Source organism: Psammomys obesus, unplaced genomic scaffold, assembly GCF_907164565.1.
Source record: "Psammomys obesus unplaced genomic scaffold, mPsaObe1.curated_primary_1811, whole genome shotgun sequence".
Lineage (NCBI taxonomy): Eukaryota > Metazoa > Chordata > Mammalia > Rodentia > Muridae > Psammomys > Psammomys obesus.
In genome coordinates this window covers 4,766,627-4,838,715 of record NW_026594184.1, presented here as the reverse complement: position 1 = coordinate 4,838,715, position 72,089 = coordinate 4,766,627, and the positions used below count along the sequence as shown (strand labels likewise).

General features: G+C 41.1%; 2 protein-coding genes and 1 pseudogene across 2 annotated transcripts; 2 read left to right on the top strand and 1 right to left on the bottom strand.

The window, feature by feature from the left end:
• Positions 1 to 7,544: 7,544 nt before the first annotated feature.
• Positions 7,545 to 9,245, top strand: LOC129684804 (zinc finger CCCH domain-containing protein 15-like). The gene is given in 2 exon segments (XM_055618053.1): positions 7,545 to 8,152; positions 8,154 to 9,245. Coding segments are annotated over 2 exon segments (1,242 nt in total). The 5' UTR covers positions 7,545 to 7,652; the 3' UTR covers positions 8,896 to 9,245.
• A 2,518-nt stretch (positions 9,246 to 11,763) lies between these two features.
• Positions 11,764 to 13,528, top strand: LOC129684839 (F-box/WD repeat-containing protein 5-like; annotated as a pseudogene).
• Positions 13,529 to 54,152: 40,624 nt separating this feature from the next.
• Ccdc160 (coiled-coil domain containing 160) lies at positions 54,153 to 62,713 on the bottom strand. The gene is made up of 2 exons (XM_055618056.1): positions 62,548 to 62,713; positions 54,153 to 55,534 (listed from the first exon to the last, which is right to left on the bottom strand). The coding sequence occupies exon 2, from the start codon at positions 55,508 to 55,510 to the stop codon at positions 54,566 to 54,568; it is 945 nt and encodes a 314-aa protein (XP_055474031.1). The 5' UTR covers positions 55,511 to 55,534; positions 62,548 to 62,713; the 3' UTR covers positions 54,153 to 54,565.
• Between the last annotated feature and the right edge of the window lie 9,376 nt (positions 62,714 to 72,089).

Genomic DNA, 72,089 nt, shown 5'->3' with positions numbered 1-72,089 from the left:
TGCCGAATTGGTTCTCTACAAGAACATTTGAGCAAGTGCTCTAAGCCACTGAGCAATCTCTCCAGGCCCGAGTTGGCCGTATTCTTGGCATTAGAGGAAAAGCTCTGTCTTCTGTCATTGACTAGGATGTTGGCTGGGAAACTTTTCATATATGCGCCTTGTAGTAGTTTGAACGGGAATGATCTATCATTTATATGTCTAAATAGTTGGCCCCCAGTTGGTGGAACTGTTTGGAAAGGATTATTCAATGTGGCCTTCTTGGAGGGGTGTGTCACTTGGAGTGGGATTTGAGGTTTCAAAAGCCTCAGGCCATTCCCATTGCATTCTCTCTGTCTCATTCTTGGGGATCAAGATATCAGCTCTTTGAAGGGTGAATATAAGAGGATGGGGAGATGAGCAGGACTGGGGTGCATGACATGGAACTCACTAAGAATTAGTAAAGAGAGAGAGAGAGAGAGGAGCTCTCAGCTTCTACTCCAACCACTTGCCACCAAGGTTTCACTACACTATCATAGACCACCATAAGCCCAATTAAACTCTTTTATGATTTGACTTGGTCAGGGTGTTTTGTCACAGGAATAAAAAAAGTAACGGAGATGGCCCTTTATGAGGCCCTTTATTCCTGATTTGAAGAAAGAAGTAATCATAAAATGGTCATGGATCTTGTGAAATTCTTTTTCTACATCTAGTGAGGTACTGTACTGACATTTTTTTACTGTTTTGTGTGTCCTTGCGCTTTCTTCTTTTTTTTTAATCCGTTGCTTTATGTCTTTTTACAAAGTGTGTGTGCATATGTGTGTGCATGTGTGTGTAGGTGTTGGGGTACATATGGGAGCTAGAGGACATCCTCTGCTGTCATACTCAGAAAATGCTGTCCACTTCCATCAAGACTAGGTGTCTTCGTTGATTAGGCTATTCTGGCTTCTCAGTAAGCTGCAGTTATCTTCCTGGCTCTTGTCCCCAGCACTTGGATCCAAGCACGTGCCACTCCCTTTCATGCCTGTAAGATGAGAACTTTATTGAAACTGAGCTACCCTTCAGTTTTACTTGATGTCTCTTTATTGTGGAGATCAACCCATTACATTTAAAGACACTACTTATAGGGAAAGATGCACTATTTCACTACTGTTGGATATTTTGTAGGTTTAAAAAAATATATGTGTTTGTATTTTCCCTCTCCCCTCTCTTCTCTCTCTCTCTCTCTCCATCTTTGTCTCTCCTACCTCTCTCTCATGTGCTTATATTTCCAATTAGATGGTTTTTCTGTTTGTTTGTTTTTTTCCTGGAGTTCCCAATATAGTGTATAAAACCGGTGGCCCTTCAGAATACTATGTTAGGTGACCAACACAACACACAAAATAATATATATTTCATAGCCTTGTGCACTGTTGTAGGTGTTCTGGAGTATTAACACTACTTGTGTCCTTATTTCTGCTCACTGAGCTGTGGTGGAGTGGGTGGGGTCTCTAGTTTGACCCAAAGGCTCCCAGACACCAAGAATGTACTAGATATATCTAGGTTCCGTGGAAGGTGAGTCAGAAGCCAGTTTCTCAGGCAGCCTTTGAAAAATTGGGATGTTCACTGCATCCTGAGGGAGGAACTGGGGTTTGAGATCTTTCACTCATCCACACTGAACATAAGGGAGAATGGCATATTGTAACTTCATTGGGCTACTCTAAATTGATGCCTCATTGTCAAAAGTTCCCAGTCTGTATTTCTAACAGGAACTCAATGACTGGCTCTTTGGCCTCCCCACCCCCCAAGGGAGGAGCAGTCCTGTTAGGCCACAGAGGAGAGCTTTGCAGCCAGTCCTGAAGATACCTGATACAACAGGATCGGATGAATGGGGAGGAGGTCCCCCCTATCGGTGGACTTGGCAAGGGGCAGGGAGGAGATGAGGGAGGGAGGGAGGGACTGGGAGGGAATGAGGGATCGGGACACGGCTGGGGTACAGAGTTAATAAAATGTAACTGATAAGAAAAAAATAAAATTAAAAAAAAAAAAGTTCCCAGTCTGTGCTCAGTTCTTGATAGGGTTCTAATGTAGGTACAGCTAAAACTATCCTGTCAGGCAGCTCACAGGGAAGCAAGATTCCTGCAGGCATCATCCAGTCCTTGCCTTGTCTCTGTAGGGAGAAGGTGCAGCTTCTCGATCGTGTGGTGCTATGCCACATTGGGCACCTTTCACTTAGTTCTGTACTTCTTACAGGTGAATTGTGTTGATTTGAGCACTCACAGGCAGGATGTACTGTGGTTCTTCATATTAACTACTTGGTCGTCTTCTTCGTATGGTCATATATTTCATTTCACTGTGGAATGGACTCACTAGGTCACATAAAGAAATAATCTCCATATTGAATTGGTGGGGCTTTCATGGGAAGGGGGGTATAAGGACTTCTTCTGCCATCTCTTTAGGTCAATCATCTAATTTAGTGCTTTTGTGTAATGTTGTATAATCATCATTGTAATGGAATTTGAGGTCACTTTGTTGTCCTCAAAAAAAAAAAAACCCTTTACATATTAGTAGTCCTAATTTATTTACCATAGCCACTAAGCCTAATTCACCATATTCTCGTTTTTTGTTTGTTTGTTTGTTTTTGTTTTTGAGACAGAGGCTTTCAACATAGCATAGGCTGGTCTCAGTCTCCCCTCGCTGAGATTACAGGTCTGTACCACTCTTCCTGGCTTACAAATCTACTTTCTATCCTCTCTAGTGGCTTATTTTTTGACATTATATATAACAAAAGGGTTCTAAAATATGTGTTATTCTCTCTAGAGAAGCTTCTCAATTATGTGGTCATAGCTCACTTCCCAGAATACTTTGCTTTTGTCAGTGATTAAACATCAGATAGCCACATGTTTTTTTCCATCTTTTGGATAGAATGAATTTTGCTGATTTGAGCACTCATGGGCAGGAAATGCCTGTTCATTGCTTTAACCACCTGGCCATCTTCTTTATATGGTCATAGGTCTTATTTCACTGTGGTAGACTCAAAGGAGTGGACTCGTTAGGTCACATAGCAGGTTAATACTTAATTTGTAAGAGATTCCAATTTTCTTCCAAAATGAGGCAGGCAGATCTCTGTGAGTTCAAGGCCAGTCAGCCTGGTCTACAAAGGGAGTCCAGGGCAGCCAAGGCTACACAGAGAAACCTTGTCACAAACAAACAAACAAACAAACAAACAAACAAACAAACAAAAAACGGAAAGAAGGAAAGAAGGAAAGAAAGAAAGAAAGAAAGAAAGAAAGAAAGAAAGAAAGAAAGAAAGAAAGAAAGAATAACAAAAAAGAAAACAAATTTATAGACATTGTGGCTGGAGATATGGCTCAATGGTTGAACATTTACTGGTCTTGAAGAGGACCAGGGTAGGTTTCAGCTCACACCTTTCTGTAACCCCAGTTCCAGAGGAACTAATGCCTTTAAAAAAAATCTTCAGAGATTTTCTTCTTTATTTTTATTCACAGTTTTTAAATTTATTTTTTATAATTTATTCACTTTATGTCCCAATGGTAGCCCCCTCCTGCTCCCAGTCCTACCTTCCCTCCCATTTCCCCCCTATACCCCTCCCCTAGGCCTCAGAAAGGGGGATCCCCCCTACCATCTCATGCCAGTCTATCAAGTCTCATTAGGACTTCTTGTATCCTCTTCTTCTGTGGCCTGGCAAGGTCTTCCCCCGGCTCCTCCAATAGGAAGAAGTGATCATGTCTGAGGCAGCCCCTGCTCCCCTTGGAGACCCACATGGAGACTGAGCTGTCTATGGGCTATATCTGAGCAGGGAGTCTAGGTCCTCTCCATGCATGGTCCTTGGTTGGTGCATCAATCTCTGCTGGCTCCCCTGGGCTCAGATTTGTTGGCTCTGTTGGTCTTCTTATGGAGCTCCTGTCCCCTCTGGGTTCTTCTATTCTCCCACTCTTTCCTAGGAGTCCCTGCACTCTGCCTAAAGTTTGGCCATGAGTCTTAGCATCTTCTTCCATCCTCTCCTGGATGGAATCTTTCAGAGGACATCTATGGTAGGTTCTCGTCCTGTTCCCTCTCTTCAACTGCTTCTAGTGTCTATTCTCTTTGCCCTTCTGAATGAGAACTAACCATCATCCTTAGGGTCCTCCTTGTTATTTAGCTTCTTTAGGTCTGTGGATTGTAGTATGTTTACCTTATACTACATGGCTAATAAGTGAGTGTATACTATGTGTGTCTTTTTGTTCTGGGTTACCTCATTCAGGATGATCTTTTCTAGTTCCATCCATTTGCCTGAAAATTTCATGATTCCTTGTTTTTAATCGCTGAGTAGAATTCCGTTGTGTAACTGTACTAAAATATCCGTATCCATTCTTCCTTTGATGGACATCTAGGTTGTTTCCAGATTCTGGCTCTTACAAATAAAGCAGCTATGAACATAGTTGAGCAAATGTCCTTTTTGGGTATATGCCCAGGAATGATACAGCTGGGTCTTGAGGTAGCACTATTCCCATTTGTCTGAGAAAGTGCCAGATTGATTTCCAAAGTAGTTGTACAAGTTTGCACTACCACCAGCAATGGAGGAATGTTCCCATTTCTCTATATCGGATTCTAATATATTCTTTTTTAAGACTCATTTTTAATTTTTATATCGTGTGTGTGAGTTTCTGAATGTATATATTGCACCACATGTATGTTTGGTGCCCACAGAAACCAGAAGAGGGTGTTCAACCCCCTGAAACTAGAGTTTTGAGCCTCCTGATGTGGTTGGTGGGAAATGAACCTGGGTTCCCTGCAGGAGCAGCAAATGTTTAACTGTTGATCTACCTATCAGCACCATATTTTTTCTAAGTCTGACACTTCTATTCTATGCTCTGTGCTCTCTTCACTCTCACTCTCTCCTCTTCTGTCTCCTTTCCTCTTATTTCTTTTCTTATTAAAAAGTACACTTATTTGTTTGTGTGCGTGTGTGTTTGTGTGTGTGTGTGTGTGTTTAGAGGACAGGTTTCGGGAATCAGTTCTCTTCTTCCACTATGTGGGTCCCTGGGAATAAACTCAGGTCATCAATTTGGCAACAAGTGCCTTTGCCAGCTAAACCATCTTGCTGGCCAGTAATATATTCTTGATGTTTCAAATACAAGGATCAGTTTGAAATTATTTTCTCTCAGGTTATACACTGTATTTTTTATTTTTTTTAAATATACAGGCTATAGATTAATAGACTAGGTTTAGTTTTTCTTGACAATAGCTACAGTAGACACATTAGTCATAATGAGACATCACCTCGTTTTTAAAAGTTATTATTATCAAAAAGAGAAAAGATAGTAAGTGAGGATATGAGGAAAGGGAACCCTTACACTCTGTGGGTAGAAATGTGAATTAGCATAGCCATTATGTAAAACAGTATGAAGGTTGCTCAAAAATCAAAAATAGAACCAACAATTTCATTCCTGGGAAAACAGCCAAGGAGAATAAATGCAGTCAGTGAAGGAGAAATCATCTGCATTCCTCTGTGTATTGCAGCCTTATTCAATAGTCAAGAAATGGAGCAGGGGCATGCACATGCCTTTAATCCCAGAGCTTAGAAAGCAGAGGCAGCCTGTTCTCTATGACTTCAAGACTAGCCTGGTCTCTAGAGCAAATTTCAAGATCCTCAGTGCTACACAGTGACACCATGTTTCAAAAAGGAATAAAGAAATAGAAACAATCTAAGTGCTATTAGCTGATCAATGTATGTATAAATATGGTGTATAGTAAAAGTATATGTTATTCAGTTATGAAAATGATAGAATCTGGGGCTGGAGAGATGACTCAGTGGTTAAGAACATCATCTGCTCTTCGAGGGATCCTGAGTTCAATTCCCAGCAACCACATGGTGGCTCTTAATCATCTATAGTGAGATCTGGTGCCCTCTTGTGGCATGGAAGCATACATGCAGGCAGAACACTATACATAATACATAAATCTCAAAAAAGAAGAAAAGAAAATGATAGAATCCTGTCATTTGTCGTAGTGGATGAAACAGTTTAATCAAAATGATAACTATTATACAATCTCACTTATATGAAGAATCTAAAAAAGGTTATTTCTAGAAATTGAGGGTAGAATAATAAAAGAGGCTGGGGTAAGCAGAAGGAAAGGAGAGCTAGAGGAAGATTTTTCAACAGGCACTGATTTACCATTTGATAGGAGCAAGAAACCCTGGTGTGCTATTGCACGTCAGGACGATTATATATAATAATGTACTCCATATTTTAAAATCTAAACAAAGGGGGCTGGAGAGATGGCTCAGAGGTTAAGAGCACTGGCTGTTCTTTCCAGATGGTCCTGAGTTCAATTCCCAGCAACCCATGGTGGCTCACAACCATCATATAATGAGATCTGGTGCCCCCTGCTGGCATGCAGGTGTACATGCAGACACAGTGTTGTATACATAATAAATAAATATTAAAAAAAAATCTAAACAAAGGTTTCTAATGCATTTGCCACAAAGACATGCTTGAGGAGACAGATGTGCTAAACCTGAACTTGAGCATTATGCTGTGTATACTCTATATATGTATTGCAAAAATCACACAGTACTCCATTAATACGTGTAACTTTAATATTTTGTATTGGTAAGAAGTAAAAAATAAAATAAAATAAACTTTACCAGGGTCATACTACAGTTGGTAGCATGCCTGCTTGGTACACACAAAGCCCTGGGCTCAAAGCATAGTGAACATAAACTGCCATCTCAGCACTCAGGTGTGAAGGTAGGAAGATCAGAAGTTCAAGGTCATCATTGACTATATAGGTAGTTTAAGGCCACCCTGGAATACATAACAGCCTATCTCAAATACAAAAATAAATAAACACAAACGTATGAATAAAATATTTAGGGGGAGAAAAAGTGTACGAATTGTATCAATATTTTAAGTTGCACATATATTGGGGTACAGAGGGAAAAATCCCCAGGAGTGGTCTGAGTTCAAGGCTTAGGCACCGTTTTATCACACAGCAACTCACTGTGGATAAGTGACTCTAAATAAAAAGCGTCTAAAAGAATTGCAGGACGCTGTTCAGTGTGATCTGCTTCTGTGAAGGAAATGAACGAGAAAATATATTTACATAAACACATGGAGAACAGTAAAAGGGGGAGAAAGAGGCAAGAGAGTGAAATTTGCTAACGTGTCCCTTCTTATATAGTTCTTATTTTTGAATCATATGGATTTGTTCACTGATTTTAAAATTAGGATGAGAAAACGGTTTCCTATGAGAAGAGCAAGTCTGAGGACTCATTCAAGAGACTGATGTTTTACATTATAAGAATATTTGGCACAAATTGAGTTTTTGAATGCATGTTTGCTTTGCAGGAGTAGTGAGTCATGAACAGAAGAATTTAAAAGTAATGAAATGATCCAGGCATGGTGACTCATGATTTTAATCCCAACAGGTTTCTGTGAGTTCCAGGCCACCCTGGTCTTCAAAGTGATTTAGTTCCAGGCTGGCCAGGACTACACAGAGAAACCCTGGATCAAAACAAACAAACAAACAAACAAACCAATAAACAAATAAATAAGCAAATAAAGAATAGGACATGGGCGTCGCCTTGCGTGCGCTGCGGCGGCGGCTGCGTCTTCCCGCTCCCGCCGCGCGGCCGGACGCCCGACGGTAGCCCCCCGCGCCGCAGTCGGCCCGGCGCCGCCGCCTCCGCCATGCCCCCGAAGAAGCAGGCGCAGGCCGGGGGCAGCAAGAAGGCGGAGCAGAAGAAGAAGGAGAAGATCATCGAGGACAAAACTTTCGGTCTGAAGAATAAGAAAGGAGCAAAGCAACAGAAGTTCATTAAGGCTGTCACTCATCAAGTGAAATTTGGTCAGCAGAACCCACGCCAGGTAGCGCAGAGTGAAGCGGAGAAGAAATTGAAGAAAGATGACAAGAAGAAAGAACTGCAAGAACTAAACGAGCTGTTCAAGCCTGTAGTTGCTGCACAAAAAATAAGTAAAGGTGCAGATCCCAAGTCTGTGGTGTGTGCGTTCTTCAAACAAGGGCAGTGTACTAAAGGAGATAAATGTAAGTTCTCTCATGACCTCACTCTGGAGAGAAAATGTGAAAAACGAAGCGTTTACATTGATGCAAGAGATGAAGAACTTGAAAAAGATACTATGGATAATTGGGATGAGAAAAAGCTGGAAGAAATAGTAAACAAGAAGCATGGTGTGCAGACATTTCCTTGAAGCTATTGAGAATAACAAGTATGGCTGGTTTTGGGTGTGTCCTGGAGGTGGGGACAACTGCATGTAACGCCATGCACTTCCTCCTGGATTTTTGCTAAAAAAAGACAAAAAGAAAGAAGAGAAAGAAGATGAGATTTCATTAGAAGATCTAATTGAGAGAGAGCGCTCTGCCTTAGGTCCAAATGTTACCAAAATCACTCTAGAATTTTTTCTCGCATGGAAGAAAAGGAAAAGACAAGAAAAGATTGATAAACTTGAACAAGATATGGAGAGGCGGAAAGCTGACTTCAAAGCAGGGAAAGCACTGGTGATCAGTGGTCGTGAGGTGTTTGAATTTCGTCCTGAGCTGGTCAATGATGATGATGAGGAAGCAGACGATACCCGCTACATTCAGGGAACAGGTGGTGATGAGGTTGATGATTCTGTGGGTGTGAATGACATAGATGTGAGCCTGTACATCCCAAAAGATGTAGAGGAGACAGGTATCACAGTGGCCAGCCTTGAGAGATTCAACACATATGCTTCAGATAAAGATGAGAACAAGTTAAGTGAAGCTTCTGGGGGTCAGGCTGGAAACGGCGAGAGAAGTGATTTGGACGACAGTGGAGGGGGAGGACAAGAAAATGGATCCATCGGTGCTGTTCCTGTTGATGAAAATCTGTTCACGGGGGAAGATCTGGATGAATTGGAGGAAGAACTGAACACACTTGATTTAGAAGAATGACACCACACGAGTCGCGGAGGAAAATTAGGTCAGCTCAGTGTGGTCAACATGAATTGAAATTGACCTCATTAATGGTTTGCCACCTAGAATCAACAGGGTGTTCGTTTCCCTCGTGATGATTCTGGAGGGATAGTGTCCTCCACAAAAGGAGCACTATCCCTGTGTCTTCTCTTCTGACTTTGACTACATCTCATAGTAAGTGCACAGTAGCTGATAATAAGAAATGGCACTACAGAAGGTGATTGTTGCTGTACCTGTCCACTCACGTAGGAAGTGTAACTGCTTTTCCAGCTTTTGATTTCCATTGGGCATGTGTAATTTCCAGGAACAACAAAGTCACACTTAAAATACTTTCCGTCTGCTGCCGTTTTTAATGAGTGGTTTCCTTTCCTTTGTATTTATGTTTGAAAGACTGCCTGAAAGGTGAGCCCTGTACTTGATAAAGGAAGATGCAGATTCAGTGTTGTACATCTTGGACAATTAGATGGACACTGAGAGTGGGACTTGTTCAACCTGACAGGGTCAGCCTTGTCGCCCTGTATTAAAGCTGTTTAAAGTTCTCCCCTTTTTTGCCAATAAAGTTGTAAATAAAAACCAAAAAAAAAAAAAAAAAAAAGAATAGGACATGATAGGAGGACATAAAGTAGGACATGATAGCAAATGCCCAGCACTCAAGAAGCAGACACCAGGGGCTGGAGAGATGGCTCAGTGGTTAAGAGCGCTGTCTGTTCTTCCACTGAACTGGGGTTCAACTCCCAGCACCCACATGGCAGCTCACAACTGTCTGTAAGCAGTCCAGGTGGTCTGACACCCTAACACCAATGCACATAAAATAAAATTAAATAAATAAAAAAGAAGCAGAGACCAAACCAAACAAACAAAACACAGTTACTTAGTTCAAATTCATAGAGACTCGCAGTTAAAAATCTCTGGTTTTGGAATTAATAAACTGAGTTGTAGTATTAGCAAAAAAAATAAAAATAAAAAAGTGAAAAAGTAAAACAGGCATTTTTTTTTTAATCCAGAGATTCAAATCCAGAATTCTAGTGAGAGAGTGGCATTCCCATGTTCACTCCAATAACCTATCGTGGGAGAACCTAAACCTCCCATGATACAGAAATTGATAAATTGTGACAAGAACATACAGCAAGTTATTGTTTAAACTTAGAAAAATATTCAACAATATAAGAACACAGATTTTTTTTAATTTTATTTTTTTCTACATTTTATTAACTGTATCCCAGCTGTATCCCGCTCTCTCATTCCCTCCCAGTCCCACCCTCCCTCCCTCATCTCCTCCCTGCCCCTTTCCAAGTCCACTGATAGGGGGGGACCTCCTCCCCATTCATCTGATCCTATTTTATCAGGTATCTTCAGGACTGGCTGCAAAGCTCTCCTCTGTGGCCTAACAGGACTGCTCCTCCCTTGGGGGGTGGGGAGGTCAAAGAGCCAGCCATTGAGTTCCTGTTAGAAATAGTCCTTGTTCCCCTCACTATGGGAAACCAATTGGTTACTGAGCTACTACGGGCTACATCTGAGCAGAGGTTCTTTTTTTTTTTTTTTTTTTATGAAACCTTTGTTTCATATGAAAGCTTTATTTAATTGGCAATATTCTTATGAAAGCTTTGTTTAATTGGCAATATTCTTAGAGATGAAGAATGTGGTGTCATGAAATGGCATGGAAACTGTGAACAGTTCTTTATGAACAGTGTACCCTGGATTGTACCCTATAATTTTTTTTATTATTATTAATTACACTTTATTCATTTTGTATCCCCCCATAAGCCCCTCCCTCCTCCCCTCCCCATCCCACCCTCCCTCCCCTTTCTGCATGCATGCCATTCCCCAAGTCCACTGATAGGGGAGGTTCTCCTCTCCTTTCTGATCTTAGTCTATCAGTTCTCATCAAAAGTGGCTGCATTGTCCTCTACTGTGGCCTGGTAAGGCTGCTCCCCCCTCAGGGGGGAGTGATCAATGAGCAGGCCAATCAGATTATGTCAGAGGCAGTCCCTCTTCCCATTACTATGTAACCCACTTGGACACTGAACTGCCATGGGCTACACCTGTGCAGGGGTTCCAGGTCTGAGCAGAGGTTCTAGGTTATATCTATACATGGTCCTTGTTTGAATGTCAGTCTCAGAAAAGACCCTGTGCCCAGATATATTTGGTCCTTGTGGAGCTCCTATCCTTTCCCCATCATACTAACTCCCCTTCTTTCATATGATTCCCTGCACTCTGCCGAAGGTTTGGTCATGAGTCTTTGTATCTGCTTTGAAAACACTGCTAGTTAGTCTTTCAGATGCCTTCAGTAGACTCCTGTCATACGTTCAATGCACATCCCATCTGTCTTTCTAAACGAGGATTGATCATCTTACCCCATGTCTGCTCTCTTGATTATCTTTTTTAGGTGTATAGATTTCATTATGTTTATCATATCTTATAGGTCTATATAAGTGAGTATATATCGTGTTTGTCTTTCTCCTGGGATATTTCACTCAGAATGATCTTTTTTAGATCCCACCATTTGCCTGCAAATTTCTGATTTCCTCCTTTTTGATTGCTGAGTAGTATTCCATTGTGTAAATGTACCACAATTTCTGTATCCATTCCTCCGTTGATGGACATCTGGGTTGTTTCCAGGTTCTGGCTATTACAAATAAAACTGCTATAAACATGGTTGAGCAAGTATCCCTTACCACTGCTAGGTATATACCCAAACTTTGCTCAAGAACACAGATTAACTTGCAGTAAACTCTGCTAAATAAGTCAGTCATATATACATTCAATACTGTATAATTGCGTACAGACGCGGAGGCGGAAGCTAGAGTGGCGGAGGAAGCAGTGCGTGGAGCAGCGGGCGGAGGCACCGCAGACCAACCAGGCAGAATGTCACAATGGATGAGGCGGGCATGCCCCTGCTCCCCGACAGCCTTGTCTACCAGATCTTCCTGAGCCTAGGCCCTGCAGATGTGCTTGTTGCTGGGCTGCTATGCCGCCAATGGCAGGCTGTATCCCGGGACGAATTCTTATGGAGGGAGCAGTTCTACCGCTACTACTAGGTGCCTCCAGATGTGTGTGCCCTGCCACCCAGATCTGGAACAACGACCTGACCATCTCGCTGCTGCACAGTGCAGGTATGAGGCCCTACAACTGGAGCTACACCCAATTCTCCCAGTTCAACCAAGATGACTCATTGCTGCTGGCCTCAGGGGGTGTTTCTTGGGCCACATAACTCCTCCTCAGGCGAGATAGCTGTCATCAGCCTAGACTCCTTTGCCCTGCTGTCCCATGTGCGAAACAAGCCCTACCATGTGTTTGGCTGCTGGTTCACAGAAACCAGCCTCATTTTGGGGAACCTGCACCACATTGAAGATAGCACCTCCTGCTCAGTGCTGTGGCTCAACAATGCCTTCCAGGTTCAGACTGGAGCAGGAGGGGCAGGCTGGGCAGATGGGTGGGTTAGGGCTGGGAAATAGAGAAGAAGGTGTGGGCAGGGCTGGCTATGGAAGGGCAAATGCAGGGCCCAGCGTAGGCTGTTTCCCAGGCTTGGTTCTCTGGCCAGCACCTACCTGCTCTAGGCTTTGGCTTGTGTCTCACACGGAATGTGGAGTCAGAGAATGTCAACGTGGTAAAACGGCTCTTTAAGATCCAGAGCCTCAATGCCAGCACCATCCACACAGTGATGGTGGCTGACTGCAGCCGCTTTGATAGCCCAGACCTACGGCTGGATGCCGGCAACCAGGCTGGGCTCCCCTGCCGAGTCTTTGACCTCGGTGGGGACAGTGAAGAAGAGGTCACTGACCCAGGTCTGCACGCCTCTGGTTCTAGCCATGTCAAGGAAGGTTTACGGCGCATGTTGGATAGTGCGTTGGATGGACATGCATAGCTGTCAGATTGTACTCTGGAGACCAAGGTGGCTGAGCTGCTGGCCCAAGGCCACACCAACCCCCCAGAGTATCGTTCCCCCAGGAACAAGTACCTTATCTTTACCACTGGCTGCCTCACCTATTCACCACATCAGATCGGCATCAAGCAGATCCTGCCGCACCAGATGACTACAGCAGGGCCCACGCTGTGCGAGGGCCGGGGTTCTGATGCCTTCTTTGACACACTGGACCATGTCAGAGATGTGCATGGGCACATCCTTGGCATGAGCCTGTCTCTTGATAACAGGTACTTGTACGTGAATAGCCGTGCCTGGCCCCCTGGCTCAGTGGTAGCTGACCCTATGCAGCCACCACCCATTGCAGAGGAGATTGACCTGCTAGTGTTCGATCTCAAGACCATGTGGGAGGTGAAGCGGGCTCTGCGAGCGCACCGTGCCTACGCACCCAATGATGAGTGCTTCTTCATCTTCTAGGATGTCAGCAAGGATTTTGTGGCCAGTGGAGCTGAAGATCAGCACGGCTGTATCTGGGACCGCCACTACATCTGCTTAGCCAAGCTGCGGCAGGAAGATGTGGTCAACTCAGTGGCCTTTAGCCCCCAGGAACAGGAGCTCTTGTTGACAGCCAGCGATGATGGCACTATCAAAGCCTGGCGCTCACCACGAATTGTTCGTGTCCTCCAGGCCCCACGCCCATGCCCACGCCCACGCCCCTTCTTCTCCTGGTTTGCCAGCCATAAGCGCTGAAGGCTTCAGTGATGTGAGCCATTGGGACCCACTGGGGAAAGATACCCTGTGGTTCTTTACTGCCCTGGGATGTACAGTAGTTCTTTACTGCACTGGGATGGAGTAGCTCACAGCAGTGATGCCTTAGGAGGGGTAGTCTGACCCCAACACACACACACACACACAAACACACAAACAAAACCTGCTTACTCAGCTATCAGGCTTAGCACTAGGGTAGCCCTTGTTGGCAGCACCAGAGATCCCATGTCAGACTCTTGGCCAGCTTGGGTTACATGGGACACTGAAGGACCTGTTCTTCACCTACCCTCCTCCCCTGGGTTGACAACTCACAGAGCTCCAAGCTGGCCTCTGCCTGGGTACCTTTTATACTCAGCAGAACCCATAGCCTTGGATGTCTTGAGCGTACCCTGGGTGACAGGCCATAAGCTCTGGTCTCTGGTAATTTGGTTTGTGCTACTGATGGAGTGGCCTGCAGTTGACCATGGGTGCTGCATGCTGCACTCATTAACTGTTGGGACCTGAATAAACAGTTGGCACCAATAAAAAAAAAATACTGTATAATTCTGCTCACATGAAATATGTAAAATATTTAAACCTATAGACATGGCATTTCACAGAGACTAGATGAAAGACAAATATCAGATTCCTAATCAATGGCCATAAAGGGTTATACAACTTTGTCCTTAGGGCCACAATCATGTATGCATATACCTTAAAAGTAGTTAGAAATATGGGTCTTGTGTTTAGTGTTCTTGATGCATTAAGTAAAAGGCACGTTTTTAAAAAAGAAAAATGTAAGTCAATGTTAGTTGTCATCATAACTTTATAATTAATGTAAAATGTGATATTTTCTTCCCTTCAAAATTATATATATTTTATATAACAAAATAATATTACATTTGGGTTTTTGTTTTTCCATCAACCAAAGTGAGACAGGTTCTGATATCTTTAGGATATTACATAAAATCAGATGATCTAACACTGCCTGCCTTACGGTTTCTGTGCAACTCTGCATTGCCTGTTTGACAAGCATCCATTTGCCTATTTCCTCTTCTTTGTGATACTAGAAAAAATAAATTGAAGGTTTCATTTTTTTATATGTTTGTGGAATGCTGGTATGAATTGACTATCAAAATTGCTATTGGCAATATAATCATTTTTACAATACTGACTCTGTTAACCTTTTAACATGGGAGTTATTTCTATATCCTAGCATCTTCTGCCATTTCTCTCTATTGAATAAAAACGATCTTCGTAAGAGTTCTTAACCACATCCATAGAAAGATTTATATTCTAGCATTTTAGAAGCTAACTGGTGGGAACATGTTGCCAAATTCCTTCTATGAAGTGTGTTTTACCTGAATACAGAAAGTATAATGATATTTATTTGTACATTGCAAATTTTTAAAAACTATCATATCTGAGTGTTTTAAACCTTACTGCTTTTTAAATAAAAGAGCTTATTATAGGGGACAAAAGAGTTGGGTAGAGCTCTATACACCTTCAAGACTAGCCTGATATACATAGTGAAGTCCTGCCTCAAAATATATAACTGTAGGGTCTGGAGAGATGGCTCAGAGGTTAAGAGCACTGGCTGTTCTTCCAGAGGACCTGAGTTCAAGTCCCAGCAACTACATACATGGTGGCTCACAACCATCTATAATGAGATCTAGTGCAGGCAGAACACTATATATGTAATAAATAAATAAATAGATAAATAGATATAAATAAAAATCTTTTTATTTTATTTTATTTTTTTCTTATCAGTTGCATTTTATTAACTCTGTATCCCAGCTGTATCCCGCCTCCTCATTCCCTCCCAATCCCACCCTCCCTCCCTCATCTCCACCCTGCCCCTTTCCAAGTCCACTGATAGGGGAGGACCTCCTCCCCATTCATCTGATCCTGTTTTATCAGCTATCTTCAGGACTAGCTGCAAAGTCCTCCTCTGTGGCCTAACAGGACTACTCCTCCCTTGGGGGGTGGGGAGGTCAAAGAGCCAGCCATTGAGTTCCTGTTAGAAATAGTCCTTTTTCCCCTTACTATGGGAAACCAATTGGTTACTGAGCTACCACAGGTTACATCTGAGCAGAGGTTCATGTATCCATACATGGTCCTTGGTTTAATGCCATTCTCAGAAAAGACCCTGTGCCCAGATATATTTGGTCCTTGTGGAGCTCCTATCCTTTCCCCATCATACTAACTCCCCTTCTTTCATATGATTCCCTGTACTCTGTCAAAGGTTTGGTTATGAGTCTTTGTATCTGCTTTGAAAACACTGCTAGTTAGAGTCTTTCAGATGCCTTCAGTAGACTCCTGTCATACGTTCAATGCACATCCCATCTGCCTTTCTAAATGAGGATTGATCATCTTACCCCATATCTGCTCTCTTGATTATCTTTTTTAGGTGTATAGATTTCATTATGTTTATCATATCTTATAGGTCTATATAAGTGAGTATATACCGTGTTTGTCTTTCTCCTTCTGGGATACCTCACTCAGAATGATCTTTTCTAGATCCCACCATTTGCCTGCAAACTTCATGATTTCCTCCTTTTTGATTGCTGAATAGTATTTCATTGTGTAAAAGTACCACAATTTCTGTATCCATTCCTCTGTTGATGGACATCTGGGTTGTTTCCAGGTGCTGGCTATTACAAATAAAGCTGCTACAAACATGTTTGAGCAAATGCCCTTGTTGTATACTTGAGCATCTTTTGGATATATGCCTAGGAGTGGTATAGTTGGATCTTGAGGAAGCACTATTCCTAATTGTCTAAGAAAGGCCAGATTGATTTCCAAAGTGGTTGTACAAGTTTACATTCCCACCAGCAGTGGAGGAGGAGCAATGAGACCTAGTGCAGGCAGAACACTATATATGTAATAAAAATAAATAAATAAATAAATAAATAAATAAATAAATAAATCTTAAAAAAACATAACTGTAATAATTAAAAAAAAAAAAGCCAGTAAATTCTCGGAAGTGTGTTTAAGCATGGAGAAGAGTCATTTCATTTACAAAACTGGGCTAAAAGCCAGATGGTGGTGGTGCATGCCTTTTATTCCAGCACTCAGGGAGGTAGAGTCAGGCAAATTTCTGTGAGTTCAAGGCCAATCTGGTCTACAGACAAAGTTCCAGGACAGCCAGGGCTACACAGAGAAACCCTGTCTCAAACAAGACAAAACAAAAACAAACCAACAAACAAAAACAAAAAACCTGAACTCTTCTATTGATTAACCTTACAATTGTGTTAGTTGACCTAAAACTAAAATAGTCCATCCTAGGAAAAAAAAAGGGGGGGAGGTGTAGATAAAAGAAAAATATCTACCAGTCACAAAGAGGGAATACATTTATTATTTTGATTTTCCTGTCTCCTTAGTTCTGAGTTAACGCTATGTATTTTACTAAAAGCAATCAAGACTCAGCCTCTCCAAAGGAAGAACAATGTCTGCTTGTGATAAAGATGCAATTTAATCATAAAAAAACACATGGAAATCATTCTAGATCAGCGAATTTACATTACTTTTTAATCTGCCAATTACATTCCAAAGCATGGAATATTGTAATTAAACTACTCCCTCTTTGGATAGACATTGCTGTTATTTCCAGGGCTTTGTTATCACAAACCATGCCACAGTAAACATCACATGAATCATAAATCCATGTGCGAAATTACATTCCCACCAATGCAATTGGTGATAAAAAAGCATATTCTATTTTATAGATTTTGACCATAATGAATATGTGTAAGTTATATAATCAGAAGAACATAAACTAACAAATTAGTTGCAAGATAACATCTGTTTGTTTGTTTGTTTTCTAGCATTTAAGCTTTCAGATTCTGTAAGAATTAAAGGAAAAGATTCTGGCCTGAAAGATGATAGTGACACTTCACAATGTGTTCGTTGTAAATTATAAAGAGTCACTGCTGTCTCAGACACATAGATACATGTGTCTGGGAGAAATCATCTTTTCACTTATATACTAAAACTTTCTTACAACTTGGCTTGGTGGTGCAAGACCAGCCAGGCCTACATATTAAGACCCTGTCTCAAAAATATTATTTTCGCCGGGTGTGGTGCTCATGTCTGTAATCCCAGCACTCAGGGAGGCAGAGGCAGGAGGATCTCTGTGAATTCGAGGCCAGCCTGGTCTACAGAGCAAGTTCATGACAACCAGGGTTGTTAACACAGAGAAACCCTATCATGAAAACCATTAATTTTCAACTACATTTTTAAGGGGTGTCAAATTCTTTTTCTTCTTTTTGTTTTAGGTATTGATTTACTTTTTTAATTTGTGTGTGTATGGGTGTTTTGCCTGCATGCATGTCTGCACATGGCTGGTGTTGAAGGAGGTCAGAAGTGGGCATCAGGTCGTGTACAACTGGAATTACAGATGAATTAGTTGTTATGTGGGTACCTGGAATCAAGCCTGGGTCCTCTGCAAGAACAAGTGCTTTTAACCATATAGCCATCTCTATAGCCCCCAACTAGGATTTAAGATTAAAATTTTGTTTTTAATAGAGCTTTAAGATTCAGTTTCTTATGTTTCACTTAAAGAAATAATAATGTTCTCCAAACTATAACTCCAAAGCAAAGTAAAATTCAAAGTTGACCAGCTATCCGGCATGTTCATAAAACTGCTTTGTTCATTTTATTTTATCAGCTAGGTTCTAATTACTGAAAGAGCTAAAGACCCAGATGATAATGGCCCCTGGATTAACCTCAATGACCAATGGTATCACTGTAATTCTCTGCATTTAGTGCAGGAAATCTGACAAATGTTCTCCAAACATTCTCACTTTATCCAACAGCTGAGTGTACTGTAGCTAAGTTTATATAAGAAAACCTGTTTATATATGAAAACCGGTGATAAAACCTTAGAAGTTTATATATGAAAACCTGTGATAAAATGCTAGTGAGATAATAGATTGGTTCCTCTGTGATAGGGGACAGATGTAACTGAAAAAGCCTTACTGAGAAGTTGAAGTTAAGTGATCGGTAGCCCTAGAGGGCTCCCCTATTCTGAGGAGTAGGGGAGGGAAAATGGGGGAAGAGGGAGGAAGGGACTGGGAGAAGAGGAGTGAGGGGCTACAATCAGGATGTAAAGTGAACTAAACATATGATTGGAGCAGGGGAAGGAATCATCTCAAGATATCTCCATCATGCCAAGCTATCCTGGAATGGCTCTTTTCTTCTCTGCCTTTCACTTATTTCTCTCCTCCTGAGGGGATATGACTGTCACAAATAGAGTTTGCAGTCAGGGTAAAGACAAAAGTTTATGCCGCAGTTGGTGTCTGGGTAGGGAAAGAATAGAGGATTTCAGTTGTAAAACAATCCAGCTAGCTCCCTTTATATTACTGCTTAAAAGTAACTCTAGAACATCCCTGAGAATGCCACATGAAGGGAGTTACTCAGGCAGCACCACAGGAAACTAAAGAGGTTGCCAGGGAACTTTTGTAGAAAGAAAGTTTTAAGACATGTCAGAATCCAACTACTTCTTTTTATGTCTTCCTAAAATAACAACCCAAACAAAACAAGCAGAGTTTTCTCTACTTTTCAGATTTATCTGAGTAAAGATGTCTGATCTAATTAAACAAAAAGAGGACAGTGTATAAGCTCAATAATGGTTATGGTCCTGGACGGATGGCTCAGATGGCAAACTGGGTTCAATTCCCAGCACTTACATCATGGCTCACAACAGTCTGTAACTCTAGTTTCAGGATACTCATTTCCCTCTTCCAGCCTCTGTGGGCACAAGGCATGCATGTGATACGCAGATATATAGTCAATGAAACATCCATACACATAAAAACACAATACTCAGTTAGTTGCTACTTTATCCAAAATGTATGCACATTTATGATTATGTGTGGCCTAGTTTTATTCTTGAGAGGGCTATTAATAATTCGTTTTGTCCTCTGGGCAGGTCAAAATTATAATGAGATATGTAGTAACTGAGATGTGGGTACAGTAGTAAAGTAGATGATGAATAATTCAAGTAGGCAATTTACATTCTGAGAATTAAGAATTGACATTTGGGGTTTTTTTTTTTTTTTGCAAGATACCATCAATGCCTGAAACAGACTAAAAACTCATTTTCTACATGATTGATTTATTCTTACATATGTGAAAACGTGTTCATGCAAAAATGTACACATTAATGTTTGTAACAGTATTATTCAGATTACCCAACAAATAGACTCTCCCAAATGTTACCCAAAACTGCATAGTTAGGCAAACTGCTGTGTCCTACAATACAAACACTATTTGGATGGAAAAACAAATGCAGTACTAATAACGTTAAAACATGGATGAACCTTGAAAATACAATTTAAACGGAAGAAGATAGGCAAATGGCAAGCATGTTGTGTGATTTCATGTATGTGAACTAGCCACCATGGGCAAGTGCACGCAGAAAGAAAACCTGCTGTTGATTGCTAGAATTGGGTGTGGAATTTCTTGTTGGGGTTAAGTGAAATGTTCTAAAAATTGAAAGTGGTGATGGATGCCCAAGCGTGCCGATACACTGAAAATAACTGAATTATATATATTAAGTGGATGACTTGCCTAACATATGATTAATGTCTCAAGAAAACTGTTACCAAAAAAGGAGAAAAAAAAAACAATTGGCACAAATCTAATAATAATAATAGAGGGCTGTAAATGATCTGAATAATTGTTGCATCTTCCTGGGAAATATGACATTTTGTGCTCTCCTCAGATAGCTATAAATAAGGATAGCTGGAGTCACAGCCTCTCTGGTTCCTGTTTTTAACCCTGAGGATTTTGAAGAATCCACAGCTACAGTTAGTTGGCCAAGTACACAACTAGCTCCAGCATTTCAGCTGGAGCCAGTAAACACTTGGTTTACATATTAATCTCCAGCCAGGTAAGCCAATATGAGGTAAGCCTGGAAAAGATGAAGATATTGTAAGGAGACAGCTGATTTTCTCATTTTGACTATCAGAATATTGAAATTGTGTACCTCAAAGAAGTAGTAATTTTCCCCACAGAATTTCATTTTAGGAGAAAGAAGAACGAGATCTTAGCCTCAGCGTTTTAACTGTCCCTTGGAAGAGATTTCACATAGCTCTAACGAACTTGTTAGACCACCTTACTGGATGAAATTGAAGTCAAGACTACTGGATCTGCAGTGAGCAGGACCACATTTTGACTGGGAATGCTTAGATCTGTGTATCTTTGGCTCTCTCTCTAAACATTAATCTGACTTCAGTATCCCAAGATAAACTTTGATGGTTCACGTGATCTCTTTGACTTTATTTCCAATGTGGCCACATTGATTAATTTCACATTGAATAAATCTCACTGTTAATTTGGTTCTTTTAATTGGCTTTATTGAGGATGGGTGGCTGAACCTGGCTTGGGGCACCTCCAATTTGATAACCACCTGAGTGTATGCTGTTTTATTTCAGTGCTGGGACTGAACCCAGGACTTTGCATATGCTCAGCAAGTACTATGTATATAAGCTATACCTTCAGGCCTATTTCAGTCTTTTAATTATTTCTAATTTATTACTGAATCACCATACCTACTTGATCCAGGTATGTCTCATTTTTTTTTACATTACAATGCAGTTTTTGTCATCTATAAGGTTATCCTCACAAACTACACAATCCAGTTACAGAAAAACCAAAACAAACCCACCAAACAAACAAACAAACTGATCATAACCTTTGATATAAACTTAGGATTTTGTGTTGGGTTCATAGTTATCCTGAGCCACAGATAGTCTACAAACTACAAGTGGAACCACCTGATTGATGCTTCTCAACACACAACAGGGTTGGTTTCTGTTTAACCTGACATAAGTGTAAAATATCATAAGTTGAAAGTACACTTAAAGAGCTGGAGAGAGCTCTTTGTGGTTAAGAATACTTGGTCCTCTCCCAGAGAGCCTGGGTTTCATTCTTAGAAACTACAGAAGGAAGCTCACAACAGCCTGTAATATCAGCTCCAGGAGATCTGACACCCTCTTCTGGCCTCTACAGCCACCTACACTCATGCATATACCCACATACATACACATTATTAAAAATAATAATAATAATAATTTAAAGATACAAACGGGATCCAAGATCGTGGCACCAAGAGCACACTGTGTCTGATGAGCATGACTGCACAGAGTCCAATAGACCGAACTCTGGGCCCTAAAACGCCAGCGATTGTGTTTCCCAGGTGAAAGAAACCCCAAAGTGTGGGAAACAATTGGGTCCAATCTCAGGTCACTCAGCTAAACCCTGGAAAAGAGTTCCCAGATCCCAGCAGGTGCTCAGTCTCGAGCCAAGAGACACGCCTTCGCGTGTGACTCACCATCCCAGATAGTACTGTGGGCCACAGAATGCCAGAGACTGGGTTTCCCTGTTGGGAGGACACCCGGCAGTAAAGGAAACATCAGCTCCGACATCAGGGCATTCAGCCAACCCCCCCCCCCCCAACCTCCTCAGCCAGAAAAGTTCCCAGGAGTGAGGAGCCACTCTCCTGTGCCTGTGTGCTCTCCTCACCATCCCAGACTGAACTGTGAGCCCCCAAACACCACATACTGGGTCTCCCTGTTGGGAGGAAACCCCACGGTGAGAGAAATATCAGGTCTGACCTCAGGACACCCAGCTAACCTTAGGAAAAGTTCCTGGTTTCTGCAGGCTCAGGGCTCTAGCCTCCAACTACACGCCTGTGTGCTGTGCCTACCTGCCACTGATTACTGCATGAGTACTGGGGTACAGAGCTCTAACCTCAGACCTACAGAAGCCTGGGCCCCATGGGATCAGCCTCAGACACTGCTCCAAGCCTCAGACACTGCTCCAAGGCACAACCTGTCTCCCTAGCTAAATTGATCAAACCTTGAGGATCCCAGCTTCTTCAAAAGGGCTGTGCCCAGCAAGCACAGTGTATGAGCAGCAGTAACCCACTAAATTCAGAGCAAGAAACCCAGTGGCAGGGCAGCTGTTTCCAGGACTTCTTACAGTCAGAGGAGAGCCACTGGACTACTGATGAGCCCAGTTACCCCACAGGACCATACACCTGAGGTGAGCTGTAGCAATTCTCTGAGAAGCACCGGCTATTTGGTGACCATACCCAAAAAGCTGAGGAAGCCTCTTTCAGTAACAACCATCTTCCTGACAAGGGGATTCTTCCAACTGCAGAATTCCAGCAGCATCAGAAACTGACAACCAACACCTGAGACAGCCAGATGGGTAGAGCCCAGCATAAAAGCACAATCAACAAAAGCCAAAGCCATATAGCATCTCCCAAACCCAGTTATCCAGGGGCAAGTTCCCCTGGAACCCTAACATAAGAGAAATTCAAGAAGATGACCTTACATCTATGCCTACAAAAAGAATAACGGAAGAAACAAATAAAATGTGTAAAGAAATAGAGGACGATAAAAATCAAACGTTTTGTGTCATTTGGGGAAGAAATAATTGAACCACTGAAAGAAATAAAAGAAATAGAGGAAAGTTCAAACAGGTGAAGGAATTGAAGGAAAAGCAAGAAAATACAATAAGACAGGTAAAGCAAATCAGCAAAACGGTTCAATATCTGAAGGTAGAATTGGAAAAATTAAAGAAAACACAACTAGAGGAAATCATGGAAAGGGAGAACTTAGAGAAGAAAGCAGAAACTACATAGGTAATCATAACCAACAGACTATAAGAGATGGAAGAAAGAATCTCAGGTGTTGAAGATACAATGGAAGAAATAGATGCAGCCCTTAAAGAAAATCTTAAATAAAAAAAAAATCTGACATAAACCATGCAAGAAATCTAAGACAACATGAAAAGACAAAACCTAAGAATAATAGGATTAGAGGAAAAAGAAGATTCCCATCTCCAAGGCCTAGAAAAATTTTTCAACAAAATCATAGAAGAAAATTTCCCCAATTTAAAGGAGAGGCCTAAAAGCATACAACAGGCCTACAGAACACATAACAAATTAGACCAGAAAAGAAAAATCCTCCCACCACATAAAAATCAAAACAGTAAGTATACAGAACAAAGAAAAAAACACTAAAAGCTGCAAGGGAAAAAGGCCAAATAACAAACAATGGCAAACCCATCAGAATTATACCTGACTTCTCAGCAAAGACTATAAAAGCCAGAAGGGCCTGGATGGATATCATGCAGACTCTAAGAGAACACAGATGTCAACACAAATTACTATACACAGAAAAACTCTCAGGCAACTATACCCAGAAAAATTCTCAATCATCATAGATGGAGAAAACAAGATATTTAATGGCAAAAGTAAATTTAAATAATACCTACACAAAAATCCACCCTCACTGAAGATACTAAAAGGAAAAATACAACCCAAGAAAGCCAACTACATTCAGGAAAACAGTAAATAAATAACCTCACTACAGCAAACTAAAAGTAGCCAAGCACACTAACACACTACCATAGCCAGCATCAAAATAAAAGGATCTAACAGCCACTGGTCATTAATCTCTGTCAACATCAATGGACCCAACTCCTCAATAAAAAGACAGAGAATAACAGAATGGATGGGTAAACAAGACCCAACAATCTGTTGTGTACAAGAAACACACATAAGTAAAAAAGATAAACATTACCTGAGAGAAAGTGCTGGAAGATGGTTTTCCAAAGAAATGGACCCAAGAAGCAAGCAGGAGTACCCATTCTATTATCTAATTAAAAATTGACTTTCAACCATAAATAATCAAATAAGATAGTCTGGGGAGATGGTTCAGAGGTTAAGAGCACTGACTATTCTTACAGAGGTCCTGAGTTCAATTCCCAGCAACCATATGGCGGTTCACAACCATCTATAATGAGATCTGGTGCCCTCTTCTGGTGTGCATGTATATATGCAGACAGAACATTGTATACATAATAAATACATTTTTAAAAAGAGAGAGAGAGAGATGGGGAACTTCACTTTATACACATCAATAGAAAATTCCACCAAGAAAACATCACAGTTTTGAACATCTATACCCCAAATACAAGGGCACCCACATTTGCAAAAGAAACATTAATGAAATGTAAACCATACATAGATCCCTATACATTAATAGTGGGAGACTTCAACACCCCAATCTCAACAAAGGACAGGTCAACAAAACAGAAATTAAACAAAGAAACAATGACTCTAACAGATGTCATGAATCAAATGGACTTAACAGATATCTACAGAACTTTTCACCCAAACACAAAAGTATTTACCTTCTTCTCAGCACCTCATGGAACCTTCTCCAAAATAGACCAGATAGTTGGTCACAAAGCAAGCCTCAACAGATACAAGATGACTGAAATAATCCCTTGTGTCCTATCAGACCACCATGGACTAAACAACAACAGAAATAGCAAAAAGCCTACACACACATGGAAACTGAACAACTTGGTACTCAATGACAGCTGGGTCAGGGAAGAAATAAAGAAAGACGTTAAAGACTTCCTAGAATTCAATGAAAATGAAGGCACAACATATCCAAACCTATGGGACACAATAAAGCAGTGTTAAGAGGAAAGTTCATAGCACTGAGTGCCTTCATAAAGAAATTTGAAACATCTCATACAAACAGCTTAACATCTCATCTGAAAGCCCTAAAAAAGCAGACACACCCAAGAGGAGTAGTCAGTTGGAAAAAAAAAAAAACAACTCAGGACCAGAAGGAAGGAAAAGAAGATCTCACCTATCAGTGGATTTGGGGAGGGACATGCTTGGAGAAGGGGGAGGAAGGGAGAGATTGGGAGGGGAAAAGGGAGGGAGCTACAGGGGAGATAAAAAGTGAATAAAGTGTAATTAATAAAAAATTAAAAAAAACCTCAGTCCTGAAATCAATAAAATAGAAATAAAGGGAACAATTAAAAGAATCAATGAAACCAAGAGCTGGTTCTTTGAGAATACCAATAAGATAGACAAACCCTTAGCCAAACTAACTAAAGACAGAGAGGCACTCTCCAAGTCAGTAAAATCAGAAATGAAAAGGAGGACATAACAACACACACTGAAGAAATCCAAAGAATAATTAGGCCTTACTTCAAAAGCTTATATGCCAAAACTTTGAAAATCTAAATGGACAATTTTCTTGATCAATTCCACTTACCAAAGCTGAATCAAGACCAGGTAAATAAATTAAACAGTCCTATATTCCCTAAGGAAATAGAAGCAGTCATCAAGTCTCCTCGCCCCCCCAAAAAAAGCCCAGGGCCAGATGGCTTCAGTGCAGAATTCTACCAGACCTTCAAAGAAGGGCTAACTCCAATTTGATTCAAACTATTCCACAAAGTAAAAACAAAAGGAACATTACCAAACTCATTCTATGAAGCCGCAGTCACCTTGATACCTAAATCTCATAAAGACCCAACAAAGAAAGAGAACTTCAGGCCAATCTAGCTTATGAAAACATTGATGCAAAAACACTCAAGAAAATACTCACAAACTGAATCCAAGAACACATAAAAGATATCATCCACTATGACCAAGTAGGCTTCATCCCATGTATGCAAGGGTGGTTCAGTATACTGAAATCCATCAATGTAATCCACCATATAAACAAACTGAAAGAAAACAAACCATGTGATAATTTCCTTAGATGCTGAAAAAGCATTTGATAAAATCAAACACTTGTTCATGTTTAAAGTCCTGGAGAGATCAGGGATACAAGGAACATACTGAAACCTAGTAAAGGCAATATACAGCAAACCTATAGCCAAAGTCAAACTAAACTGAGAGAAACTTAAGTCAATCCCACTGAAATCAGGAACAATGCAAGGCTGCCCACTCTCTCCATATCTCTTCAACATAGTACTTGAAGTCATTGTTAGAGCAATGAGACAATTAAAGGAGATCAAGGGGATACAAATCGGAAAAGAAGTCAAAGTATCACTATTTGCAGATGATATGATAGCATACCTGAGTGACCCCAAAAATTCTACCAGGGAACTCCTACAGCTGATAAACACCTTCAGCAAAGTGGCTGCATACAAAATTAACTCAAAAAATCTGTAGCCCTCTTTTATACAAAAGATAAATGGGCTGAGAAATAAATTAGGGAAAAAATACCCTTCACAATAGCTACAAAAGACAGAAAGAATCTTGGTGTAACTCTAACCAAGCAAGTCAAAGACTTGTATGAAAAAAAAACTTCAAGTCTCTGAAGAATAAAATTGAAGAAGACATCAGAAGATGGAAATATCTCCCATGCTCATGGCTCGATAGGATTAATATAGTAAACATGGCCATTTTTATTGAAAACAATTTACAGATTCAATGCAATTCCTAACACAATTCTTTACAGAGCTTGAGAGAAAAATTCTCAACTTCATATAGAATTACAGGAAACCCATAATAGCTAAAACAAACTTCTACAATAAAAAATCTTCTGGAGGTATCTCCATCCCTGATCTCAAGCTGTACTATAGAGCAACAGTTATAAAAACTGCATGGTACTGGCATAGAAACAGAATGCTGGATCAATGGAATAGAATAGAAGACCCAGAAATAAACCCACTCACCTAAAGATACCTGATTTTTGACAAAGAAGCCAAAACAATACAATGGAGAAAAGACAGCATCTTCAACAAATGGTGCTGGTCTAACTGGATGTCCACATGTAGAAAAATGCAAATATATCCATATCTATCACCCTGCACAAAATTAAAATCCAAGTGGATCAAAGATCTCAACATAAAACCAGACACACTAAATCTGTTGGAAGAAAATGTAGGGAAAAGCCTTTAACTCATTGGCACAGGAGACAACTTCCTGAACAGAACACCAACAGGACAGGCTCTAAGATCAACAATCAATAAATGGAATCATGAAACTGGAAACCTTCTGTAAAGCTGAGGATGCTATCATCAGAACAAAACAGCAGCCTACAGACTGAGAAAGGATCTTCACCAACCCTATATCTGACAGAGGGCTGATATCCAGAACATGTAAAGAACTGAAGAAATTAGACACCAACAAACCAAATAATCCAATTAAAATTGGGGTACAGAGTTAAGCAGAGAATTCTCAACAGAGGAATAGCAAATGGTAGAGAAACACTTAAATGCTCAACATCCTTAGTCATCAGGGTAACAGAAATCAAAATAACCCTGAAATTACATCTTATACCCATCAGAATGGCTAAGATAAAAAAAAAAACACACACACACACACACACAAAAAAAAAAAAAACTCAAGTGACAACTAATGCTAAAGAGGATATGGAGAAAGGAGAACCCTCCTCCATTGCTGGTGGGAGTGCAAACTTGTACAACCACTTTGGAAATCAATGTGTCACTTTCTCAGAAAATTGGGAATAGCACTACCTCAAGATCCACCTATACCATTCCTGGGCAAATATCCAAAAGCTGCCCTACCATTCAATGAGGACATTTGCTCAAATATGTTCATAGCAGCTTTATTCATAATAGCCAGAATCTGGAAACAACTTAGATGTCCCTCAGTGGAGGAATGGGTACTGAAATTATGGTACATCTATACAATGGAATACTACTCAGTTCTTAAAAACAAGGAATTCATGAAATTTGTAGGCAAATGGATGGAACTAGAAGAGATCATCCTGAGTGAGGTAATTCAGAAACGAAAGACACGCATGGTATACACTCACTTATAAGTGGGTATTAGTCATATAATATTCGATAGCCATGTACATACCTAAAGAAGCTAAACACTAAGGAGGACCCTAAGGAGGATGCTTAAATCTCATTCAGAGTGACAAACAGGACAGACTCCAGAGGTGGTGGAAGAGAAGAAATAGGATGAGAGCCTATTGTAGAGGATTGTCTGAAAGGCTCTACCCAGGAGGGGATGGAAGCAGATGTTGAGATTCACAGCCAAACTTTGGGCAGAGTGCAGGGAGTCTTATGGAAGAGAGGAGTGAGAATAGATGGACATGGAGGGGACAGGGCAAGGAGACCAATAGGGCTAAAAGATCTGAGCCCAGTAGGTCCTGCAGAGACTGATGCACCAACAGAGGACCATGCATGGAGAGGACATAGACACCCTGCTCCAACTGTGGCCTATTGGCAGCTCAGTCTCCATGTTGATCTCTGAGTGAGGGGAGCAGGGGCTTCCTCTATCATCAACTCAGTTTACTGCTCTTTGATCACTGCTCGCCCCTGATGTGGCCTTGCCAGGCCATGGAGGAAGAGGATCCAGGTAGTTTTGATGAGACTTGAACTATGGGCAGATGGCAATAGTGAGAACTCCCCTTTCAGTGGACTAGGGGAAGACGATGAGGGGAAGATGGAGGAAGGTGGGGAGGTGAGGAAGGTGGCTTCAATTGTGATTTATAATGAATAAATTGGAGAGAAAAAAATTAAAATTAAAAAAATTAAACATACATTTAATTTAAATATGCATTTACTATACCAAATAACATAGATTAGTCCAACATGTTTTAAACCTGTTCAGAACACTTGTATAAAATTTGGCCCACATCCCCTAGCACAAACTCTGGTTTCTCACTGAGAGCTGACTATCTCCTGGAATTTATCACCTACTGTATACCAAATGAAAAACAATGGTTGTACATACACTGGGAATTAACACACACAGCAGGGAGATACAGAACCTTTTGTAGGTAGGGTGGGATGTGAAAGTACATCTAAACAAAAGTCACCTAGCAACACAGTACAGTGTAGACTCAGCATGGGATACCTCCTTTCAACGTTACATGGCTGACTGAGTGGTGGGTTGCTGTCACTGCCGAGCATAGTGAGGGGGTAGCCTAGGAAAAGGTCAGAGTTCAAGCTTTGAAGTACAGATTCCATCAAATGTGTATGCTTTCACAACGTGGTCAAGTTGGAAAAGGATACATGGAGCCGTTGCAATTTAGGCACCTTTAATGGCTTCCAAAACTGTTATCAGATTTGAGGATGAATGTGGCTCACTTCTAGAAGGTAGGGCATACAACTGGAGGAGACAGTAGAAGGGAAATCTTTGTTCCCACAGAGAGAAACCTAAAGTATTTGTGAGGACATTTTAAAGGAGTAAGAATGTAGTGATCAGTCCAGTTGACTGGGTAAGGGGAGGTGGACCAAACATATGTGTTCTTTTTGTTTTCTGTTGCCATGATAAACACTATGACTCAAAGCAGCCTGTTCAGAAAAGGGTTTATTTGGCTTACAAGTTACAGTCCATTATCAAGAGAAGCTAAGACAGGCGGTCAAGGAGGGAGGTTGAAACAGAGACCATGGAGGAATGCTGCTCCCTAGGCTTGCTCCATGGCTTGTATTCAGCTTGCTTTCTGTGATGGTTTCAATGTGACTGGCCCCCATCGGCTCATATATTTGAATACTTTGTTCCGAGTTTTTGAAACTATATTTTGGAAGAATTAGTCAGTGTATCCTTGTTGGAGGAGGAGTGTCACTGGGGGTAGGCTTTGAGGTTTTTGAAGCCCACACCAGGCCCAGTTTCTCTCTCTGCCTCCATTCTGGAGATCTGCATGTAAGCTCTCAGCTACTGCTCAGGTGCGATGTCTGCCTGTGTGTTGTCATGCTTTCTGCCATCATGGTTACAGACTCACCCTCTGAAACTGTAAGCAAGCTCCCAATTAAATATTTTCTTTTATAAGTCCCCTTAGTTATGGTGTCTATAGCAATAGAAAAGTAACGAAGACCCTCTTTTATATAGCCCACTTGCTTAGGGATGGTCTGCCCTCAGTGGGCTGAGCCTTTCGACATGAACTAATGAACAAGAATATACCCTACTGACATATACACAGGCCAATTTGATAAAGGCAATTACTCAAGAAAGCTCCCCTGCTTCTAGCTATGTTAAACTGACAACAAAACTAAATAGGATGAAAACTTTTGTTGTATCTAGTTTACCTGTGGCCATACTTGGTCTTCATTAAGCTCTGCTCTTAAATGAAATGACCTAGTACTGTGGAGTATTTTGATCCTGAACTCTATTAACTAACAATCTTCAACCACACTACATGTGCTTTTAGGTTTTTTTTCCCCCAATGATTCTGGGCTCCTGACACCTTCACCTTGTGTAATTTTCTATCTTCATGAGTAGTTGTGACCCCTGACTTTCCCTAACTAACAGAAGGTAGCAGGAATGATGGAAATATCATTTTCTCTCATCTTATAAGCTGACTTTCTCTGATCTGGTGAAGCAGGCAGCCATGCTACGGAGCACTGTATGACAAGTAAAGTCAACTAACTCTGGCTAACAGTAAATAAGGAGCTGATGTCTTCTGTCTAGGAAAGCAGATGAACTGAACTGTCCTGACCACACCATGATTGCTTGTAAGTATATCTTCTTCAGTTGAGCCTCCTATGAGACCTAGCACCATTCGGGACCTCAATTGCAACTCTGCAGGACTCTGAAACATGTCCTATCTAAGCCTAACGCTGGGAAACAATAAATGTGTGTGTGTGTGTGTGTGTGTGTGTGTGTGTGTGCGTGTGTGGTGTGCTAGTATGCTAGATTTCATGTCAGGTTGTTTCCTCAGTTACTTCCTAATTTGTTCATTCACTGAACCCATAGCTCACCGATTTGTCTAAGCTCTTTGGTTAATGAATTAAGGATCTTCCTGTCCCTGTCTCCCAGTGCTCTATTACATGGTGCCTGCTCTTTTCATAGGTGTTGTGATCCAAACTTAGGTCTTCATGCTTGCTCAGCAAGCACTTTATTGAAGGAGTCATCTCCCAAGCTCCTAAACTGCTTTTTATCAGAGATAGGTATCTCATTGTGGTGCCCAGGCTGGCTGAAAATGATTCTCCTGCCTCAGCCTCCTGAGTGCCTGTGATTACAGGTGTGTACCACTATGCTCAGCTTAAGCTTCTTTGCAAAATGTCTTGTAAGAATACCTCCTGGCTCAGAATGTTTTCTTTTTTATCATCCATGGGGAGGGGACTGACGGTCACATGCACCAGTAAAATGGGTACAATAGAAAATAAGATAAGGTAAAAATTTCTTTTAAAACAAGTTCTAGAAACAAAAGTATTTTATTATCCTGTGGGAGGGAGTCTGTTGCCTGTATGTATTTGCGCACTTCACGTGTACAATGCCCCTAGAGGCCAAAAGAGAGCATTAGATCCCCAGGGAATGGAGTTACAATGGGTTGTGAGCTGCCATGAGGATGTTAGAGATCAAACCTCGATCCTCTGGTAGATAGCCAGTGCTCTTACCTGCTGAGCCATCTCTTCAGCTTCTGAAAAGAAGTATTTATAGGTTCAGTGAAATGCTGTCTTGGATTTGCTTTAAAGTTGTTCGCTGGGAGTTGGGTGTGGTAGACAAGGGGTGGGATTTGGAAGATAGGAGGGACTATAGATGAGGCAATATAAGTTATGTGTTGGTAATTATTGAAGCTGAATGACATGTATGTGGAAGGTCTTTACGTTATTTTTTTCTGCTTCTCTGTGCACGTCTGAAAGTTTTCATAATAAAGCAAAACCAGTTTCTCAAAGGTCACATTGTTCTGTACTGTTATGTAAACAATGAGTGTTTTGGAAGTCACTAAACTGTGAACTATTGTACAATCTAATTGAACTATTGCAAGTCAAAAAAAGATATAATGGAGATTCTTATACTCAAGTTGTGATTATTTTTAGCAGATGCTATTTGAATTTGCAAGGTATGATATACTCAGCTATTCATCTGGGGAGAGGGGACAGGATCTCTATAAGTTTGAATGAGTTCCAAGACAACCAGAGCTATACAGAGAAACCTTGTCTTGAAAAACAATTTCTATAGAAAGTTCCCAAACTTCGGGAAAACCTAGAGCAAAAAAAAAACCCTGGATGTCATGCAGGTGCTGTTCAGATAGCCTCTGGCAGCTGGCAGCTGGAAGTCATTCCATTATCAAAACTCTCTCAAGAGGTGCACTGTAAAAATACCAGTGGTTGTAACATGTAATGCATTTGAAATATTAAAAAGGAATCTGAACTACCTGGATAACAGAAGGTAAGTATAGTTAAGGAACACCCGATGTTAACGGGCAATTGGCAGCCAGATTGAAAAGCAAAGACTGCTTTGCTTATATACAAAACTGTTCTCTTTTCTATTGTATGGACATGGCAGAGGATTCTAGAAAACAAACCTTGAACTTTATAATTAAGATTGGCTTGGCTTTAAGGTTGAGCACTCAATCAAATCAAGGCTGTTGGTATGGAAACTTTCATGCACTGATAATCAGGTCATCTAGATGAGTGCTCAAAGTGGCTTTGAACCTTGTAGTCACTTGAATGAGAATAGGCTCAGGTATTTAAATTCTTGGTACCTAATTGGTGATAATATTTGGAAGAAGTTTAGGTTAAGTTTCTTACTGGAGGAAGTATGTCACTGAGGACAGGCTTTGAGGGTAAAAAGTCCTGTTTACTTCCATTTGGCACACATTACTTCATGCTTGCATGTGATGGTATGAGCTCTCAGCTTTCTGTTCTTGCTACCATGTTTGTCATACTTTGTCATCATTATGGCCTTTATCTTTCAAACCCAATTTATAAACCCAAATAAACTCTTCTATAAACTGTCTTGGACATGGCATTTTTAAAATGACAGCAGAAAAGCAACTAATACAAACCATATTTAAGCCAGTGGACATGAACCACCTTATCTGGGTTAAGAGCAAGAACCCTACTATCTCCATGCTGGGACACTATGCAAAGGCCTCTTTCCACAAAACACTTTGCTTTCAGGAACCCCTCACATTGTCTCTTTCATTACACTGGTTAAGCTATGCCTAAGCATCATACAGCTGGGAATGTGTTGAAGCTGGTAGGCAAGAAAAGGGATTATACTCCAAAGAAGCTGAAAGCAACTAGAATATACCTGCAGGAGAAACCGTTCTTGATGCATGAAAATACATCCAGAAGGTAAAGGCTGGAGGAATTCTATGCCTGGGAAAGCACTAACTTGGGAGTGATTGTCTGAGCTACATGATGTTAAAACCTTATCCAGGACCCAAGGAAACTGTCAAATTTTCTAATGGGATGGTTCCTAGAAGTAAGAAAAAAGTTATAGCTGATGCTGAGTGAAGCTGAAATATTAGAATTGCTGTGGCAAACAGTAATGGAAGGGACTAAAATACTTTAGGAAATAAGCATGCTAGAATCAGTGTTACTCAGGACAGTCACATGAATTACTGAAAGACAGATGACAAAGAATAGCCTGTAAGCCCACTATTTAACAAAGGCAACCAGTAATGTTTAAAGATAGGATTGCTAGTATCACTAGAAAAAAAAAAAAGCTAGGGGTACAAAAGTTGGTGAGACGCCTTAATGAAATGTTGGTTCCCTGTAGTTTCAGCTACTGAAGGAAGAGGCTGAGGCAGGAAGATCTCTTGAAACTCTGAGTTCAAGGTCAATCTAGGAAACAGTGTGCTGTTTAAGTTTTTGTTAGCTTAATATAAATTGGGATTATCTGGGAGGAGGGAACCTCAATTGAGAAAATGGCTCCATCACATTGGCATATAGGCATGTCCTGTGGGGCCATTTTCTTGATTAATGATTGATGTGGAAGGGCCCAGCCTACTGTGGGCAGTGCCATTCATAAGCAAGTGGTCTAACGTGAAGGAGAAAGCAGGCTAGCCAGGCAGTGATGCTGCATGCCTTTAATCCCAGCACTTGTGGGGCGGAGGCAGAGGCAGAAGCAGAGGCAGGTGGATCTTTATATGTTTGAAGGAGTTCCAAGACAACCAGAGTTATACCGAGAAACCCTGTCTTGAAAAACAAAAAGAAAGAAAGAAAGAAAGAAAGAAAGAAAGAAAGAAAGAAAGAAAGGAAGGAAGGAAGGAAGGAAGGAAGGAAGGAAGGAAGGAAGGAAGGAAAGAAAGAAAGAAAGAAAGAAAGAAAGAAAGAAAGGAAGGAAGGAAGGAAGAAAGGAAGAAAGGAAGGAATAAAGAAAGGAAAGAAGGAAAGCAGGCTAAGCAAGCTATGAGGAGTGAGGAGCAAGCCAGTAAGCGGTATTCCTCCATGGCTTCTGCATCAGCTCCTGCCTACAAGATACTGCCCAGACTCCACTTTATGATTGACTGTAAGCTGTGAGATAAAGTAAGCCTTTCTTCCACAAGTTGCTTTTATTCATGAAATCAAACTAGGACACACACTAACATCCCACCTCAAAAAAAAAAAAAAATCAGTGGCAGTGTCCTCCACAGGGCAAAGCTCAGTACAAGAAGTTGTTATAATAAAACTTAACTCGCTTTTAACTTTGCAATAACATCCAACTCAGAGGGCAGGTTGTGGTGCTTATTAGCCAGGGGCCAGGACCTTGCAATGATAATAATAAAATTAAGTTTATAGTGACGTCAAAGGGAGCCCAACACAAGACAATTCTGCAGATAATGGTTAAAACTATATGCTATTTCTTCGGGCATAAGTTATTGGATTATTAGCTGGTGATAGCAGAAAACATTTGGAAAGTCAAGGGCAGACACTTCAATAAGCAGTTATAACATTTTCTAGGTCTGAGCCAGTTTGTAGACCAGAGGTCCACAGAAGATGGGATTAGGTTCCTAAGAGAAAGAAGTCTCCCACAAATCTCCTTTTTCGTTCTACAAATATGCTTCTGGCCTCTTATTTGAATAACTCTTCATGGATAAAGTGAGTGTTTTGAGGCCTATTGGAGATATATTCTGAAATGACATAAGTAGTCAGAGATCCCAAGCATCAGTAATGCCAACTGTGAAAATAGGAATAGATGGAGACCAAGTAAGAAAGATTATGGAGCTCTGGCCAAGATCTATTGCAGAGGAATTCTGCTGGGTATAATAATTAGTAGTCATCGTCCCATTATCCTAGTGTACAACTGGGTGGTTGTCATAAAAATTTTGAGACAATATATCTGGGCACAGGGTCTTTTCTGAGACTGACATGCAACCAAGGACCATGTATGAATGTAACCTAGAACCTCTGCTCAGATGTAGCCTGTGGTAGCTCACTAACCAATTGGTTTCCCATAGTGAGGGGAACAAGGACTATTTCTAACAGAAACTCAATGACTGGCTCTTTGGCCTCCCCACCCCCCAAGGGAGGAGCAGTCCCGTTAGGCTACAGAGGAGAGCTTTGCAGCCAGTCCTGAAGATACCTGATAAAACAGGATCAGATGAATGGGGAGGAGGTCCTCCCTATCAGTGGACTTGGCAAGGGGCATGGTGGAGATGACGGAGGGAGGGACTGGGAGGGAATGAGGGATCGGGACACGGCTGGGATACAGAGTTAATAAAATGTAACTGATGAGAAAAAAATAAAATTCAAAAAAATTTTTTTGAGACTTTGGCTAGTGAGTTAATATCTGTTACATTGGAGAAGGCCAAGTGGAGGTCTCTTTAGTCCAAAGTCTCTTTAGTACTATCACCCCTGGCCAAAAGAGTAATTCATCCCATTCCCTAGGGTGTGTGTTTGTGCAGACCAGAGTTATCTTTAAGGATATAAAAGATGTAGGAGTGGTGATTGGCATCACATCTCCATGAAGTTTCCAAGTCTTATGTCTGAAAAAGATGGAAGGATTCTGGAAGGTAGCTGTGGACTCCTATAAGATTGACCAAGTTGGCAGCTTGATGCTACCATAGGCAAAACTGTAAATACAGGCTGTACTAGATTTATCTCTGTGAAAATAGATTAATATAGTTGTAAATCCATGTTGTGTGGGCATTGGTTTGGATTTGGTGGCCACTGCCTGTGATTCTAAACTTAGGAGGTTGAGAAGTTCTGAGTCAGCCTGTACTACATGGAGAGACCATGTCTCAATCAGCCAATTCTGGTGTGGTGGGGCTTCACTATAATCCTTCAGACTTCAGGAGGCTTAATCTCCATGCAACTTTAAAACCACCCTGAGCTACATACTGAATTCAATGCCAGCTTGGGCTCCAAAATAAGAACTTGTCTCAAAAAAAATTAAGTGGATAGATAGATGAGTAGATAGATAGATAGATAGATAGATAGATAGATAGATAGATAGCTGCATATGTACAGTCTTGCTTATCATGCAGGAAACCCTAGGTAAAGTCCATAGCATCACATAAAACCAGGTGTGATGGTGCACACCTGTGACCTCAGCACTTGGATGGGAACGGTTAGATTCAGGAGGATCAGAGTTCAAAGTCACTCTCAGCTATAAAGTGAGGTTTATCATGTTTATCACAACAATAGTCTGGGATAAATGAGAAAAGAAAAAAAATCCATTTTAATGGAATAGTAAAGAACATACTGAGACTCATAACCAAACTTTGGGCAGAGTGCAGGGAATCTTATTTAAAAAAAAAGGGGGGAGATAGTAAGACCTGGAGAGGACAGGAGCTCCACAAGGAGAGCAACAGAACCCAAAAATCTGGGCACAAGGGTATTTTATGAGACTGATACTCCAATCAAGGACCATTCATGGATATAACCTAGAAACTCTGTTCAGATGTAGCCCATGTCAGCTCAGTTTCCCAGTAGGTACCCTAGTAAGGGAAACAGGGAACTCAGGGACTGGCTCTTTAATCACCTCCCCCTGATGGGGGGGGGGAGCATCCTTGCCAGGCCACAGAGGAGGACAATACAGCCAGTTCTGATGAGACCTGATAGGCTAGGTTCAGATGGAAGGGGAGGAGGACCTCCCCTATCAGTGGACTTGGACTGGGGCATGGGAGGAGATGAGGGAGGGAGGGTAGGATTGGGAGAGAAGGAGGGAGGGGGCTACAGCTGGGATACAAAGTGAATAAACTGTAATTAATATAAAAATTTAATTAAAAATTAAAAAAGAAAAGAGCATGTATCTACAGTTTAGCCTCAAGGTTATATTAGCCCTCCAATCCATTTTCTTATTTAATCTGAAGAAACCACAACTGTTTATACATGCTGCAAAATATACTTACCTATCACACTAATGATATTCTGATGATACTACCAGAGAAGTAAGCGGTAGGTAGCATGCTACATCTTAGAGCACACATGTACTTTGTATGGGGGAGATAATGCCAGGAACATTAGGAGGCTTAGGAGACCCATACAATTTTTTTATTTATTATAATTTATTTACTTTGTATCCCAATGGTAGCCCCTTCCCCCAACCCCTCCCTATATGGCCCTCCTTCCCTCTTCTCCTCCTATTCCCTTCCCCTAGTCCACTGATAGGGGAGGTCCTCCTCCCCTTCTATCTGACCCTAGCCTATCAGGTCTCATCAGGAATGGCTGCATTGTCTTCCTCTGTGGCCTGGTAAGGCTGCTCCCCTTTCAGGGGGAGGTGCTCAAAGAGCAGGCCAATCAGTTCATGCCAGAGACAGTCCCTGCTTCCCTTACTAGGGAAACCCACTTGGACACTCAACTGCCATGGACTACATCTGAGCAAGGGTTCTAGGTTATCTCCATGCATGGTCCTTGGTTGGAGTATTGACCCATAACATTTTTAGTAATCTAGTGGTATGGTATGAGCCATACTGGGCATTCCCTCAAAAATGATGACCAGATTCTTGCACATTGTGCCTCCTGCTACAAATAACAAGCATAAGGTGAGCCTCATTGAGTTTTTGAGGCAACACATTTCATGCACATGAGCTCTGCTTCGTCCCTTACACCAGGTAAAAAGGAAAAGTGTAAGCGGTGTCCAGGCCCAGAACCCTAAAGGGCTGTGCAGCAGGTCCAGGCAGTCACAGGACACATGTAAGTGGAGCTGTCATGACCTGAGTTTTCTCTGAGCCACTCAATTGCAAAGTAGGCTGGACCTATTAATACCAATAGATGATGAGGAGCTGGTCAAGAGTGACCACAGCAGGATTAGAGGGTTCGAGAAAGCTGTAAGTTCACACAGCCTAGCCCTTGATGACCTACTGTTCTAATACTCTCCCTCCTTCAGCTCATGCCTATTTCTCGTGGGGGCTGTGGGATTAACTGGAAGAAGATGGGAAACCTTCTTTTACGGAAAGGTTAGCTCATTATGAATGTGTAAGCGAAAAATGGACAGTAGTCACTGTCACGTCCTTTGCACTTCTTCATCTGAATGAGGTCATCAATTCCTTATCCCAGAGGTACCCTCCTTGGATAGAGAAAAAGACTGCTCTTATCTTTGAAGCCACAAGGACATAGAGAAGATTCTGATCAAATAAGGAGACTCTATATCCTCACCAGTTGATTTGCTATCAGACCATACCCTCTTGCCTTCCAATCATATTTCTTCGTGACTGTTCACACTTCATCCAACCTAAGCATAAAAATATACAGGCTTCCCTGTTTCTTGGCATAATTTTGGAAGCTCCTGGGCCACATGAAACTTATATTAAATAAGTTCATATGCTTTTTCTTATTAATAATTTTTATTTGTTGCTGTTATTATAGGAGCTTTAGCTATGAACCTAACTATGAGCTAGTAAAGAAATCTACCCAATACTGTACAGGGCCTAAAACCTGGTCCCCAAAAGGGATGTGTCTTGTTCCAGGCCTATACCAAGAGCCCTGTCTATGCTTTAAGTGATACCACTGCCAGGGGACTTAAATTCAGGGGACCATGAGTCTCTGGACCAGAAGAGGGGTCACTGACTGAGCAGGAGTACTATACCTTGCTTATCAGGAATGTGTGGCTGCTCTCCTACTAGTGGAACAGAGAGAAATATATGAAAATTTGTGTCCCACTTGAGCCTAACTTGGCACTTTTAGGCCCAACTATGAGTATAAGTGGATCATTGCAGCAGCCCCAGCATGAGAAAGGAGTAATCATCATCAGGTGGGTTGACTCCTTTCACAATAAGAGTTTGGGTCAGGCCAACTAGGAAGCTACAAGAGCCAGTGGAGGGCAGCAAGAGTGTCCTAAAATAAATAGTAGAAGAGGCTGGGAAAGTTTCAATCACATCTCTGAGGTAAATGCGAGAGTGAGGCCTGAGTTCCTGCAGGAATCTCGGTCACTTGGAAGAGAGGCCTAAAGGAATCCAGAAGGAGCAGTGCATAGGTGCTCACCAAGCATGTAGGCCAAGGAAGGGCTAACTGTGGCTGTGGGAGTCAAGTCCACAGATAGATCTAGCCCTCAGTGACTTGCCAGCTTTGCCTTATCTGGAGCAAGTCACTCAATACCAACTGATAACTTCAAGAAGCATCCTGCATCTTGTGACTGAGCAAGGCAGGACTCTAAAGGCCCAGGTATCTCCACCCATGTCTTTGCTGGGGTGGCTGAAGCTCTGTTAGTCTGATGTGCAAGTTCCCCAAATTCCCCAACTCTCTCTGTTCAAACTGGCTTCCTCCATCTTTCACTCATGACTGTTGACCCCTAAATAAACATCTGGCTTCCTAGTTCCACCTTAATGTCTCTCATCAGAGGATTCAACTAGGCAGAATGCCACATATCATGTGTTTCATAGTCTACAACCTCTCTCTGGCTCAAGCAGATGAACTGGAGTCCATTTATTTGCAGCAGTTTATTTTATGTGTGTATGAGTGTTTTGCCTGCATGTATGTATGTGCACCACATGTATGCTTGGTGCCTTTAGAGATCAAAAGAAGGCCTTGGACTCCCTAGAACTGAGGCTATGCCTGGTTGTGAGCCACTCTGTGGGTGCTGGGAACTGGACCTGGATGTCCTGCAAGAGCAACAAGTATTCTTACCCACTGTGCCATATCTATAGCCTCAGCAGTTTATTTATTAAACCTAGTTAATATATAACCAAAGAGAATGATTTAAGATAACCCATGTTTATGGGGGGAAAGTCCTTATGCTACATGCAGATATGTTTTGTTTTGTACTCATTACAACCACATAAAAGTATTTCACATATTTTGAAAAGTTGATTATCTCAGAACCAGAAATGCCCTTCAGGCTGTCTGCTGACATAACTCACATTTATAAATGTCAAAAGCAACTCTCCAGATTTTGGTCTGCTTCAATATATGAAGGAGAGATGCTGCTTTTGTACAATCTCAAATAAACTTGTAGATTGGAAAGAAAATATTGTGTGTTGTAATTGAACACATTTCAATGAAAAGGTCCTGGGATATCTTTTCACTTCAGGGGCTGCAAAGACAGTGCAGTAGTTTGGAGTGGTTGCAGTTCCTATAGAGGACATCAGGTCTGTTCCCAGTCTCCCTATCAGCTAACTCACAGCAGCCTGAAAGTCCAGTTCCCAGGAATCCAATACCCTCTTCTTGCATCTTTGAGTACCGACACTCACATGCATATACCAAGTAATGCACACATATACACATAACTGAAAATCAAATCTTAAAAAAAATAAATAAGCAGCAGAATGTGATTCCTTTCTAGTAACTGAGAAACTTACCAGGAAGCCAAAGAAAGAGAAAGAGGAAAACGTGTAAACCCTTTTATGTAATTAACATATTCTTAGCAGCAGGGATCTTCATGGCATTTTTTTCCCTCCAAAGCTAGTTAGTTTTTAATGACAACACTTTAGAAAACAACCTTACATTAGAAAGTAAATATTGTATGAAAAATTGATGAATAATTTTGAATGGTAAAATATTGAGACCCCCAACACTACAATAAAGACTAGTCAGAAGCCTGGTTGTTTTTTGCTTTTTCGGCCAATGCTGGAACTAAACTTACAGAGCTGTTGATTTGGCTTCATATTTCAGTTGTTGTTATGTTAACAATCACAGTTCATCAGCACAGAACAAAATGCTGTTTGTTTCATGTGGACCTAATGACTCATCATACATACAAACACATACCACATACACCACAGATACATACACACAGACACACACACACACCACATATACACCCCCCCACACCACACATTGTTCATCTCAGCCACTTATGAGGTGGCTTAATTCAAGTTGAGTTCAGGTTACAGTATTAAACCAGTTTGCCTTTGAGGAAGTTAAACAGCCTTTAGGATGACTGAACTTGGCTCATTTACACATAAAATATGATCTAATATAATGGAATTATATGCATATGTAATGGAATGTGGCAGGCTAGGTTTGAACCTTAGAGCTACTGCTTAGCAGCTGTTTGATACTAAATCATTCATCATCACGGAGCTCCATTCAGTGCATTTCACACAAGTCTGTTTATACGGAATTGTGTGACCTGTTATGTGTGAACTTTTCCCGAGATGACATGAAGAAACAACTATTTACCCCAGGTAGGAAACCAGCAACAGAAACAAATAAATGACTCCACTCGTGTGTAACTTGGTGAACCAATTATTTTAACTGAGGTTGCTTATAGTGGCATAGAGGAGGAGTTGGTTACTTACATTACAGGCTTAACTTGTGGATGGCAACAACACTAAAAAACTTGTCTCTGTCTCCCAGGAAGTGTTAACCAACTTTAAATCCTTGGAGAAAACCTCATGAGTTCCTTTTCTATTTCAGGGAGGAACTTTTTTTTAATCTTTTTTTTAAAAAAATTATTAATTATTTATTACAATTTATTCACTTTGTATCCTGGCTGTGGCTCCTTCCCATGTCTCCTCCAAATCCTCCCTCCCTCCCTTTTCAATTCTTATGATTCTCCCCTAGTCACATCAAGTGAGTTTAACTTTTTGTTTTGTTTTGTTTTTGGTTTTCTTTTTTTTTAATTTTATTTTTTTAATATTAATCACAGGTTATTTACTTTGTATCCCAGCGTAGCCCCCTCCTTCATTCCTTCCCAATCCCACCCTCTCTCCCTCATCTCCTCCCTGTCCCTTTCCAAGTCCACTGCTAGGGAAGGTCCTCCTACCCTTCCATCTGACCCTAGCTTATCAGGTATCTTCAGGACTGGCTGCAATGTCCTCCTCCTCTGTGGCCTAGCAAGGCTGGATATAACCTAGAACCCCTGCTCGGATATAGCCCATGGTAGCTCAGTATCCAAGTGGGTTTCCCTAGTAAGGAGAAGAGGAACTATTTCTGACATGAACTCAAGGACTGGCTTCTTTACCTCCCCCCCAACCCAGAGGGAGGAACGTTAATGGACCAAATCCTGTACAATGCTTTTGCAGGTAATCACAACTGCTCAGAGTTCTAAATGACAACAGCTATTTCACCTCAGGGACACTACTCCATAGCACACACAATAAAATTTTGTAACTAGCCTGTTCAGATGTAGTCAAAGGTCCTAGTAATATGAAGAGAGTCTCTCACTTTTTTTTTCAGTTTTTTACCTGTTGAAATGCCAATCAGCATGGCCTGAAAGGCAAAGGGAATGCTTCAAAGATAATCCAATACATTCTGAGAGAAACAGAATAAACCCAATGTACTAGTTATCCAACAAAAACAACTTGAGGAAGAATGGGTTTATTTTGGCTTACCATTCAAGGGTACATGCAGTCTATTATGGCACAGAAATGATGCTGTCAAGAGTAGGAAGTGGCTGGTCACATTACAACCACACTCAGGAAGCAGAGAGAGATGGATGCTGGTGTTCAGGTATCTTTCTCTAGTTTTCTTCAGTCCAGGACTCCAGTCACCTTTACATTGGCTTCTCTAGGAACTGGGTTGGTTCTTACTCTGAAACTTCCATTGCAGGGTACCTCCTGAGTCCAGAGAGGTCATCCAGCAAAGTCATTACTTTCGATTAAGACTTCATGTAATAATAAACTCAAAATATTCTCCCTATCACTTGTTCCACCTTCCCAAACATACATATATACTACTGATACCCATATGATGAATGATATACTCTCCAGAGAATGCAACTGGATGAAATGTAAGGATATCAAGGAAGAGAGATATATTTGTCCAACTTTTCACTGTCAGCTAAGATCACAGTGCTGACAACAAAGGAAACTTACACTGTTTCTTTCTGATCTCTGTCCCCCCAATAAGACTAATGATCCTGCAAAGCTCCTTGTGCCAAGGGGAAACAGAAAATACTTTAATAACCTTTAATAACCTCTCTTGCCTTTATTCCATTTGCACAGATTTTTTTTTTTTTACACTGGAGAACCAAAGCAGAGCTCTCTTCCATTTTCTGATATTCTGCTTACTAGGGCCAGAGCCAAACTTACATTGGCTTCTCAAGGAACCTGAATTGCCAAGTTCATGCAGGTAGTAAGTGACTAATATACGCCTTCCCACCCAGTCTCTGGTGCTTCTGAGTGACAGAGCTTGGCGGTATAACACAGCATGAAAGCTCAGCATGCTATCATTAAGGTATGAGCCCCTTAGTTAGGCAAAGACAAATAAACATTTTTTTCTCACTGTTTTTTTTTTAAATCTTTTATTTATTTTTTATTAATTACACTTTATTCATTTTGTATCCCCCCATAAGCCCCTCCCTCCTCCCCTGCCGATCCCACCCTCCCTCCCCTTTCTGCATGCATGCCACTCCCCAAGTCCACTGATAGGGGAGGTCCTCTTCTCCTTCTTTCTGATCTTAGTCTATCAGTTCTCATCAAAAGTGGCTGCATTGTCCTCTACTGTGGCCTGGTAAGGCTGCTCCCCCCTCAGGGGGAAGTGATCAACGAGCAGGCCAATCAGATTATGTCAGAGGCAGTCCCTCTTCCCATTACTATGTAACCCACTTGGACACTGAACTGCCATGGGCTACACCTGTGCAGGGGTTCCAGGTCATCTCCACAAATAGTCCTTGGTTGGAGTATGAGTCTCTGGGAAGTTCCCTGTGTTCAAATTATCTTGTTCTGTTGCTCTGCTTGTGGAGTTCCCGTTCCCTCCAGCTCTTACTATTTCCCACTACAGAGGGCCTCTGAAAGCCAGAAGAAAACAGGAAACAACCTTGAAACCTGCCACAGAGGGCCTCTGAAAGCTTCTGCAGTATAGACTGTCAAAGCAGATGCTGAGCCTAATGGCCAACTGATGGGCAGAGTGAACAAATAAACAATTTTAAAGGGTGTGTTGAAGAATAAATAGATTCAAACAGGGCCAAGAATTCCTAGCTTCCTTTCATGGATAAACCCTTGGTGGGAAGTCAGTGTAACCACTAAAACCCCAAATATCTTTTCTTCCATGCAGACTTCCAGCGCCTGTTTTGAGTTTATCCGTTCTGAGTGAGTAAAGCACCAATGGTTAACATATTCCAATTGAATCAGTCTTCCCTGGCCAGGCAACCTTGCATAGCTTCTGGGTCAGCTTAGTTTGCTTCCATTCATTACCTTCTCTGGTCTTCATGAATAAAGAAATAAGAGAAAGAAGAAACAACCACCTTCATTTGTTCCACAGATTTACTGGCACAGTATTTGGACATGTTGGAACCACATAAAGAAGCTACATATACCTTCATAGAAAGACACATATGAGCGGGGCAAGATGGCGGCCACAGCGCAGTGAAGCAGATCTTGCAGCCTGAGAACCGAGAGAGCAGAGGCAGGAATACTAACACCGCAACCTCAGCAGTCAGCCTAACCTGCTTGACGAATCCCAGATCCGCGGTAAGAGCCTGCCTGGGCCCCACGCCCAAGAGCAGCCAGCTCTACAGATTACACAGAGCCTGACTGTAATGTATGGGGCCACTTAGTCCCTCAGTGGCAGGCAGCAGCCTGTTCGGCAGACTTGCAAAAACACCCAGGTGCACCGAGCACCGAGCCAGGGAACTGGCTCCACTGGACTTCCTGGCAGGCAACTAGACACCCCAGTTCTGAAGCCGCAGCTGGACTCCCGGGTACAGGGGCTATAATACCACTGAGCTGTCTGAGTGCACTTTTGGCTCAGAGAACAGGAGGAACCCCTGCGCTTTATGACTTGACCTGCTAGAGAGTGAGTGCGCCCCCAAGTGCCTGCAGAGCCCCAGATCCAGGGCGCTTCTAAACTAGCAGCCAGACATCGGAAACCTCCCACCCGAATATCCACTGTGGGAAACAAAGGGTATCCTGTGACGTGGAAACCGCTGCTCCGTGGTGCCACCAGTCGAGTTTAGGCAAATAACTCCTGGAACTCAGAGACAAAACCAGTAGCCTGTAGGCCACTGACATACCCAGGAAATTGACCCACGCAATCAAACCAGCGCATGCGATAACTTCAGCGCCCGCAACCCCTTCGGTGACCGCAAGGTGCCCCTCCCTCACACTGAAGGCCTTTACATTTTCTAGCACCCTGTCCCTCAAAGCAAACTTCCACACACACGCACACGCTCGCCTGCATTTGTCCTTCTGCGCCCATGGACTTCCCTCCCACAGATAAAGCTGAAACCCCAACGCACACGTTAAAACCATTGGACCTCTCTAATTTCCCTGAAGAATTCTTCAGATGGCAGAGAAAGACGGTACTAATCTGAACTGCAGAATCCAAGAACAGTGAAGGTTACAAATAAAGAAATGGCCAGAGGTCGGCGAAAAAACACACCCAACAAAAATCAGGAAATCATGGCCTCACCAGCAACCCCCAAAATCAATGGATACTCCAGTTCTTCAGAAACAGAGGAAAATGACCTTAAAGATATGCTTATCCAGTTATTAAGTCACATAAAGAGGAAACAAACAAATCTCAGAGAAATAGCAATGCAAATAGAAGGACAAGTAGAGGCAAAATTAGTTGCATATAGAGAAGAAACAAATGAAAAAAATAGAGGCCGTCATACAGAGACAGGAAGCCACATTCAAACAGATGAAGGAAATGGTACAAGACAAAAAAATAGAATTAGAATCAATAAAGAAAACACAAACAGAAAAAAAAAAAAACCTGGAGCTGGAGAACTTAGAGAAAAGATAAGGAACCACAAAAGTAAGCATCACCAACAGAATACAAGAGATGGAAGAGACAATTTCAGGTGCTGAAGATACGCTTGCAGAAATTGATACTTATCTCAAAGAAAAAGCAAAATCGAAAAAGTTCCAAATACAAAACATCCAAGAAATCAAAGACGCCATGAAAAGGTGAAATCTAAGAATAATAGGAATTGATGAAAAAGAAGACTCCAAGAAAAATTCCCCAACTTAAAGAAAGAGATGTCCATAAACATACAAGAGGCCTACAGAACACCAAACAGACTAGACCTGAAAAGAAAATCCTCACTTCACATCATTGTCGAAATATTAAATATACAGAACAAAGAAAAGATATTAAAAGCAGCAAGGAAAAACGGCCAAGTAACATATAAAGGTAGACCTATCAGAATCACACCGGACTTCTCATCAGAAACTATGAAAGCCAGAAGGGTCTGGGCAGAGATCATGCAGGCTTTAAGGGACCACAGATGCCATCCCAGATTACTATACCCAGCAAAGCTTTCAATCAACATAGATGGAGAAAACAATATATTCCATGATAAACTAAATTTAAGCGATTTCTACACAACAAACCAGCCTTACAAAAGATACTAGAAGGAAAACTCCAACCCAACAAAAACAACTATACTCAAGAAAACATAGGATACAAATAATGTCCCTACAAAAATTAAGAAAAAAAAAAAAAAACAAGCAATGAATCACAGTCAGACCACCAACACCACAATAAAAGGAACTAACGTTCATTGGTCACTAATATCTATCAACATCAATGGACTCAACTAGCCAATAAAAAGACACAGAGTAACAGAATGGGTGTGGAAACAGGATCCAACATTCAGCTGCATCCAAGAAACACACACCTCTGCAACAAAGATAAACACTACCTCAGAGTGAACCGCTAGAAAAATGTTTTCCAAGAAAATGGACCCAGAAAACAAGCTGGGGTAGCAATCCTATTATCTAATAAAATAGACTTTCAACCAAAATTAATCAAAAGAGGAGGCATGGCACTACATCCTCATCAAATAAAAAATCCACCAAGAGGGCATTACAATTCTGAACATCTATGCCCCAAATACAAGAGCACCTCCGTTCATAAAGGAAACATTATTAAAGCTTAAATCACACATCGATCCCAACACCTTAATAGTGGGAGACTTTAACACCCCACTCTCACCAAGGGACAGATCATCTAGACAGAAGCTAAATAGGGACATAAAGGCACTTACAGAGGCCCTAATTCAAATGGACCTAATAGATGTCTACAGAAATTTTCACCCAAACTCAAAAGAGTATACCTTCTTTTCAGCACCTCATGAAACCTTTTCCAAAATAGACCATATAGTTGATCACAAAGCAAGCCTCAACAGATAAAAGAAGATTGACATAATCCCCTGTGTTCTATCTGACCACCATGGACTAAAGCTGGATCTCAACAATGATACAAATAAAATGAAGCCTACACACACATGGAAACTGAACAACTTGCTACTCAATGACAGCTGGGTTAAGGAAGAAATAAAGAAAGAAATTAAAGACTTCCTAGAGTTCAATGAAAATGAAGATACAACATACCCAAATTTATGGGACACAAGGAAAGCAGTGCTCAGAGGAAAATTTACAGCACTAAGTGCCTTCAAGAAGAAATTTATAACATCTCATACAAGCAATATAATGGCCCAACTGAAAGCCCTAGAAAAAAAAAGAAGCAGATACACCCAAAAGGAACAGACGGCTGGAAGTAATTAAACTCAGGGCTGAAATCAATCTATTAAAAATAAATAAAACTATTCAAAGAATCAATGAAACCAAGAGCTGGTTCTTTGAGAAAGTCAACAAGATAGACAAACCCTTAGCCAAACTTACTAAAAGGTGGAGAAAAACTATCCAAATCAGCAAAATCAGAAATGAAAAGGGGGGACATAACTACAGACACTGAGCAAATCCAAACAATCATCAGGTTGTACTACAAAAGCCTATATGCCACAAAATTTGAAAATCTAAATGAAATGGACAATTTTCTTGATAGATTCCATCTTCCAACATTAAGTCAAGATCAGGTAGAAAGACTGAACAACCCTATATCCCCCAAGGAAGTTGAAGCAGTCATTCACAGTCTCCCCTCCAAAAAAAGCCCTGGGCCAGATGGTTTCAGCGCGGAATTCTACCAGACCTTCAAAGAAGTGCTCACACCAATTCTCCTCCAACTATTCCACAAAATAGAAACAGAAGGTACATTACCAGATTCACTCTATGAAGCTACAGTCACCTTGATACCTAAACCATATAAAGACCCAACAAAAAAAGAACTTCAGACTTATCTCTCTTATGAACATTGATGCAAAGATACTCAATAAAATACTCGTAAACCGAATCCAAGAACACATAAATGATATCATTCACCATGACCAAGTAGGCTTCATCCCAGGCGTGCAAGGATGGTTCAATATATGGAAATCCATCAATGTAATCCACCATATAAACAAACTGAAGGAGAAAAACCACATGATCATCTCCTTAGATGCTGAAAAAGCATTTGACAAAATCCAACATCCATTCATGTTTAAAGTCTTGGAGAGATCAGGAATACAAGGCACATACTTAAATATAGTAAAGGCAATATACAACAAGCCTATAGCCAACATCAAACTCAATGGAGAGAAACTTAAATCAATACCACTGAAATCAGGGACAATGCAAGGCTGCCCACTCTCTCCATATCTATTTAACATAGTATTGGAAGTCCTAGCTAGAGCAATAAGACAACTAAAGGAGATCAAGGGGATACAAATTGGAAAGGAAGAGGTCAAAGTTTCACTATTTGCAGATGACATGGTAGTATACATGAGCGGTCCCAAAAATTCAACCAGAGAACTCCTTCAGCTGATAAACATCTTCAGCAAAGTGGCTGGATAAAAAATTAATTCAAAAAAATCAGAAGCCCTCCTGTATACCCAAGACAAAAGGGCTGAGAAAGAAATCAGGGAAATACCATTCTTCACAATAGCCACCAATAACATAATGTACTTTGGGGTGACTTTAATCAAGCAAGTGAAAGACCTGTTTGAAAAAAAAAAAAACTTCAAGTCTCTGAAGAAAAAAATTGAAGAAGATATCAGAAGATGAAAAGATCTCCCGTGCTCATGGTTTGGTAGGATTAACATAGTGAAAATGGCCATCCTGCCAAAAGCAATCTACATATTCAATGCAATTCCCATCAAAATACAAATACAATTCTTTACAGAACTTGAAAGAAAAATTCTCAACTTTATATGGAGAAACAAAAAACCCAGAATTTTCAAAACTATCCTGTACAAAAAGAGATCGTCTGGAGATATTTCATCCCTGATCTCAAATTGTACTACAGAGCAATAATAATAAAAACTGTTTGGTACTGGCATAGAAACAGAAAGGTGGATCAATGGAACCAAATAGAAGACCCAAAAATAAACCCACACACCTATGAATACTTGATTTTCGACAAAGAAGCCAAAACCATTCAATGGAAAAAAGACAGTATCTTCAACAAATGGTGTTGGTCCAACTGGTTGTCTACATGCAGAATAATGAAAATCGATCCATATTTATCACCCTGCACAAAAATAAAGTCCAAGTGGATCAAAGACCTCAACATAAAACCAGATACACAAAATTGGTTAGAAGAAAAAGTGGGGAAGACCTTGGAACTCATTGGCACAGGAGACAACTTCCTGAACAGAACACCAACAGCAAAGGCTCTTAGAGCAACAATTGATAAATGGGACCTCATGAAACTGAAAAGCTTCTGTAAAGCAAAAGACATTGTCATCAGAACAAAACAACAGCCTACAGACTGGGAAAGGATCTTCACCAACACTACATCTGACAGAGGGCTGATATCCAGAATATGTAAAGAATTAAAGAAATTAAAAATTAATAAACCAAGCAATCCAATTAAAAAAATGGGGTATGGAGCTAAACAGAGAATTCTCTGTAGAGGAATATAGACTAGCAGAGAAACACCTAAAGAGATGCTCAATGTCCTTACCCATTATAGAGATACAAATCAAAACGACCCTGAGATTTCACCTTATGCCCATCAGAATGGCAAAGGTTAAAAACTCAAGTGACAACACATGCTGGACAGGTTGTGGAGAAAGGTGAACCCTCCTCCACTGCTGGTGGGAATGTAAACTTGTACAACCACTTTGGAAATCAATCTGGCCCTTTCTTAGACAATTAGGAATAGTGCTTCCTCAAGATCCAACTATACCAGTCCTAGGTATATATCCAAAAGATGCTCAAGTATACAACAAGGACATTTGCTCAAACATGTTTGTAGCAGCTTTATTTGTAATAGCCAGCACCTGGAAACAACCCAGATATCCCTCAACGGAGGAATGGATACAGAAATTGTGGTACTTTTACATAATAGAATACTACTCAGCAATTAAAAATGAGGAAATCATGAAATTTGCAGGCAAATGGTGGGATCTAGAAAAGATCATCCCGAGTGAGGTATCCCAGGACCAGAAAGACACACATGGTATATACTCACTTATATAGACCTATAAAATAGGATAAACATACTAAAATATGTGCACCTAAAGAAGATAAACAGGAAAGAAGACCCAGGGTAAGATGATCAATCTTCACTTATAAAGGCAAATGGGATAGACATGGGAAGTAGGAGAAGACAAGAAACAGGACAGGAGCCTACGCAGAGGGCCTCTGAAAGACTCTACATAGCAGCTTATCAAAGCAGATGCTGAGACTCATAACCAAACATTCAATAGAATGCAGGGAATCATATGATAAAAGGGGGAGTTAGTATGACTGGGAGAGGACAGGAGCCCTACAAGGACAAAATATATCAGGGCACAAGAGTCCTCTATGAGACTGTTTCTCCAACCAAGGACCATGTATGGATATAACCCAGAACCCCTGCTTGGATGTAGCCCATGGTAGCTCAGTATCCAAGTAGGTTTCCCTAGTAAGGGTAACAGGAACTATTTCTGACATGAACTCAATGACTGGCTCCTTTACCTCCCCCCCCTGCCCCGAGGGAGGAACAGCCTGGCTAGGCCACAGAGGAGGACATTACAGCCAGTCCTGAAGATACCTTATAAGCTAGGGTCAGATGGAAGAGGAGGAGGACCTCCCCTAGCAGTGGACTTGGAAAGGGACAGGGTGGAGATGAGGGAGGGAAGGTGGGATTGGGAGGGAATGAGGGAGGGGGCTACAGCTGGGAGACAAAGTAAATAAACTATAATTAATACTAAAAAATAAAAATTAAAAACAAAATAAAACACATGAGCTCTGTTCTAACATACAAAATTGTTGCTTGCTAGTGATACTTACTGTGGTTATGCCACACTACCAATGAGAAGTTTACAATCTTAGAAGACAGGTGGCGTCCTCAAACTCCTGCCATTTGCAAAGTAAGGACTCCACACTAAATTTTCTTTTTTATTACCACGTTTGTGTATTTACCCAGTTTGTAGTATGACCCAATATTAGTTCTTCAACAGGTATCTGTGGAATGTGTGACAAAGACTATGCAATATGGCTTCCCAGACATTCATACATAAAGTTGTACAATTCTCAACTCTTCTTCAAATTCATTTGCAGTACTATATCTTCACACTGACGAACTTCTATCTACTAACTGACTATCAATAAACTGGAGCATGTTCTCTATAAAAAAAAAAGACACATATGTGGTATAGGTACCCAAAGATATTAAAGTTGAATGTACTTGGTACCACAGCCATTTTACCTCACCACAGCCGCAGTTAGTTACACTTTCAAATAAAAATTAAGTTGAAGTCACTACCTAAAAACTGTATAGAATTTTTTTTTTTTTAATGAAGGGAGTCTTACTATGTTGCTCAGGCTGGCCTTGGACATCTAGGCTCTAGTGATCCTTCAGCAACTTTAGACTGATGGAGCTATAGGCCACCATGTTAAGCTCTGAAGAGCATCTTCATGATAGATCTCCTTTCTAATTTTATAAATGAGGCCTTTTAGTTCTAGAAGAAATAAGTAGTCATCAGGAAAGCAAGTGCTAGCAATCAGAGAAACCTGACTCCCAATTTGGTGATTTTCCCACCTGAATAATGGTATTTCTACCCTCATAGTCTAGATTACATTTTATTCATTGGACTTAAAATTACCCCAGTAGGGAGTTAGAGAGATGGTTCTGAGGTTAAAAACAATGGATGCTCTTCCAGAGGACCTGGGTATGATTTTCAGCATTTAGATGGTGGCTCATAACTGTCTGTAATCCTGCTCCAGAGAATTTGCTGCCTTCTTCTGGCCTCCTCAGTCACCAGGTACATATATGTCACACAGATATTTGTGCATGCAAAACACCCACAAGTGATGTCACAGATCTTCAAGAACCTATGACCACTCTTTTACTAACCACCATAACTTCTAACTATACTCTAAACGTTTGTCCTTATACATTCATATAAGGGTTATCTTCACAGTCAAAGTGGAGAGTTGTGAAACCCAGTCCCAATGAATACTTCTGTAAAACAATTCCTGCACCTAAGGCTCAGGGGACATTTTGGAGGAGTTGGCTGAAAGATTGTTAAGAGCCAGAGGATCAAGGAGTTTGCTGTGAGCTTGTGTCTCCTATGAATGTTAGAATCTAAACCCATAAAGTCTCATGAACATGACTGCCTAAACATGAGCTGAACAAGGACAACAGAAATATAAATGCCAAAATAGACAGGGGAAAGTCCATGAGGCCTCAGCTCTACCCAAAGAACTACAGTTAACTGAGGAATGCTCAAAGTGGGAGAAATAGTCTCCCCCTGAGCAGAGAACACAAATTGGTTCTCCATTACCAAATGCTCAGCCCTGAAGACATACATATAAGTAGCATTATACAGATTAAGCAGGTTCTAGGAAAATACATGTACACACATATGTGTATGTAACAACAACTAATGGTAAAAGAGACTACGAATTTAACAGAGGGCAAGGAGGGCATATGAGCACGTTTTGAGGAAGTGAAGGGTAGGAAGAAATGGTGTAATTATATTATAAGGTAATCTCAAAAAATGACATGCAAGAGTCTGATTATTGGAAATCTTGATGTTCAACATCCACAAATGCAAAGGATCAACTGGGCCATTACTTCCCCTGATGGACAAAGGCAGCACGTTTTCCTTCTTTGTAAATACAAAGCAAATTGTCATTTCCTGGGCCCCTCACAGGAGTGGGTGATGACCTAAATCAAGCCATCACACTAAAAGTTTGTCTAGGTGACATGCGACACCTTTCACAGCAGTCCTAGCCCAGCGATCTAAGTCAGGCTAGGAGCTTAGAAAACTCCCCCTGGCTGAACTTTGCGAAAAATGTGTAAACAAAACGCCCCTTGCTGGGCAACATAAGAAAATGCAAGAGCCATGGCTGACGCCCAGCTTTTAACAAAGGTCAAAAGAGTGACTCTAAATCATCTTGTAGTCTATGGGAACTGTGTCCAAGAACAAGGAGAAAGCCCAAAGAAATCACCAGGGGAGATTGTGTTCCCGAGATGTTTACATGTGCCTAATTAAGGCAGACCACAAAGAAAGCAGATACATTTTTGTTCTGCTGAGTTTGACCCGGCAACTAAAAGGTTCACAGGCTTATTTTTGTTATTGTTTTCTTTTTTCAAGAATCACAGGCTGAACTCAGTGGCTGACTCTTTGATCACCTTCCCCTGAGGGGGAAGCAGCCTTACCAGGCCACAGAGGAGGACAATGCATCCACTCCTGATGAGACCTGATAGACTAAGATCAGAAGGAAGAAGAGGAGGACCTCCCCTATCAGTGGACTTGGGGAGGGACATAGGAGGAGATGAGGGAGGGAGGGTGGGATTGGGAGTGGATGAGGGAGGGCACTACAGAGGGGATACAAAGTGAATAAGCTGTAATTTATAAAATTATAAATAAATTTTTAAAAAATGAAAAAAGTTTACATTCATATAGAACCAATTTGGTGTAAGAACGACATGGCAATAACAAGAGGTTTGAATAATATTGTCTTGACTTAATAAAACCCAGCTGATTATTTTATGAAAGAAAAAAAGAAGCATCACTGGCAAGATTTTATTGTTGATACTGATTACTACAGATGGAAGAACATCCATGAGCCAAAGACATAGCTAACAAGATCACATAATGTTGCTGATTTGAATTCATACATGATGTAGTGAATTAGTCTGGAGTTGTTTTTCTAATGAGATATATACATCATCATATATATCTCATATAAAAGTGATTTCAGCAGTTTCCATTAGGAAGCTCACAATGTATTCATGAGGAGGAGAAAACAGTTCCTTTGAAGTCAACAACTGTATAGTTTGTAGGTGTTCTAATTCACCAGAAGTAAAGATTACAAGCTATCAAATACGTTTTAGCAGCACACAAATCTATAGTACAATGAACATGGTTTTGGCTCCATAACTTGCCCAGTGAAAGGTTTTTCTTTTTTTTTTTTCTTTCTTTTCTTAAGTTTAAAAAGTATTGCCTGTGATGTGGTCAGCGGTGGTCGGCATCATCATCACGGAAGCAAAGTGTCTTCCAAGCATCTCCAAGGCTCTTGTGTTCTTTACGCGTTGGCTCTTCTCTGTTCTCAGCTCATGCTTGAGGGCATCCAGATCTAAGCGGATCTTTTCCATCTCCAGCTCAAAATAGAGCTTCATTTCTTCTCTGAGGAGTGCAGTACTGATTTCAGTTTGATGTTTCAGTTTCCTGATGGCATATTTCAACTTTCTGTTCTCTAGATTCAATCTGCACATTACTTCTTTGGCTTGCTGGAGTTCTTCGGTTATGTTCTTTACGTTTTTCGTTTTTTCAGACAGATCGTTTTTTAAAGCTTGCAGTTCCCGGTCATTCTTTGAAGCAGCCGTCCCTGGTTCTTGAAAATTGACTGCTCTCGTCATCGCTTCTCTTCTGCAGTTCAAAAGTTCTTTCTCGGCGTTTTCAAAGTCCTGTTCTATCTCACAGCATTTCTGGTTAAGTTTCCTCAGTTCTTCATTTAGAAGGTACAGACGGAGTTTTGGAGTTGCTTCAGACCATTTCTTCCTGTTGCGTTGTGAGGCAGTCGATAATTCCTTCTTGCTCCAGTCAGAGGGGCTCTCTCTTTGGGGACTATCCCTATCGAAATCAATCAAGTCGCAGAAGGCAGAATTTGTGTTAGGTACATTCTTTGGCGACTTCCTCCACCCATCTCTTAAAGTTGGATCTTGTTCTCTTTCCGCGATCTGGAAGGAAGAGTCTTTCCTCTTAAAAGTAGTTCCTTCTTCAGCGATTCTAGAGGAAAAGCCAGATGTTCTATCCATCCTTTTGTCGGTTGTTTGTTCTGAGAAAGACTGAAGCGGAGCAGGCTCTTCTAGATAATCGTCCTCGTTTAAAAAATGAACCAAGGTATTGTTTTTCCGGGGTCTTGTTCTATTCATTTCCGTAGGCACCTCGTTGATTCCCTGAAAAACAAAATTTAAAGCTAAGCCAAATAATCTCCATTGGTATCCCATGTAGTAGAAAGAACTAAGAATGCTGGTTCTCCTGCGAAACTGCCTAAATATACAAGGGCCAGCTCTTCTCAAACCAACTTGGACCTCCTTTTCTTGTTTATAAATGGAAAGTGCTGATGTAGCTAAATCTAGTAACCCATACACCTGTAAAACTCTTCCATCCCACAGAATAGATTCAGTAAATTTGCTGGAACTCAGAACCCCTGGAAGAGCAGCCAGTACTTTTTTTTTCCAGATTTTTTAAAAAAGATTTATTTATTTATTTATTATGTATACAACGTTATGCCTGCATGTACACCTGAATGCCAGGAAGAGTGCACCAGATTTCATTATAGATGGTTGGGAGCCACCATGTGGTTGCTGGGAATTGAACTTGTGACCTCTGGAAGTGCTCTTAACCTCTGAGCCATCTCTCCAGCCCCTTTGTAGACAGTTCTATGAGAAGGCAACTTCATGCACAGAAAACACATTGCTTTAACATAAAGAAAAGGTTATTTTGGATTACTACGCAAATGTTGCTAAGACCTTTTCCTTCAATGTGTTTGACTTTGTTTATAGTTTTCTCGGGTAAAACTGCTATTTGTTTTGTTTTTTAAAGATTTATTTATTTATTATTTCTACTGTATTCTGCTTGCATGTGTGCCAGCAGGCCAGAAGAGGGCACCAGATCTGATTATAGATGGTCTATTTGTTGATTATTCAACATAACTGAAACTTCGAAACTTGATGCAACTTGAGCTGCTTCTGGTAAAGTGTACCGGACAGACTTCCTCAGGACTGCCAAATGCCCTTCTGCCTTGACCTATGACTCCCTGCTATTCCAGTCTTAGGCTTTGCCCTTAGGAAGGACTGCCAAGTATATGGAATGCTCTCTGTTTTGGGAGCAATTTTATAATGAGCTGTCATGTCAACTGTTGGAAATATTAATGCTATTGGAAGTGATTTTTCTTATATAGACTCTGAGTACAGTTTTTAGGTGAAAATATACTCTACAAAATCATAGCCAGCATCAAGCTTACAAGCATTAAAAGGGCAATTCCTGCCAGTGTGGTAGCACATGCTTTATAATTCCAGCACTCCCAGAGGTGGAGGCAGGAGGATCAAGAGTTCAAGACGAGTCTTGGCTGCTCTCTAAGATCAGCCTGGCCTTCATGAGACCCCAGACTCAAAAAACAAACAAGCCAAAAAAGAGTTTAGTTAATCAGGGCTGGACTGTAGCTAAGTGACAGAGTGTTTATTTAGTGTGTAACAGATCCTGGTTTCCATTCCGAGACTATAGTGACACAGCCAAACAAAAAATTCATGGTGGTGTACATTTACCAGAGTGATGATTTGTCCTCTACAAATCATCTTTTCTGACTTTTGAAATTCTTATAGTCACAATCTTGAACTGGCTATGGCATGCCTGGCCTGGGTGGGAACAATGATCATAACCTGGTTTTCCTCTTTTATTTAGAAATACAAACATGAGTCAAGATAGCAACAATACTCATCAGGGAAAAGAAACAATACAAGAGGAAAGAGAGCAGTGTTCAGAGAAAGGCTGAAGTGGAGCAGCCTCTTCTAGAAAATCACACACATTTAAAAAAAGGAGCGAACAGGGTTAGAGAGATGGCTCAGGTAAGGTTAAGAGCACTGGCTGCTCTTCCAGAGGTCATGAGTTAATTTCCCAGCAACCACTTGGTGGGCTCACAACCATCTATAATGAGATCTGGTGCCTTCTCGCATGCAGTCTAGATGCAGACAGAATATTTTATACATAATAAATCGAACTTTTTTTTTTTTAAAGGAGCAAACATACTGTCTTTCCAATACTTTCTTCTAACATCATTTTTTCAGAAGCTTGTAATGATAGCAAGGGCAGCATGATGACTGAAAGACTGCTTTTACCCAATTCTGGATGAAAACCTTTGGTGGAATTCATCAGGAGAGAGTTGAGCACTGCACAGTTAAAGTGAGGCCATTCACTTTATACTTGGACATACTAGTATTCAAACATCTAAGACAGATGTCTGGGTACAGATAGAGGATAACATAGAAAACTCAATAATTTTGAGGTTACTCCTTGGATGCATATATACACATACTTTTTCATTTTTACTCTTTTTTCCCCTGTACTCTGTAGAATCTCCTGAGTGTCTGAAAGGATTTCCCATTCAATGAATCCTAGAAATCCAGTACTTTATCTGAGACCCTGGATGAGTCCCTTGGTTAAATAACTAGGCTCAGAGAAATTCAGTGACTTGAGCAAGGCCACATAGCCTGTAGCCCATAGTGATAAAATTGAGATCCTGAAAACTCCCTTTCATCTGCTAGGTGTCATTCCACAGATCAAAAGAACAAATTCCATTGTTTGCAGCGCTTGGGTTATCCTCTAAGGAGCCACAAGAAGAGAGAGAAAAGCTGAATGGGGGAGGGGAAGAAAGAAAGAAAGGTCTGAGAAGCTCCCTGACATTCCTCTCTCCAGGCTTCCATAGGAAGGGTCAGGGGGTCTCTGAGATGCTCCCTTTTCTCTTTCCTTAGTAAGAGCCTTTAAGGACTTGTTCCTACATTTAGTTAGAGCATGGCAAAACTTCAAGCAGGGATGAAAGCTGTTAGTAGCCCCTTCTTCTGCACTGTTTACTTTTCTTGAAGAACAAGTATGGCATGAGGACTTTGAACCAGGACAAGAAATAATGACAGCCTTCCACCTTGGCCTGGCAGCCATTGTTTTCCTTCAATCAACTTCACTAGGTAATTTGCCTCTGCAGAAGGAAACCATTCTTGAAATTATAAACATGGCCTTTCAGCTGGGCAGTGTGCACATTGGCTCTTGTATCTACTCAACTCTGTACTGAATCTTGAAGAACTGAAGGAGACCCCAGAGAAATGAAAAATTTAAAGAACCCAGTCAGAACAGACAGGAAAAAAAAATCAAGTCATGACAAAAATAACAGTGGAAGTCTCCTACAAAAATGATTCCCTGGAAGGCCTTGGGACTGAACTGCTCTATTATGTAACTGTATCTATATTTGTGTCTGGCGTGAATTCAAAATGGGCTTCTGATAATTCTAGTTATTATCCCACCTAAAATATTACCATTTATCTTCTGGTGGCTATTTTGTGGTGGTAGTTTTATACAGTAAGGGATAGCTTGCCTCATGATTTATTATATTTTTCAAAACAGTTGGCTACTTAATGGCAACTCTTCCCTGAGAAATGTGTGGGGTATGTCTTATTTGTTCCCTGCGCATCTCTTTTTTCATTAACCTCTGTGCTTAAGACTTACATTAAAGAGGAAGGGTGAGATTGGGAGGGGATGGGGGAGGGGGCTACAGCTGGGATACACAGTGAATAAACTATAATTAAAAATTTTAAAAAGACATATGTTAAAGATGTCTGCAATGTAAAAAAGAAAAAAAGAGGAGGAGAAAGGACCAAGAGAGCGAACACGTGTTGAGTTGTCCTTTTAAGGGGCAAGGTAACCACGCCTTCCAGGTATGGCCACCTGACCGGTGACACATGATGACATCATAAATTGTCACACATGATGACATCATAAGTTGCTAGGCAACCCAGAAGCAAGTTCTGTTCCAAAATCCTAGCAAGTAATATTGAGGACTAAGCTGACTGACCATTTATTAAGGCTCTCTGGATATATCATTGGTACTGAAAATTCTAGGTGAAAGTATATCTGTCCTTACACAGCTTCAGAAAATGTTCTTGTTTATAGGGAAAGGAGAAATCAATAAAAACACCTCTCTTTCATGTTCAAGTTCAGGCCTTGGGAAAGAAGATTCCATTAAGGGTGGATAGGGAGCTTAATTTTTGGTTTTCTAAAATATTTGTATTTGAAATCATATGCTTTGGGAAATCTCCTGACACAACTCCAGTATAGGGGTTTCCCCTCTGTTGTATTATCTCATTTACATTAGAATTTGGTTTCAAATTATCAGCACTATCTTCGTGTGTCTCTGTCTGTAAATGCAGTTGTTTCTCCCAACTGCAGTTACTGGAAAGCAGTTCTGGAAGCTTTTCCCGACCTCCCAAAAGTCCTTCTCAAACTCTGTAAACTTGGAGTGATGCTTAGTAATGATGACCTCTGACCCATGTTGAGCAACTCAGCCTCTCAACTTCCCTCAACTAAAGAGCTACCTTTCAGGGCAGGAGAGATGGCTCAGTGGTTAAGACTACTTGTTTCTCTTAAAGAAGACCTGGGTTTACTTCCCAATACCCACATGGCAGCTCACAACTTCCTGTAACTCCAGTTGCAGGCGATCCTTGGCACCAGGCAATGTGGTGCACATATCTGTGCATGCGGGCAAAATACCCATACACATAAAACATAAAAGCCCCCTCTTAGTCCAAAGAACACTCTTTTTATCCTTGGATACTTTTCACTCTTTTGACTCAGAAAATCTGCTCAGCCAAAACAGGAAAACATAATAGGTTACTCAGCTAGGCATAGCAGTGCATGCCTTTAATCCCAGAACTCCTCCCTACAGGGTAATCAGGAAATATAATTTAAAGAATGTCTAAACCCATGTTCATCTCTGAATCGTGCATTAAAGCCACCTAGAATGTCAATTGGCCAATCTGGAATGTGGCAACAAAAGAAGTGAATATTTAAGTAGTTAATTTTTAAGAAATTATTTTTTTAAGGAGGCAGAGGCAGACTTCTGTAAATTTGAGGCCAGCCTGGTTTACATAATGAGTTAAGGCCAGCCAGAGATACAGAGTGAGACTGTCTCCAAAAAACAAAACCAAAAACAAACAAAAAACCCACCACCAAAAACAAAACATACAAACAAAACAGTAACAGCTGCAACTTTCCCCCTCTGTTCCCATTGCTTTCAGGCATGAAAGAGGATTCTAACCTGATTCTTCTATGGTACCTTTTTTTTATTTCCTATGCTCTTTCACTAAGTTGTAGAAATCCACTCCATAACAAAGTAAAGACTCAAGCAGATCACTATGTTTTACTAGACAAAACTGAGGATGAGAAAGAAAGGGGAAATCTTTGGATTAAGTGCAGGTTGTGGAAGAAAAAGACAAAGCATGAGTAGTGAGGAACCTACTTCACAGGTGGCTAATAGCAAATGGCCCACCTCAAGAATGCTCATCCCTGACACCAGGACTATGTCTCAATCCCAGTAATCTGGGCTCACAGCTAAATCTACATATGTATATCTCCTGGTGTTTCTAAAAGCTGTGAGAAAGGCTGAGTGAGAATTTTCTCTCCTAAACTCTAAGTAAATTCATTTGCCCACTTGTCATATTCCTTTTTCTGGAGCCAAGTATAATGGTTCTACCAGTATCTGGCAACACTGATTTTAAAGGTGTGGATTTTTTTATTAAATTTTTATTTTTTATATTAATTATAGTTTATTTACTTTGTATCCCAGCTGTAGCCCCCTTCCTCGTTCCCTCCCAATTCCACCCTCCCTCCCTTATCTCCTCCCTGCCTCTCTCTAAGTTCACTGATAGGGGAGGTCCTCCTCCCTTTCCACCTGACCCTAGCTTATGAGGTCACATCAGGACTGGCTGCAATGTCCTCCTCTGTGGCCTAGCTAGGCTGCTTCTAGAAGAAAAAAAGAAAATTCCATATTCTCCTCTCTAACTTACAAAGTTCTCTGGATGATATTTTAGGGTAAACACTTTCATTTTTTCCCCTTGAAGTTTATTTAGCTTAGCTAAAGTCTTCAGGACACTTTTCTTTTGGATGTTTACGAGGCAGTCTTGAAAGTGTCCTGACAATGAAGACTGATGATTTGGTTACAAAGTTGAAGGTTTATGTTGGGCCAGACTCTAAGCTTCTCAACTCCCAGGATGAGATAACAGCCAGAACAACGTACTTACCGGGTCTGAGGTCCAAGTTCCTAGACCGGATGTCTTTGGTCTCCACCAGCTAGAACTGGAAAAGAATAGCCCGCCCCCCGTACTCCCTGCAGGGCAATCGGGAAATATAATTAACGAATGTCCATATCCAAGTTCTTCTCTGACCGTTGGATTAAAGACATATGTGCTACACCTAGAAAGTTTCATGTCTCCAGAGTGAAAGTAAGTTGTCTTTTTGCTCCAACTGTTATAACTACTGCTTATCTTCCTCAGGCAATACAAGTGGCACACGGGGCAAGATTCTTGGTGATACTGTTTCCAACACGGTATCTCTTTACCTTTAGCTAAGTGTTGAACAGACGTCACAGTGGAAACTAGGAGACAGAGCTTGCTGATCATAATGGGCAAGGAAGAACCACACTAGCAAGGGGCTGGGCCTGGCTTCCCTCCTTAGAGGGCAGTTATCTTGTAAAAACAGGACAAAGAGATGATCTTTCTGTTTTCGTTTTTCAGGGTCCTAACATACGGGTCAAGTTGTCCACTTGCCTGGACAGAATGTCTTTTCTATTGTTTGGCCAATATGGAGAGAGAAACAAAGTAGCATTGAACACTGGATTCTGTGGCTAGTATTCGCCCCCAATTCTTTGGTATTAGTGTGAAATTATTCCGACTTGAAGAAAAGATAAGGAGTCACCTGAGTTCCCAAGGCTTAGTTAGACTTTGTTGCTATGGAAGTCACATTCTTGCTATAAAGCTATATCTTTGTATGCATAGTTTGGGGATTTTTCTCTGTGAATGGTTAACTGAAACTCTTGCCATCCTTGCTTCCATGGAAAGAAGGTGGCTGGGAATGAGACGCTGCCAGAGCACCCACTTTTCACCTCCCCAGTCCCAATCCTGTAGCTGGTGGGTGAATGGATAAGCTTGACCCCACTTCTCCGTCCACCACCCCTTTCCCACGCCCTGCTTCTTTTCTTTCAAACACTCCTTAGCTCCAGCCTGAGGCTCTCAAGAGAGAAAAAAAAAACAAAAAAACAAAAAACTGCTGCTGGGACTTCCTGGGTTTTCCGCCCTCTTGCTGGGCAAGTCAGGGGGTAAAGAGGGGAATGCCAGGGGAGCCCGCAATGTCCCGTCCACAAACATACCTGGAAGCGCGGGTGCGATCTGATGAACCCGGTCCACTCTTTCCCAAAGCTGGCCACCACCGGCAGGCGGCAGCCCCTTGTTCAGTCTGGGCCAACGCGACCCGGCCCACTGCCCCGGGGCAGAGCCTCTGCAGTGCAGCTCCAACGCGGGCCACACTGTTGCTTAGCAACGAGGCGGATGGATTTAAAGGGACCAGGGCACTAAAGGGACCTGGGCACTGAAGGGACCTGGCGCTGCAGGCTGAGTACTGCTAATCAGGGAGCCAAGGCCAGATCAGAGCACTGAGCATGCCCGGTAGGGCGGCCACGGTGGTGGCTTCTGCCAGGGAAGAAATAGGAAGGCAGGGAGAAGACGCTGAGTCAGAATAGGAAGGGTCAAGACAGTGCTATGCAAACACACCCACCAGTGTGACTACTAGAATGGATCTGGAATACTCACAAGGCTATGTAATCATTGACTTCGGAGAGGCAGTCGCAGAGGGTTCATCGCTAAATTTAATATTTAGCACCATGATGCTATGGAGGTTTCCCTTTGGGAGATCTCTAGGGCTGGAATCAGGGTTACTTATAACGTGGGGGTTGCATCTTCTCACCATCCCTACCCCATGCACACCCTTGCAGGTCAGCATAATGGCTTAGCCAGAAGTTCTACTTTGGACCAAGGACTGACGACCTTGAGCCGGGACCTGTATCATTCAAGAATTTGCCCAGGCTGTTCTTGTAACCATTTGAATTTAAGAACTGCTGGGGCAACTAGTTTACACTCTTCTCAGGGTAAAATCATTTGCTTTCCCCAGTCACCCAAATTCTCTTTTTATGCTTTAAAGCTTCCTCAAAACTTTCCTTATATTATTTATTCCAATTACGTGACTTTGTGGAATAAATAAATGATCTCCTTCGAGTCTGAGTAGTCTGTGGCACAGTATAAATTCTTTAGTCATCAAAATGTACCTGACCAAGGCTGAGGGCTGTGAAACACAGGGGCTTGGGGACACCAGATATAGTAATGAGTGTTTCTTTAGAAAGTTGGTCGTTTCTTGGACACAAGAGAGAGAAAAGGAAATGATGGATCTAGGATCTCAAGTGAAATGTGGTTAAAGTACATTTTAAAAGTGACAATCTAATTTAACAAGACCTAACAAGTGAGTGACTTGGGAAAATACTGGAGATACATTTTAAAAATTCAAACCTTGGGAACCGGATCTAACATGCGTTAGAAACTGGCAAGGCTGCAATCAGATGCCCTGAGGCCCAGTTCTCAGGCTGTCTTTTCCTCCGTAGAGAACCAAAGTCAACAAGGGTTGGAGTGAAGTAGATGTCTCATGTCAGTGTGTGTTTTATTAAAGACCCTGACAGAATTAGCCTGCGGGATTACAAATTGCCATGTTTTTATCATTGGTTTTCATTGTCTCAAAAGGGCTCCATTTACTTTTGCTTTCTATGACATCCATTACTAATAAAAGAAAGGAACCTTTCTTGGTTGCTTTGTGTGTCAGCTTCCTCGTTTGGGAGTATTGTGAAGAGTGAGCCAATCACTTCAAGTCCTTAAAACAGTAAGTGACACAGTAAACCATACATAAAAAAAACCAAAACAAAAACAAAACAACAACAACGCAACTATCATTATCTTGCTCCATAATTCTATTAATATCCTAAAATCTAAATACAACTATGCTGATGGAAAACAGGATTCGGAAAGAGAACAAGGATTACTTTGCTGTACTGTTTGGTGTGTGGTATAGCACTCCTTCATGTTTTAGAGCTATCAAATGGCAAACAGTCAAGAACTATGTTTGATAATAATTGAATTACATATCATTAAATGGAGCCCAACCTTCGCATTTTACCATGAAGGACATCTAAGACTCAGAGAAACAATGTGATTTACTTTCTGATCACACAGCAAAGCAGGCATTTTTTTTATTACCTTATCAAACAATTCTAGCTTCAGCAGCCCCAAACCTGTGTTACTCCAATCAATGAAAATATGTATACTTATAGAGCTGTATAACACATACATATATACATATATATCTATGTAAAACACATATGTACATATGTATCTAAACATTGATACAGTTGACAACATTAAAAGAGCACATTATTCACACCCCACACCTCATATCTCAGCATATGTTGGCTATACTTTCACGATGAATCTAGAATCTTTCTTACTGTTTTGTGTCCATCATTATTCTTCGAGATCCTGGCCCTTGTCACTTTTCAACAGGACTACTGCAATCACCGCACTGCTTCTATGCTTGTTCATAGCATCTATTCTCAGGGTTGCTCTAGCAAATTATCATGAACTGGGAGGCTTAAAACAATGGATACTTATTCTTTCACTGTTCTCAATGCATGGAAGAACAAAGCCAATATCATACGGGGCTGGTTCGTTCCAGAGGCTCTGAGGGAGAATTTGTTTCTCCTAGGTCCCGGCTGTTATCAGCTATCCTTGGCCTTCCTTGGCCTCTGGATGTACCATTTCAATCTTTGCCTGCTTTCACATTGTGTTCCCTTTATTTATCTGTTTTATCTGCACATGGTTTTCTCCTCCCAGAGTACATCTGTGTCCTAATTTCTCTCCTCTTACAAGGAGACCAGTTGGTGGATGAGGGCCCATGCTGATAGAATAGGGCATCATCCTAATATCTTAGAATCTGAAAAGATCCAGTTCCTTAATCAAGTTATATCCACAGATACCAGGGGTGAGCATTTGAACATAGCTTTAAGAATAACACAATTTATCTCAGTATGCTTGCCTAATGTTTATTTACATCGAGATCTTCTTATCTCCACTCTCTTTGTTTTGTTCTTTCTTTTTTGTTTGTTTGTTTTTTGAGATATGGTTTCTCTGTGTAGATATGGTTTCTCTTTGTCCTGGGACTCGCTATGTACACCAGGCTGGCCTCAACCTCACAAAGATCCATCTGCCTCTGCCTCCCGAGTGCTGGGATTTAAGGCATGTGCTACCATCTCCTGGCTCCTACCTCTATTCTTAAATGGTCCTTGACATCCTCTCCTACTCTTTTCACTCTTTCTGTCTCCACTCCAGCAGACTGGCAGTCTTGTTTTGAAAATATAGGGCAGTGGTGATCTACAGCTTTAATCTCAGCACTTGGGAGGCAGAGGCAGGCAAATCTTTGTGAGTTTTAGGCCAGCGTGATCTACAGAGCAAGTTCCAAGACAGCCAGAGCTAAGACAAAGAAACTCTGGCTCAAAAAACACATCAAACAAAGAAAATATACATGTTCCTCTCTATTGTGAGTGTTTGTTGTCATTTGTTCTCTTGATGATAGCCATCCTGATTGGGATGAGAGAGATTGTCAAGTAGTTTTATACTGTATTTCCTAAATTGCTAAAAATGCTGAATGCTTAAAAATTATTTATTGGCCATTTTTAGTCCTTCATTTGAGAACTATTTATTCAGTATGTCAACACATTTATTGGTTGGATGGATTAGGTTCCTTAGGGTTTTTGTTTTGTTTTGTATTTTGGAGACATATGTATGTAGCTCTGGCTGTCCTAGAATTCACTGTGTAGACCAGACTAGCCTCGAATTCACAGGGATTCTCCTGGCTTTGCCTCTGTAATGGAGGGGCTGATAGGAAGGTAGAGGATTACCAAGTTTATTCCATAGGGTTGGCAAAGTTGAACATCCGGGAAAGACAGAAGACCAACTTACTGAGAAAGTGAAAGTAGCAGGTTTATTGAAGCAAACAAACTGCTTCCTTTGGGATGAGTGGACCTCAGAGCTGGAAGCCCTTCCCCCTTCCTCTATTAGTCCGGGTGAGATACCAGCCTCTATAACCAGTACACACCTCACAAGGTCTTCTGGGAACCAGAAGCCACTATCTTAGAGAATCCACTTTCAATTTCCCTGTCTATCTATGTCTTGCTAACTTTCCCTCTCCTCACCAGGCAGAAGCTTTTTTTTTTTTTTTTTTTTACCTCATGTAGTCTCCCTTGACAGTTCTTGGATTGGTTCCTATGTGATTAGTATTCTTTCCAGAAAATCTGTGTCTATGCTTGTATCTTAAAGTGTTTCATCTATGCTTCCTCTTAGCAGTTTCAAGATTTCAGCTCTTATTTTACTGTCTTTGATCCATTTCGGTTTGAATTGACTTTTGTGCACCATGAAAGATATGGATGTAGTTCCCATGCTTGCACTTTTGGATATCAAAGTTTTCCCAGAACTGTTTGTTCAACAGGCTGTCTTCTCTCCATGTAAGCTTTAGGACACCTTTGTCGAAAATCAGATGGCTGAAAAACAAAAAAAATAACAAAAATTAGTTAGCTGTAGCTCTGAGCCTCTTCTTTTGTTGGTCTTCATCCTTCATAATGAAAGACCCCAGCCTCACACTAAGTTAAACATAGCTAATGCCATTTTGTGAGACACCACTGTTTTGTAAAACTCTGAAGGCCAGATGAGAAACTGGAAAATTACTGAGAAATCCTAGCTGTGTCACCCACTTGGGATATCTGTGGTCAGGCTGCCCCAGTCATACTAAAAACAGTTTGTGTTATTCACTCTCATAGATATCTGTGAGACTGTTTCAGCTAAGATAGGGAAAAACAAAATAACAGGTGGCGGGCCACGTCAAGGGGTCATCCTACCCCCCTTGACCACCCAGTTCCTGAAATCTTGGTGCCCCTGCCAAACTTTGACGCAAATTGTGGTCTCGTGTAAACGTACCAATCAGCCCCCTGTAACCATGCCCTCTCGCTTCTGTACCAGTGCTACTGCCTCTAAAACCCTATAAAAACCCCAGCTTCCCATCTAGGGGGCGCGGAAGTCTTCCGAATGACTTTTCGCCCCGAGTACTCGTGAATCAAAATAAAAGCCTCTTGCTGTTTGCATCCGAATGGCCTCGTTGATCTTTGGGAGGGGGTCTCTCTGACGGAAGATACCCTCCGGGGATCTTTCAATACATGGTACTTGTGCCAGTACCATGCTGAAATGAAAACGACAGCTCTGTCATCTACTCTGAGGTCAGGCATTGTGATACCTCCAGCTCTTTTTATTTTTCTTATTGTTGTTTATGCCTACTGGGGGTCTGTTGCACTTCCAGGTAAACCTTAACATTGTTTTTAAGCTAGTCCTGAGAGGAATGTCATAGAGATTTTAATGGGGATTGCATTAATTCTATACAGGTTGCTTTGGGGAATCTAACTCTTTGACAGTGTTACTTCTGCCAATCCATGGACATGGGAGGTCCTTACATCTTTCAGTGCTTTCAATTTCTTTCTCTAATGTCTTAGAGTTTTCATTACAGTGGTGTTTCTCCTCCTTGGAAAGGCTTATTCATACTTTTTTTTTTTTTTGAAGCTATTGAGATTGGGATGTTTTCCATGATTTCTCTTTTGAAAATTTCACTATTGGCATGCAGAGGAGCAACTACTTTTTAATGCTCATTTTGTGTCCTGCTGTTTTGTTGAAAGTGAAAATCAAGTGTAAGAGATTTTTGGTGCAGTCCCTGTGGTCTTGAAAGTCTGAGTATGAACTTATGTTCATGTCATCTGTAAACAGGAATGCTTTGGCTTACTTTTTTGAGACAGGGTCTCGGTATCTGAGATTGGCCTAGAGCTCTCCACCTTGCTAAAATGACCATGATCTCCTGCTCCTCTTGCTTCTACCTCCAACCTTTTGAGAACTTTTCTTTCTTCTTTGTGTCCATTTCTATTTCTTTCTCTTGTCATCCCCTTTTAGCTAAGACTTTGAACAATGTCCTGGTTGTTTTTGTTTGTTTGTTTGTTTGTTTTTGTTTTTGTCAACTTGACACAAGCTAGAGTTATTTGAGAAGAGGAACCTAGATTGAGAACATGCCTGTGGACAAGCCTGTGGGATATTTTCTTGATTAATGACTGATGCGGATGGGCCAAGATCACAGTGGATGGTGCTACCCCAGGGCAAGTAGTCCTGGGTGGCAAAAGAAAGCACATTGAAGAAGCCACAGTGAGCAAACCAGTTAGCAGCTCTACTTCCATGACTCTTGTTTCAACCCTCTGCCACCAGATCCTTTACCTGTTTGAGTTCCAGTCCTGACTTCCCTCAGTGATGGGCTGTTACCTGGAAGTGTACAACGAAATAAACCCTTTCTTCCCCCGGTTGCTTTTGGTCATGGTGTTTTATCACAGCAGTAGAAACTCTTAAGAAACACTGTGTTGAACAAGAGCAGAGTAAACATACTTACTCCCTTCCTGACTTAAGAGGAAATGCTTTTAGGGTTTTTTCCTCCCACTTAGTATAATGTTAGTTATAGGACTGTCATATTTACACCTTATACAGAAGCATGTCCCCTCTATTCCTAGGTTTTTCAGAGATTTTACTATGAAGATATGTTGAACTTTGTTAAAAAGCCAAATTTTCTACATCTTTTCAAATCCTGCATCTCTATGAGACCTTCTATTTTTCATATACTTGACTCAAAAACAAACTACAGCCAGGCAGTGGTAGCACACACCTTTAATCCCAGCACTCAGGGAGGCAGAGGCAGGCGGATCTCTGTAAATTCACGGCTAGTATGGTCTATGGACACCCAGGGCTACACAGAGAAACCCTGTCTGGAAAGTACAATAAAGAAGGAACTAGAAAAGATCATCCTGAGTGAGGTATCCCATAAGCAGAAAGACACACATGGTATAAACTCACTTATAAGTGAATATTAGATGTATAATATAGAATAAACATACTAAAATCTGTATATCTAAAGAAGCTAAGCAAGAAGACCCTGGGTAACTTGATCAGTCCTCACTCAGAAAGGCAAATGGGATGGACATAGGAAGAGGGAGAAAACAGGAAACAGGACAGGAGCCTACCACAGAGGGCCTCTGAAAGACTCTACCCAACAAGGTACCAAGGCAGATGCTGAGACTCATAGCCAAACTTTGGGCAGAGTGTAGGGAATCTTATGAAAGAAGGGGGAGATAGAAAGACCTGGAGGGGACAAGGGCTCTACAAGGAGAGCAACAGAACCAAAAAAATCTAGGCACAGGGGTCTTTTCTGAGACTGATACTCCAGCCAAGGACTATGCATGGTGATAACCTAGAACCCTTGCACAGATGTAGCCCATAGCAGCTCAGTCTCCAAGTGGGTTCCCTAGTAAGAGGAACAGAGGCTGTCTCTGACATGAACTCAGTGGCTGGCTCTTTGAGCACCTCCCCTTGAGGGGGGAGCAGCCTTAGGAAGTCACAGAGGAAGACAATGCAGCCAGTCCTGATGAGACCTGATAGGGTAGTGTCAGAGAGAAGGGGAGGACCTCCCCTACCAGTCTACTTGGGGAGGGTCATGGAAGTAAATGAGGGAGGAAGGGTGGAATTAGGAGGGGATGAGGGAGGGGGTACAGCTAGGACACAAAGGGAATAAACTATAGTTAATAAAAATAAATTTAAAAAAACAAAAAAGAAAATACAAAAAATAAATAAATCTACAAAAAATTTAAAAACAAGATTCTGCTTTCTGTACACTAAATTTAATAAAGTTATCCAGACCTGAACTGAGAATTAAGGTCACCTAGTACTTTCCTCTGTCTCTCTGAGCTAGCAGGTTAACGTTACTAAATCTGGTATACAGAAAACTCTTGGACTAAAGGTGTGTGCTAGGACTGGGTAAAACACATCCTAATCATCTGTTTATAATAATAAGTTCTTGCGTTAGAGTTGTGTGCTAGGGTTGGGTGAACCACACCGTAATTGCCTGTTTACAATAAACAGAAAGTTCTTGGATTAAAGGTGTGTGATACGGCTCAATCGCATCAAAGAAACAGGGTTTTGCAGTTCACAATGTTGGGGTTCACAGTCAATCAAATATCCTGCTATATAAGTGCCTATATCACCAATAACATCAAAACCAGACAAGTCTTAGAAATATACCTAATAAAAGCTAAATCCTATCAGTACATCAGAAATGACCATAAAAAAGAAAATGGCAAAAATATTGTAAATACGCGGTGCAGTTAAAAGGTACTTCGTTTATGTGTGGGGACGGTACATGAATGAGATTAAAGGAAGAGTCAGGAGAGGGTAGAAATATAAGAAAATCTAAGTAAAAGGAAAGCAGAGTAATAATAATAACAATCATAATAGTGACAGAAAAGAATAATGAAAGAGCAAGAAATTTGGGGGCGGGGAACAAAACACATACCAAAGGATGATTTCTCAATAAAGAAAAATTATAGAGCAGTGGTTTTCAACCTGTAGGTTGTGACCCCCCAAAGGGTCACATATCCTGCCTATCAGATATTTACATTACTGTTTATAACAGTAGCAAAATTACAGTTATGAAGTAGAATGAGATAATTTTATGGTTGGGGTCACCACAGCATGAGGAACTCTATTGTTAAAGGATCCCAGCATTAGGAATGTTGAGAACTGCTGTTTTAGAATAAAACTAAATCAATGTAAGAAAGGAAATAAATATAAGGATTTTTAAAAACTAAGAAAGTCAGACACTACTGCTAGGAAGAAACAACAGGAAACAAAAAAGAAGAAAAAAAATCCAAGACCACTTCATCATGAAAAAACGTATAGGTAAGAGTGACTGTATTTGGAGGGCAGCTAATCTGTGAAAGCATACTTCCCTCTTTCCTCCACACCTAGACCTGGCTGTCCTGGAACTCACTGTGTACACTAAGCTGGCCTTGAACTCAGAGATCCATCTGCTTCTGCCATCCAAGTGCTGGGATTAAAGTCCACTATGGCCTGTCTGAAAGTATACTATTAAATATGTTGAAGTGGAATTTAAAAAAGAGAGAGAAAGCGTTAGGAGCAAAAACTGAAAAAAGAAAAAAAGAAAAAGAGACTGAATTTTGGAGCAGTGTCTTTGTGAGTCGCTGAGAATTGCATTGGGAGTTGAACTTGGGGACTCATGCTTTTTACGTGGTTTAGGCTAGTCCCGAGCCTGCTTAGGACAGACAAGTTCTGCCAGACCAGTCTTCACTTGGCTAGCATTTCACTTTGCGTAGCACTGCCCTCTGCTGGCCGCACAGAGCTTTGCAGCCTATGGGCTGTTAAGATTCTCTCACCTACCTGAACTTCTGCAGACCATATCCTATATGTGGCTGTGGGTTGTATCGCAGTTGAGTTTGGTGGAGGGGTAGTGATGAGAAAAGAGCACAGGCGCAGTTTTCTGGAAAACTGGGTATTCTTTCTTTCTTTTCTTTCTTTTTTTTTTTTTTTTTTTTAAATCTGGTCATTCGTTATACAGATGAATGTACTTGGTGCCAAGTCGTAAAAATGTGCACATAATATCTGTAGGTTTTTCTGTTTGTGTGCTTTAATAAAACATTTGTTTCCAAATGACTGGGTGCAGCTGTATGTCACTTTCTTCCAATCTCTCTCTATTTTCCTGATTGAAGTTGTGTCTGAACTTGGATCAAAGGATCACCAGCATTATGGGCACTTTCCTTTCTTGTGCCCCCCCCCCCCCCCGGTTCCTGGGAGCTATTTACCTGTCCTCCATTTGTCTCTGATTTTTTTTTTAGCCTTTTCAACAGTGTTGTTTAGGGCTGCTGATAAGATGGCTCAAGGAAAGGGGTAAAGG

Excerpts from the sequence above, each read along its gene's own strand:
- Ccdc160 (XM_055618056.1), bottom strand. The coding sequence starts at position 55,510 with ATGAATAGAACAAGACCCCGGAAAAACAATACCTTGGTTCATTTTTTA.